The following is a 67,921-nucleotide window of genomic DNA, read 5'->3' as shown; positions in this document are numbered from 1 at the left end:
GTATTTTAATAATTTTAAAATTTAATTTAAAATAAAAAAATAAAAGGTAGTTATTAAAAATCCTGATTGGTCCACGTGTACGAGAGAAGTTATTAACTTTTATTTTATTTTTAATTTTAAAAAACAATTACCTTTTATTTTATTTTTTATTTTAAAAAACAACTACCTTTTAAAAAATATAATGGTTTAGGGTATACAGAACCTGTCTGGATTTATACAACTCGTCTGGGTTTATAGAACCCGTATGAGTTTATAGAACCCACATGGGTTTATAGAACCCGTCTGTGTTAAAAAACTACTACCTTTTATTTTAAAAAACAACTACTTTTTAAAAAATATATGATAATAACTAATAACTTCTCTCGTACATGTGGACCAATCAAGATTTTTAATAACTACCTTTTATTTTTTATTTTAAATTAAATTTTATTTAAAGTTGTTTTTTTTAATAGGGACATTTTTGTAACCTAATTTGGTATACTTACAGGGACTATTGACTGCTCCCACATATCAACACGAGGCTTTCTCGTGTGCTTTGTCCTCACTCACACACTTTCCGAGAAAACTTCCTAGAAGGTCACTCATCCCAAATTACTCTAGGCTAAGCACGCTTAACCATGGAGTTCTTATGGGTTAGGCTACCGAAAAACAAATGCATTTGTTGATATGAGTAGCCAAATCAATTCCTTTAAGTTATCCTTCAACTGTATAGTCCCACACCTATACAGTCTCTAAATCCCTCTCATTCCGGTGTATGTTCGATGCGTCCACGTGCCCCTTCCTCTGGAAGCCTGCCAGGAGCCGCTCTTTGTCCATGCCTCTTGCACCGACGATCACTCCCTGCCCTCGTCAGTGCCCAGGTGTCACATGCCCACCAGCTTTCGCATGGTTCGTCCTCGAACCACACCGTACTAGGAGAGGCTAGGCTTTGATACCATTTGTAACGCCCCGGCAACTTACATGGACTGTTGACTACCCCCACACATCAACACGAGGCTTTCTAGTGTGCTTTGTCCTCACTCACACACTTTCCGAGAAAACTTCCCAAAAGGTCACCCATCCCAAATTACTCTAGGCTAAGCACGCTTAACCATGGAGTTCTTATGAGTTAGGCTACCGAAAAACAAATGCATTTGCTTTTCGGTAGCCTATCCCATAAGAACTCCATGGTTAAGCGTGCTTAGCTTGGAGTAATTTAGGGATGGGTGACCTTTTGGGAAGTTTTCCCGGAAAATGTGCGAGTGAGGACAAAGCACATTGGAAAGCCTCGTGTTGATTTGTGGGGGCAGTCAATATTCCTTGTAAGTTGCCGGGGCATTACAAATGGTATCAGAGCCTAGCCTCTCCTAGTACGGTGTGGTTCGAGGACGAACCATGCGGAAGCTGGTGGGCATGTGACACTCGGGCACTGACGAGGGCGGGGAGTGATCGCCGGAGCAAGAGGCATGGACAAGGAGCGGCTCCTGGTAGGCTTCTAGTGGAAGGGGCACGTGGACGAATTGAACATACACCAAAATGAGAGGGATCTAGAGACTGTATAGGTATGAGACTATACAATTGAAGGATAGCTTAAAGGAATTGATTTGGCTACTCATATCAACAAATGCATTTGCTTTTCGGTAGCCTAACCCATAAGAACTCCATGGTTAAGCGTGCTTAGCCTGAAGTAATTTGGGATGGGTGACCTTCTGGGAAGTTTTCTCGGAAAGTGTGTGAGTGAGGACAAAGCACATTGGAAAGCCTCGTGTTGATGTGTGGGGGCAGTCAACAGTCTCTGTAAGTTGTCGGGGCGTTACATTGGGGACTTAGCTTGTGGGAACAATTTTTTCTTTCTCTTTGTAACTATATTTTTTGTAGCTTATGGATGAGTGTCTGTGTCTTGTGTGTTTGTGTGTGTCTCTTTGTGTGTGTTTGTTTCTGTGTGCGTCTTTCATTAAATGTTAGTTTTCTTGTTTTTTGGCTTAATACTTGCTTTAATTTGACCGTTTATAGCTTGATATTTGGTTCGTCAGGCATTGGGAAGTACTTTTTTGAAACTTAAAACTAAAACAAGATACAAAATGAAGTTATTATTTAGGAACGAAGCTTGATTCATTAGGTGTCTTAAAGCCTAGTTCACAAAGCGACTTTGTTTACAACGAATTCAAGGGATTGACTCATAACAAGAAAACTTAGGCTCTTTCCACCAAGAGATTGAGGTTTGATTAAACTTATGGGTTGATATTGCAGTTTAATGGATATGAGTTATGTTTTTATGTATGAGAGTGAAGTAGGTGAAATTTAACCCCAACACTCATTTCATATCATTTTGTGTCTTTTCCAGTGTGTTTAACTTCTAAAGTTCACTTTTATTATCTATGCACCAATTTACTTTCTTGCACATAATATCAAACTATGAAATATTCTTTAATCTAGATTACTTGTTAATTTGCAATTGTTTGTTATTTCACGAGTCTCTTAAGAAATTATATTCATCTTACCAATTACTATTATGCTGAGTTAACACTCATTTAGTGACTGGATGTCTCGTCTAGTGACTTTAGCACTGAAACTATTTTCATAAAAATCACGCAACAAGTCAAATATGCACCCATTGAGAACACCTTTAGAGCTCCTAAGATTTTATTTAAAGAATTTCGCCGATATCCAACACAACCAAGTCAAGGAGTTCTTTGACTTTGGAGTCATCCAATAACAATATTCTCCTAACGAGTACCAAGTCAGTGAGTTTTCTGACTTTGGCATCGCCTAGCAAGTTCACATAATGTAAAAATCCAAAACTTGCAGATTTGACAGTACAATCCATGCCAATATTAATTTGATGCTTCATACATGCTACAAACATACCAATTTCGTGTTAAAACAATTAAACTAATTTAAAACCATCACATTTGCAATACCATTCTTAAAATGCTCAAAATTTCATCATATAACATACATATATTATTTTAAAATTCTACATCTGCATTCAATAGCTCATACTTATCAAGCATGACAATTTTATCATACCATCAAAGTTGCAAAGACATGTTTAGTTAATTAAGCAATTTAAAACTTAAAATAAGTAAAAATAGTTTTCGTTACCTATTACAAAAGGCTTTTATGGTTATAAATATCAAAACGTCTCTAACTCCATAAAATACTATATCTATACATAAAAACATTATAAGAATGATAAGATCATATTATTATAATTATTGTTAAGTAGAAACTCATATTGATGATTCAAGAGACATATGAAAAAAGTACAACATGCTAACAGTGAGCAAATTGACCACAAAAAATAACAAAAAAATCTACAACTCAATTGAAAAAACCAATCAATTGAATTTAAAGATTTCGTCATAGTAATTACTCTTACAATTTCAGATCTTCAAACAAGTGAATAAAGACTAAGAAAAAATAAATAAAATACATAAAACTCTAAAAAAGTAATTTTTCATTTTTAAGAAAATAATGTCAAATCTAAAATACCATTTTTTTAATCTAAAATATAAAATATTGGGTTAAATTTAGAACGAGATTAATTCATGCAAAATATAATATTTGTTTAAATAAGGTACATATTGTAAATTATATTTCATATTTAATAATTTTTTATTGAGCTTTTAAATTTATTTTAAAAAAGTACTTAATCTTATATATAATTATAATTAGGGTTAAATATCATTTTAGTCCTTCAACTATTAAGCGTTTTTAGTTTTAGTTCTTCTTCTAAAATTTGCTTCATTTTCATCCTTCTTCTTAATGAAACTGTAATTTTTAATCTTCTATGATCAAGGTTAATTTTTTTCTGACGTGGTTAACAGTGCTAATTTTATTTATGAGTATAATTAAAACTAAAAGAAAAAAATATTAAACTGTAAGGTCAAAATTGGAATCTTTTTTCTTCTTCGTTCATGGATTCATCTTCTAGGGGCACTTTTTTCTTTTCCACCTTCAACCAGCCATGGCCACCAGAATTGGATTGAATTCTCGACGAGTTTTCTCTATCTTTGGCGAAGAAAATTTAGTTGGTCGTAGCAGTAGTGAGTCTACCCGTTCATCTTACTCTTCTTCCTCTTCTGCATCCCTGAATCACTCTCATTCCATTAGTCTCTCTCCTCCTCTGAGCATAAGCCCAAGAAGATCACAACCCAAGTCGCCTGAAAAAACTGTAGCACACCATTCTCCACGCCACCTCCAGCGACGATTAGAAGATCGTCATCCTTGTCCACACAATTGTCACCTTTGCCGGGTTTCGGGCACCACATGTTGTCGTCGTCTTCAATTTCGTCGATGTTGGAGTGAAGGGAGTGTCAGTCGCCATCGCTGTCTCCACTTTCTCTGTTGTCGAGGAAAAACCCAAACCCAAATCTAGATGGTGAATCATCCCTAGGACTTGTTTTACTTGAAAAGACGCAATCTTTTGGCTCATCCAAGTCCAAAAGCGACATTGGGTCGTCGAGATTGTCCAATTCTTCTTCCACTGAGAAGTCCTTGGCGTTTTCTCTGTCATTGCCAAATAAAGGGATGAACTCAAACCATGCGTTAGATCAATCTTCGACCAATTGCTCCATCGAGTAGTAGTGTTTTAGCCCCTGCATCATCACCTCCACCAGTTTTGTGGCAACGTAAGCAGTGGGAGATGGCAGTGCCTTCTCCCGTGACGCCAGTAGGTCAACAAGTTTCGAGGCCGCTTGCACAGACGCCTCCTTCCAGGCCTTTTGTGTTGCAAACCCCAAATACAATGGTTTCTCCGGTGGAGTTGCCACCTGTTAGTTCCCAGAATTTCGAGGAGAGCTATGTAGTCATCTAAACCTAATTTGAAGCCTTTGCATTGGGAAAAAGTGAGGGCAAGCTCTGATCATGAAATGGCGTGGGATTAATTGAACGAGGAGATGATCAAAACTTTGTTTGTAGTGTATACGCCAAACCCAAAACCTAAGGACACAACTCCTTGCTCGGTTCTTACCCCGCAAAATTAAGACGATAGGGTGCTAGATCCTAAGAAGTCCCAGAACATTCCTATCTTCTTAAGAGCACTTAATGTAACTATAGAAGAATGTGAATCACTATTAGAAGGTATTAGCCATGGTTGGTTGAAGGTAGAAAAGAAAAAATTACTTCCTAAAAAATGAACCCATGAACAAAGAAGAAAAAGGGTTTTGGTTTTGACCTTATTTCCTTTTTAATTTTAATTATACTCAGAAACAAAATTAGAATCTCTAACCATGTAAAAAAAAATTAACGTCATAAAAGATTAAAAATTACAATTTTATTAAGAAAAAAAATAAAAATAAAACAAACTTCAAAAAAAAAAAAAACTAAACTAAAAAAGACTAAGGACTAAATTGTGACATCCCAAAATATAACGTATAATTATATAATTTAAGACGTCATCATACATAATAAAAAGTATTTAGGTTGTGGTTACAGTAATCCAGAAAACTAGAAGAAATTAAAACACGTGGAAAATGCTAGAGTTTTTCAAAATAGATACATGAATTCAAATGAAAATTAACAGTTCAGAAATCCTAAGGAACTAAGGAGCAGCATCAGTGTTTTCGTTCCTCTCCAAGGCGTCCTCCAAGATAACCTCATTCTCCTCTGCTCACATTAAAATATGAATGATCATTCCAAAAGAAATACATAAAACATACACCAACAAACAAGGCAAGGGTGAGCTAATTATATAAAATCATACAGTTGTATTAAACATGCAACATACAAGAACAACTTATCTCAAACAGATTTAGAAATATCACCTAAGCATGCAAATTTCTAGACTTGACTCGTCCGGACTTTAAAACGATAGTCGGGCTATGGCAAGTCTTGCACCCGTGGTGACTTATGAAACTTGGGTTCCCCACCCTGCCACACTCACGAGGTTAGTCCGTTCCGCGCCTTGAGGCATACTGGGAGCCCCCAAGACTAAGGACCTCCTGCTACTTCTCACCGCATAGTTCAACCTCTCTAAGTGAGTTTGATTGACCATTGAAGCGTCAAAATGACTCCCAAGGCTGAGCCCCTACTTTCATTTTAAAACACTAAGAATCTCATCCCTAAATTAATCTAAGTTAATCAATTCCATAATCTTTTACAATTTATTTCCAATACCTAGACTCTGTACAGATATAAAACTATGTTTCCTTCAACTATATTATAATAGTTATATTAAACTATACTTCTATTATAAATTTTCTATTAAACCATTACAAAAACATTTTTAATTTATATTAAACTACATTCATATTATAATATTATAAAANTATATTATACAACCTATTATTATATATAAAACTATATTATATTAATAAAATATAATAACATACATACTGTTATATAATATTATATATACGTAACTATATTATATTAATATAATTCAACCTATGTAATTAAATAATACCTATATTATATAAACTAATATATATGTTACTTATATGTAATATAAGTATATTAATATTAATGTTACAGTATCTAAACCCTCATCATGTTATATATAATCTATATATCAATAATATAATATATTATGATACATATTATCTCAAAATAATTTACAATGTTTCCTTAATTATGAAATTACTTGTTAAATTATTCATTTTTATAGAATGCTTGATCCTAACCTCACCTCACTACCCAATTTCTTTGCTGGTTATATAACTAGCCTAAGAACTCTATATTTTTCCCAAAATTATACATCCCTCCCACAAAACCTGAGGCTACACTCAACTCATATTTCCCAGTATCACCCCCAACTTATTCCAGCAACAGATTCATCAATTTCCTTCAGAGTACATCATAACCAATATACAAATAGGAATCATTCTCAGATCATCAATTCAATGAAATTCAGTTCAACAACACAATTCCAGTCAGATTATAACAATCACAAAAGGTTCAGAACATTCCAAGACCAAATACTTAAAACAGAGACAATTAAATATCAAACAATATATCACAGTTAAATTTAACATGCATAGAGCATTAAAACAGAGTTAACCAGTGTACAAACGCAATTCAACATATTTTCTCATAAATTCAGGAATTAATCAGAACAACAAAATACTTATATAGTTAGCTCCCCTTACCTTTTGGTTACATAGAACAACTCACAAGACCTCAAGACAGTACCCCAACGCAGAGACAAGATCAACTGAACCTATAATAGGAATTAGAAAAGGGAGGGTTCTAACTGCATGAAATCAGTAAAACCCCAAATCCTAGATTTTGAAAATAACGAAGGAAATAGGAAAATCACTTACCGGAAGGAGACGAAGAAACTAATCGGTTCAAAGTGAAGCCTTTGTTGCTGTGAACGCTTAGACACCTTCAAAACAGAAATTGAACGGTTCAGCAGAGTGGTGTTTTAGAGAGAAGACAGAGAACCTTTTAGGGAAAAAGGGTTTTTTCTAGAGAGAAAAAGGAAAACTGTCTAATGAACTTGAATTTCTGAAAAGTCTCTTCTAAGACTAAGGTCCTTAGTCTATGAGCCTAACTGCCTTAACATAAGACCTTTCACTAAATCATATTTAATCCTTATAATTATTTAATACAAATAAAATATCGAAATAAGACCCAGATCAAGTTAAGGACGACGGTCCGTTAATTTTTGTCGGTGTCAGTCCAACATATATGTATCTTTCTGGAGTCTTGGTTGTTTATTTGTTTCGTGTTCTACCAGAACGATAGTTACGAATTTCTCCTTGAGCTACACCATAGCTAACCATGGTGTTTATCGCATCACCCAACCACAAAACCCTAGCCATAGACGTAAACCCCAACACCACCACTCTCCATCACCTCAAACTTGCGATCCAACAAACCCTAACCCTTCCAATTTCTCAACAGCGCCTCTTCCTCTCTCAGAGTCACCGATTATCAGCCGCTAATGACGGCGATGATTCGGTTCTCATCTCCGATCTCGGCGTCGGACCCTACTCAACCCTAACCCTTCACATTCCCCTCCTAGGCGGCACCAATCCTCCGGCTGTCCCCAAACCCCGCTTCGATTTCCTCAACTCCAAGCCCCCTCCCAACTATGTCGCCGGACTTGGCCGTGGTGCCACTGGCTTCACCACTCGTTCCGATATTGGTCCCGCAAGGGCCGCCCCTGACCTCCCCGACCGCTCCGCCACAACTATTGGCGGAACCGCCGGCGCCGGGCGGGGGCGAGGGAAGCCCGGTGAGGAGGAGGATGACGACGAGGGCGAGGACAAAGGCTATGACGAGAATCAAAAGTTCGACGAGTTTGAAGGGAATGATGTCGGGTTATTTGCCTCTGCGGAATACGACGAGGATGACAAAGAAGCAGATGCAGTTTGGGAAGCCATTGACAAGAGGATGGATTCACGGAGGAAGGATAGGAGGGAGGCCAGGTTGAAGCAAGAGATTGAGAAATATCGTGCTTCAAACCCTAAGATCACCGAACAGTTTGCTGATTTGAAGAGGAAATTGTATACTCTTTCTTCGGATGATTGGCAGAGTCTTGAGAAATTCGAGAGTGGGGGTTATTCGTCCAGAAACAAGAAGAAGAGGTTCGAGAGTTTTGTGCCTGTGCCTGATACTCTTCTTGAGAAGGCAAGGCAGGAACAAGAGCATGTCACAGCGTTGGATCCTAAGAGTAGGGCTGCTAATGGAACGGAGACTCCATGGGCACAAACCCCAGTTACGGATTTGACTGCCGTGGGTGAGGGTAGAGGTACCGTGTTATCTTTGAAGTTGGATAGGCTGTCAGATTCGGTTTCTGGGATGACGAATGTTGATCCCAAGGGGTATTTGACCGTGCTTAATAGTATGAAGATTACCAGTGATGCTGAAATTTCGGATTTCAAGAAGGCTAGGTTGCTATTAAAAAGTGTCACTCAGACAAATCCGAAGCACCCTCCAGGCTGGATTGCTGCTGCAAGGCTGGAGGAGTTAGCAGGGAAGCTTCAGGCAGCTAGGCAGTTGATACAGAAAGGGTGTGAGGAGTGTCCCAAGAACGAAGATGTGTGGCTGGAGGCTTGTAGGCTGGCTAATCCGGATGAGGCAAAGGCGGTGATTGCAAGGGGTGTTAAGTCGATTCCCAATTCGGTGAAGTTGTGGATGCAGGCTGCGAAATTGGAGCATGATGATGCAAACAGGAGTAGGGTTTTGAGGAAGGGGTTGGAGCACATTCCTGATTCGGTTAGGCTGTGGAAGGCCGTTGTGGAGCTTGCTAATGAGGAGGATGCTAGGCTTTTGCTTCACAGGGCCGTGGAGTGTTGTCCTTTGCATGTCGAACTGTGGCTTGCGCTTGCGAGGTTGGAGACTTATGACAATGCTAAGAAGGTTCTGAATAGGGCGAGGGAGAGGCTATCCAAGGAACCAGCTATATGGATAACAGCTGCGAAGTTGGAAGAAGCTAATGGCAATACTTCCATGGTTGGGAAGATCATTGAAAGGGGTATAAGGGCTTTGCAGAGAGAAGGTTTGGTAATTGATAGGGAAGCTTGGATGAAGGAAGCAGAGGCGGCGGAGCGAGCTGGGTCGGTTGCAACTTGCCAAGCAATAGTACATAATACTATTGGGATTGGAGTTGAAGAAGAAGATAGGAAGAGGACATGGGTTGCTGATGCAGAGGAATGCAAGAAAAGGGGTTCTATTGAGACTGCTAGAGCTATTTATGCTCATGCTTTGACTGTCTTCTTAACTAAAAAGAGCATATGGCTCAAAGCTGCCCAGCTAGAAAAGAGTCATGGTACCAGGGAATCTCTGGATGCATTACTTCGCAAAGCTGTTACATACAGACCACAGGCTGAAGTTCTTTGGCTTATGGGTGCCAAAGAGAAGTGGCTGGCTGGAGATGTGCCTGCAGCTCGTGCTATCCTCCAAGAAGCTTATGCTGCCATTCCCAATTCTGAGGAAATATGGCTTGCTGCTTTCAAGTTAGAATTTGAAAACCATGAACCGGAGAGAGCTAGGATGTTGTTGGCTAAAGCTAGAGAGAGAGGAGGTACAGAAAGAGTCTGGATGAAATCGGCTATTGTGGAGAGAGAGCTGGGGAACATTGAAGAAGAAAGGAGATTGTTGGACGAAGGTCTGAAGCAATTCCCTTCATTCTTTAAATTGTGGCTGATGCTTGGCCAACTAGAGGAACAGCTTGCCGAGAATGCAAAGCGACTTGATCAGACTGAAAAACGGCTTGATCACATGAGGGAAGCAAAGAAGGTCTACGAATCTGGACTGAAAAACTGTCCTAATTGTGTACCTCTTTGGCTTTCTCTTGCTAATCTTGAAGAGGAGATGAATGGACTGAGTAAAGCTCGTGCAGTTCTCACAATGGCTAGAAAGAAGAATCCTCAAAACCCTGAACTCTGGCTAGCTGCTGTTAGAGCGGAATTGAAGCATGGATATAAGAAAGAAGCTGATATTTTGATGGCAAAAGCGTTGCAGGAGTGTCCTAACAGTGGTATTCTGTGGGCAGCATCAATTGAGATGGTTCCACGTCCACAACGTAAAACGAAGAGTGTGGATGCTATCAAGAAATGTGACCATGATGCCCATGTTATTGCTGCTGTCGCCAAATTATTCTGGCATGATAGGAAGGTGGACAAAGCTAGGACTTGGTTGAATCGGGCTGTGACGCTAGCTCCTGACATTGGGGATTTCTGGGCATTGTGCTACAAATTTGAACTACAACATGGAACTGAGGAGAACCAGAAGGATGTATTGAAGAGATGTATTGCTGCTGAACCAAAACATGGAGAGAAATGGCAAGCAATCTCAAAGGCAGTTGAGAACTCTCATCAACCAACAGAATCCATCTTGAAGAAAGTAGTTGTTGCACTTGGGAAGGAAGAGAATGCAGCCGAGAATAATAAACATTGATTTGCCGAGGCTGTAACATCACATATGCCCTTGAGCTGTGGCATAAATGGTTAGTTTCGAAGAGAATTTTGAATATTCATCAATAATTTATACTTGAATATGTCTCATATAGAATATTGAAGGAGTTTTTATATTTGTTTTGATCCATTTTTTTTTCCTGACTTTTTTTCCTTCATCCGTAACTCTGTATTTTTGTGTATTACTCTTTTGTCATCTACCTGATTTTGTAGTTTATTTCTTTTGTATCATACAATCTTCAACTTGACCTCTCCCATCAATCTGGAAAATCTGTATTTTGTCTAGTTTCTGTTTTGAGTGTTCTGTTGGCATGCTTATAACAATCAAACTAATTTAGCTCTGATTGGATACACAAAGTTAAACATCAGGGTATTGGGTACAAAAACGAACCTCCAAGCAAGTTATGTCAAGTCATTTTTCATTTTAGTTTTCTGATACTAATTTCATGACATTCGTTATGTTTGTTACAATTTGAGCTGTAGTGAAACTGGTGCAGCTTTTCTGACAAAAAAGATAGCCCGAGTTCCTATATGCACTTAATTTCCCTCTTGTATTTTGCTTTATATTTATCTCTCTCAAATGTAACGTTGATGATTCAGTGCCCTATGTATAGGGGCACTGCCGACGTTAAGTAACCCTGGGCTGTTACATTGTCTTCTCATGAGATGACTTTTTTATTTGAACATTACTATGTTCTCACCCTCTCCATTTGGTTTCCTAGTTAAACATGATTTTGAGCACAATTTAGTGTATTTTATATGCATTTTTTCCTCTAGCTTTTCCGTAGAGGCAATCTGTTATTTTCTGAGCTGTCACATCTGTTACTGAAACTTTGTGGCAACAGAGAACCGAGTTGCATAGTAACCATGCTCCTCTATAACAAGTTTCATGATCCGAACTGTGTAGCTGTTTAAGTTTTTGTTCATTGAAAATGAAAAAGTTGCCTACTTTGAAGATGAGTTATACTATTATAGATCTCTAGCTTCATCAGGATTGTTGATAGTAGCAAAGAATGGTCAGTATATAGTGACCAACTGACTTAGGTTATCAGATTAGGATGGATAAACAATTTCTACGGATAGGTAGAAGGTCAACGTGATGTAGGATGATGCAGGTTAAGAACAAATTTTGCAATCATGGATTCATGTATGATTGGGCACTAAGGCGAAGGGATTCGCGCAAAATCTAGCTGTTTGACTTGTTTAGTCTCTTTAGCAGGTCATCATTATGATTTATTAATGTTGATGATGGAACATATACTATTTGTAAACAAAATTACTGGTTAATCACTGGTGGTTATTGTCTAGGATTGGTCCTACAACCATGATAGTTTAAAATAGTGAAATTATGATGACTTGAACATCTGAAACTAAATATGATAACAATTCATAAGGTAGTAATGCCTAATTATTGTGTCAAGTAGCAATTATGATCACAGGCCATTCAGGGCCGTTTCTATCAATTCTAATCGCATAATCTAAAATACCAACATTAGAATGGACGCCATCCTTGAAGCTAAGTCATGATATTTAAATCCAATCATGTGTAAGTGGGAAATAGTTGGTAATAATGAAACATTGGGCGAATAGGTCAAACTGGAGCAAAAGGACATGAGGACTGTTCTCGGAAAAGTTTAATAAAACTTCTTGGTGCTGTTTTCAGATTTTAATTACTGCTGGACACTTAATAACAAGAAAAATATAAGATATTGGGCATTCTGTAGCAACTTAAATTCCGAAGCGTGGGTAGCACGAAATTGTGCAAGTATTAAATAGTATTTATCAAAAAGCAATCTAGCTTATTTGTGACCGTAGATTAAAGCTCTGATAAAATAAGTACTTGCTCAAGGTACTTAGAAATAGTAGGTTTATAAATGATCCCAGCACAAGAGAATCCCTTGTTGTGCAGTAGTGCATCAGACCATCATATGCTTTGTTTGTTAAGGAATTCAACAGTGAAAGGTCTCCTCTGTGGGAATTATTCATTCACAAATTGGCTTCCTTATGGAATAAATATATGCCCAAGTCTGGCACAAAATGTTTCACTGTCCCACTTCGGATGTAGTCCTTCATGCCAGAAGACTTTTAAGACATTCTTTCTCATCCATGATCAGCATTGCTGGAACCGTGACTTTAGGATCTCTTATGCTACTTTCCACTCCAAGAGTTCTGCGTGAATCATTAACTGTACTTGATAAATTATGTAAGTACCCTAGAATGTGAAAGAACATTGGTTGTATACAAATATTTAGATATTTAGATTTCACTCCTTGAGAATAACAAGGAAAACATATCCACTTTTACCAGATTTCTGAAAGAGGTAGTGGGACTGAGAAGCTACAATGCAAATCGGAAACCAGATTGTTCATATAGTAATGCATAGGTTGCCAATAACTTCCTCAGAGAGCAATGGTGGTATGGGCGTAGATGGGTTATACAAGTCCATGATTCTATACATGTTCCTTATAACTTACCTAGCATCATAATGGAAATTTTGGTGATAAAATTTGGTTTCAGAATTGTATAGTGTTATTTTATTCTGTGTATCATAAAACTATGCTGTTTGAGAGATATTGTTTCTGTATTGTGTAGTACATGTTGTTGCATACCCTGCTAACTATTTGCTTAATGAATCTATAGAAGACCCACGACATGATCATGGTCAAGTAAGTTTGCCTTTTCTGCTCCGCTGGATGCTCAGAAAGCCTCTGAAATCAAAGGCAATAGTCCGGTAGCCTGCATTTGCTGCATTTGTTGTATGTATACCGTATTTCTGAGAATCCATGTAAGAAAACCACTGCCTTTTGAACTGCACCAATTGGATTGCCACTAAAAGTGAAGTTTGACGAAACTGATCATTCAACAATATTCTGATGTGTTCAAGGAACTACTACTTTCAATCCAAACAACATGGAGCTTTAGTCCCTTCACTTCTACGAGATTGCTGTTTACTCTCCATCTTATCAGGTGTTAGGAGCAGGCTGTTTCACCGCAGAGTGAGAAAAGGGCGAGGGATTTATGTGAGAAAATGGTGTCCGACAAAAGATGAACCTTACTTATGTCTGTATGCGCAGATACAAACAATTGAAAATGAATATTCTGATACTATTTTTGAGTGCCAATGTTTTTATGACATTTGATTAAAAGCACACAAAGAACCGATGTTCATCTAATATATGTTTATTATAAGCTTGCAGAGCAATTGATTAAACTTGCTGGTTATTATGGCTTCATTTACACTCGCTAGCCAGCGTGATAGCGCCTCATGAGGTAAATACAAAACACAAGTTAAGAATTCAACTTATAAAACGGGTATAAATTTAAGAAAAATAGTAAAATTTAAAATCACGACAAAGAATTAATGTTTTTGCAATCGAATTATTACAAATTAATAAAATTCTCAATTTATGTAATTACTATGGTATTATACCAATCATTCTGGTATAATTTTTTTTTTAAATAGAAAATTGTAAAAGTATAACTAAGTATTTAAAGTATTCTTGCAATGTCCATCATTTATACATATTCAACATTTTATTATATCACATTACTCAAAACAACTAACTAGGTGTGTTTGGATTAGGTAATTTAGAATAGTAATTTAATTATTTGAAGAATTTGATTTTTTTTTTACATTTAAAATAAAGTAATTAAAAAAAATCACATTTAAAGAATTTTGGAAGATATTTCAAATGAATAAAATAGAAAACTTTTAAATATATTCAAAAGTATAAGAAATTTGAAATTTTACTCATTTATACTTTACTATCACTCCTTTTATGAATGTCGAGTCGAGTCGGTTCAAACTGAATGTTCAGTTGAGTCAATTTTAATTGAAGGTTCAATTTAGTTGGCTTGGTTAAAGAGTCAATCAAGTCGACTTAGGTTAAAAGTTTGAGATAAATTGGTTTGAGTCGAAAGTTAAGCTAGGTTAGTCTAGGTCAAATGTTGAGTCAAATTGATTGGACAATAAGTTGAGCCAAGTTGGCACAGAACAAAAGTTGAGTTGATTTGCTACATACTAAAAGTTAAGCTAATTTGCATAAATAGAAGATCAAACCAATTTGGCATAAATTAAAGGTCGAGTCGAGTAAGTCAAATCCATGGTCAAGACGAGCCGATCGGGATAAATGTTAGGATGAATCAACGAGGCTGGAGGTTGAGTAATGTTGACTCAAACAAAAAGTCTAGTAGGGTTGACCTATGCTAGAAATCGAGCCTGGTCGTCCCGGGCCAAAGGTCTAGCTAAGTGGACTAGTGTGGAAAAGTTCAAGCCATGTTTGCTCGTGTTAAAGGTTGAGCTAAGTCGGCTTGAACTAAAGATTGAAATCAATGGATTATAGTTTAAAGTTGAGACAAATTAACTTAAGCTAAAGGTCAGGCCTAGTCAATCAAGATCGAATCTTCTGGAATCAACCTAAACTAAAAGTCAAGACAAATCATCTGAAATCAAAGATCGAGCTAGCGTAACTCGAACTTAAGAATAGAGTTGAAATTGTCTTAAAATAAAATTTAAATTGTTTTATCCAAACAAGAAAATTGAAATTTAAGATATTCTATTAATGCATCTAAACAAACTATTTAAGAAGTAAAAGAGAATTCAATTTTAAATAATTCAAATATAATGTATTTCAATTTTTTTTGAAATTGTTGAAATTCTTCGTTCAAACACAAGTTAATTCTGGGAAATGCTGAGGGGTGACTTGTAGTATATTAGACCAAAATTACTTATAAACTCGAAGTTCAAATCTCACCATGAATCAAGAAGAAACAATTGATGTAAGCTGATAAAGTAACATCCCATTCAATAAGTAGCACCTATCAGTGTCCGTGTTGCAAGACCCCTTTCAAGGTACAATAAAACCCTCTCTTAACGAGAGAATACAAGCACTAGGATAACTCTACAAGAAAAACCGTATTTTCTGCTTAAAAGAAAAAAAAAAATGAGGCTTGCTTTAAATCTTCACCTAAGTTTCTTTTGTAGACCAACAAAAAAGTCTGTCTAACCATTAAATCGAGAGATTTATAAAAAGTCCTACATCACATGGACCTCTTCGTTAACCTTAAAAACTTAAATTCTTTTTCTTTTACATATTTGAAATCAGAAATGAATATATGCAAATTGTATGATTGGTGTGACAACAATCGACCAGTATATTCCACCATCAGAAATTCATACATCAAGGCATATGGTTTTCCAAACAAAAAACAACAAAAATGTTCCATCTTGGGCACATTATGAAGATGAATTACATTTTGAAATGTTGAAATCTCACGTCAACTAAAAATAAAACGAAATTATAATATATAAGTGAGGTGCAAACCTCGTCTTACAAACCTATGGGATTACTTTACAAGAGTTAGGCCTACCAGATTTTCCAACAACAATATGTGAATAGAATTTCCATCTCAATCAGATTCATTCAAATAATAAACAATGATGGTTTGGAACTGCATTGATCAAAATTCTCTTTCCACGTATAACAAGATTAACGATGGTACAACTGAGAAAAGATAGTTAGAGTGGAATTTCGTATCATATTATCTTCTGTCCCTTACTGATAGATCTGAAATCTGTGGATGTAGAAAGATCATGAATATGAAAACATGAGCTAATAAATTAATCTGTCAAAACTGTTTTGTCCTGCACAAGCTGCTGAACTTCAACATCTCCTAACTCTATTTCACTTCCTTGCCTCTTATGTTCATTCTTAAACATGAGCTCTATCTGCTCCAATGACTTCCCTTTGGTCTCAGGAACAAGCACGTAGACAAACACAATGGCAAGAGAAGAAATAGCAGCAAACAGAAAGAATGCTCCACCCACTGTAATTGCACGCGAAACAGAAAGGAAAGACATTGCCACAAAACCACTACACACCCTATTTCCCACAGCCCCAAGTGAAGATGCTTGAGCACGCACCCTTAAAGGGAAGATTTCAGATGTCAAAACCCAACACACAGGGCCTAATCCAACAGAAAAGAAAGCCACATTCCCACAAACAAGTACAATTGCCAATGCAATTACAAATGATCCTTTTGGAAACAAAGAAAGACTAACCCCTATGCTAAACAAACAAATTGTCATCCCAATTGTGCTTACAAAGAGTAGTGGCCTTCTTCCTTTTTTGTCAATAAGAACAATTGCTACCAATATAAAAACTGTCTTTGTCACACCTACAGCAACAGTAGCAGCTAGGAGTTTTGCATTATCCTCAATCCCAGCTGCTTTGAAAATCTCAGGACTGTAATACACAGTTGCATCAATTCCAGAAATCTGCTGAAAACATTGAATCCCAATTCCTGTGATCATCATTCTGCGAAGGGAAGGAGAAGGAAACAACAGTTCATACCACACAGGTTTCTCTTCATAGTGTTCACCATTGGCCAAACCAGCTGCCTGCTGTATTTCTGCAAGCCTCTCCTCCACTTCTCTGTCACTTTCATTTGTTTTCAGAAGCACTGATCTTGCTTCTTCAATCCGGTTCTGCATTACCAACCACCTTGGTGACTCGGGAATGATGAAAAGTGCAAAGCCAATGAAAACTGAGGGCAAAATCCCCACAGCAAGCATTATCCTCCAGTTTATGTGTGCTGAGAAGCCTGAAAAAGCATAATTTGATACATAGCCAAGCAAAATTCCTAGATTGATGAAAATCTCTGGGAAGGTTGTGAGAAAGCCTCTGGTGGTGTTTGGTGATATCTCTGCAATGTATATAGGGGCAATCAAGCCTCCAAATCCTATACCAACGCCAGCTAAAAATCTTCCAACCATTAGTATTGAAAATGAAGGAGCAAGAGTCATTATCAGTGAACCCATTTGAAAAATCACTGCAGCTACGGCCATTGTCCATTTCCTACCAATAATATCTGAAGTTCTTCCACCACCTAAACTTCCAAGTAGAGAAATAACGCTCAATATACCAATTAAAAACTCCTCCTTCACCTCTGATATCTTCAGATCTTCTTTTATAAATATAACTGCTCCACTCATCACACCAACATCTGACAGTTGACAGTTGACAGCAAGAGTAATTCATATAAATATTTCTTAACAAATCTTTCTGTACTGCAAATTTACTGTTATTTAATCATAGATTGCTATCTACAATAAATTTGTTAATGCTTAACCTGAAGAAAACAATACTGATGATATTCTGATCGGTGTATAGTGCAAAAAAAGTAACATTTTTCATTTGGGTATTTGTTTGAAAAGAGCACCAAAAATCAGTACTCTCAAGTCCTAAGCTGAAAATGTTGGAAGTTCTTTGATGAATCGCAGAAAAAGTTAAGAGACTAAGCGAATCAAGCATACCATAGCCGAGAAGGACATTATTGAGAGAAGCAAAGGTGGCACATGCTATAACATATTTCCTGGTACTGTTCCTCCTTGCTTCCTGTTGCAAAACATCATCGTCTCCCTCTGGAAGGTCGGAATGCATCCTCTTGTACTCGTTCTTTGATCCCAAAGCAATTGCAGACAACCCCAGTTCACTATTCCCATGTTGTTGGAACCCCATACTATCTCTTGATTCTTTGCAACTTGCAGAAATCTGAAATTGAAGTTGGATCTAACTTATGAGATTACCAAAACCATGGCATGGAAATGAAGATTGACCTTAAAGTATGCAAAGGACAACCAAGTGGGGGCACTTTTTATGTCATGGAAGAAAAAACAATCGCTCTGCCTAATTCCATATTTTATTTGCTTCCACGTGAGACCTTCCACTTTTATCATAGTTTAATGCAACATCTTAAAATCATTAATAACCATTAGCTACATCAATATGCTATATTCAATTACTGTAAATAAAATATAATATTCATAATTGAATTATTAGAAAAACAACAACATTACATTACAGTGAGTTTAGACAAAGAGCATGATGTAAAAAAGATGAGAACTGTCATCTCATTTTGCAAGATTCCGTATGATCTACTTTAAAATTGAAACATAGTATCAAAATCTGTTAAAATACTTACATAATCAGTCACACATTAGGCTCAATGTTCATCACTCTGTTTTCTTTATTAAATATTAATGTAGTTCTTGTCCAATTTTCTCTACACACAAAACTCGATTATTGTTTAACAGAGAAACAATGTTGTAGGGGCAACTCAAGAATTTAAAAAACTTAAAACAAACTTAAAAATGAGATCTTTTATTTAAAATTTATTTTTCAAGTTTTTTTTATTCAAAATTATCTGTATTAACTATTGTCATAATTAATTTCATTTAACGTTCACCAACTTATATTCATCATATATTTTATTAGAGATTTCATCTTTATCTGAAACTCATAAGTAGAGAAATACTAAAAAAACAAAACCAGACAAAAAAACACATTTTTAATCCCAATATAAATTCAATAAATAGAATAGAAACAACAATAAAATAAAAAAGAAATGAACCAATTACAAATAAAGATAAAAAATTACAAACAACATGAAATCAAGTAATAAAATTTGTCAAAATCTTGAAAAGAAAAACTCCACAATATAAAAAAAAAACAAAAAAAAAAGACAAGGAATAAAATCAGTAAATTAGAAGTCATATAAAAATAAAAAATAAAAGTTAAAATTGATTCAAAAAAAAATAATGATAACTAATCATACTTTTTCTTAAACAAAATTATAATTTGTTGTAAAAAGATTTTAACTCATTAAATATAATTTTTAATATCAATAAAGTTTAATTTAATTAAATTTCATTTTCAAACTAATATTATAATAATTTAATAGAAATATATTAATACTAAAAACCATTTTAACTTCCTTTTACTTAAACTTAATTTTATAATTAATTTAATAAAAGTATATCAGTACTAAAAAGTTTCCTTTAGACTTTTTTTTTAAATATAATTTTATAATTAATTTAATAAAATAATATTATTACTAAAAATTTTTTAGACCTAAAGTATGTTTTATATGCTTTATCGCCTTGCATCGTTGCTAACAAACCTTCCTCCTCTGATACAACACAAAGTTTAGTTTGAAAACCAATATGAAATCAACATACGATTAAACTACACATTAAATTACATTAATATACTCCTAATCAAACTCTCAACAATTTATCAAATTTCAATTTCTCATTATACATAAATATAGACAAATAAATGAATAATTTATAAATAATGTCACCCACAGTCGACTATCTACAACAAACCAACTCACCATTACACATATTGATATTAAAAAGTTTTGGGGAATTAAAAATACGTGAAGAAATTCATTTTATAATTAAACCAAATTATACTTTGATTTCTGAGAGAACGTGGTATTAGATAAGAATAAACTATCAATTATCATCTATTATTTAATTGTTAAACAATTTGATTAGAAATGGAACTAACATGTAAATAAAATTATAATTCAAAGACTCATTGTATGAAAATTTTATTAACAATATATTTATTAAAGTCTCGATCTTCCAAAAATCAATTTAAATATTTACTCAATTATTTACTTTTATTACTGTCCACATGACAAATTACCAATTGTTTTTTTTTTTTAAATATTTTGGTTTAGATTATACTAAATTATTTACATTGGCTTTTAGTGACAATAGTCTAATTAAATAAAAAACAATGATCTAAAATATGAAATTTATGAAAAATTTATAATTAAGAAAAATACTTCTTAAATTATATTTATGATAAATCAAACATAACATATCATTTACGTAAAGATATTATCAAATATTTTTGAAAAACTTTTAATAATTTCATACCAATTTAAATATATATATATATATATATATATATATATATATATATATATATATATATATATATATATATATATATATATATATATATTGCTAAACTTTTTAGTTAATACATCTTAGTAAAGTGTACCAAGTTTTAGGTTACAAAAAAAGTCTTTATTAGAAAAAACCAACTTTAAATCTAAGGGTAATTTAATAATTTTAAAATTTAGTTTAAAATAAAAATATAAAAGGTAGTTATTTAGGAAGTTATTACTTTTTATTATATATTTTTTAAAGGGTTAAATATGTTTTTCGTCCCCCAACTATGGGTCGTTTTTGTGTTTAGTCCATATTTCAAATTATAGTACAATGTAGTCCTTCAACTTTAGAAAACTATGGTTTTAGTCTTTTTTATCAAATTTTTTAAACTTTATTTGTTGTTTCAAGCACGTTACATTATAGCATTTGGATTCTTTACACTGTTTGACACATTTTTGCTTCAATGTTAACTGAGAAACGCGTTTGAAACAACAAATAAAGTTAAAAAAATTTGGTAAAAAGGACTAAAACCAGAGTTTTCTAAAGTTAAAAGACTAAATTGTACTATAGTTTGAAAGAGGGACTAAACACAAAAACGGCCAATAGTTGAGGGACGAAAAACATATTTAACCCTTTTTTAAAAGGTAGTTGTTTTTTAAAATAAAAAATAAAATAAAAGGTAGTAACTACTCAATACATGTGGACCAATCAGGATGTACATTTTATTTTTTATTTTAAATTAAATTTTAAAATTATTAAAATACCCTTGAATTTAAAGTTGTTTTTTTTAACAGGAACTTTTTTGTAACCTAAAATTTGGTATACTTTGGTAAGATGTATCAACTATAACTTATGTAAATTACTAAACCCTTGCTAATGTGCGCCTGTTTTCAGTTGGTACATTGTACCGGGTTATAGTAAGAAAAAATACCCTCATAATATGGATTCTAAGTTTTAAAGGGTATTTAAATAATTTTCATCTCTAACGTAGTCCCAATTAAAAAAAATAAAAATCAGAAACACTGTCTGTTAAACAATTTCTTACAAAAAAAATAATTTTATAATCAGTTTTCATTTTATAATTTTTGTCTTATCTAATTTTATCTATTTTCACAGGCATAATGACATTAAAGGAATTGATAATTGAGCTGAAAAAAATCAGAAACACTCGTTGTTAAACAATTTACAAAAAATGATTTTATAATGAGTTTTCATTTTATAATTTTTGTCTCATCTAATTTTATCTAATTTTTGCAAGTACAATGACATCAGAAAAAATTGGTAATTGACCTGGAGGGTTGTTAAGAGATGATGATTCAACATCTGCAGATGATGAAACTAGAGAGGTTAGTGAAGATGATGAATTTGAAGAGATCTTGAACGAACCTTTGCCTGAATGCGAATATGTCCATGACTTAACTCTTTACAAAGGTAAATTGTTTAACGACGAGTATTTCTAATTTTTTTTTTCAGATCTACCATAGGATGATAGAGAAAATGTTGGAGTGAGAGAGATGAAAGAGAAATGGCTCAGAGGAATGAGGGAGGTGAGTAAGGGTTTGAGATTTTTTTTTTTTTTTTTAGTTTTGAGAATGAAAATTGTTCAAATATCCTTGACTTTAAAACTTAGAATCCACGACATATGAAACTATTTTTGTCTACTATAACCCGGTACACATTGCTAAAATATACCAACTAAAAAACAGACATTAGCAAATCCCATATATATATATATATATATATATATATATATATATATATATATATATGAACATGTATAGATGAGTAGGTAACATGAAAAAAGGTGAAGAAACATAAAATTTGCGAGTTTAGTTCCTAAATTTCATTAAAGAACTATTGAACTTCTCGTTCTTATATTCTACGTATATTAACTCAATGCAGTTAATTTTTAGTTTCTTAATTAACTGGGAATTTTTCTACGTTATTATAAACAATATTTAGTAAATAGTACTTTTAGCAGTTTATAACTTATTTTGAAATATTACTTTTATTAGCATTTTTAGAGCTTCAAATTATAAATATTTATATAAATTTCATTTTTTATAATACTTCTTAAATTAATACTTCACCTTCTTTCTTAAATAAGAAAGATTTGTTTTTGTATTTTAAGATATACAAACAATATGATAAAAATAGATGACATATACTTAACTATATTATTTTATTTTATATTTGACTTGAAATATTTATGAGATTGCACAAGATTAGTAATAAAATATACAATGGAAAAAATAATCTGAAGCAAATAATATAATCATAATAAATTAATTAACAATAAAAATTACTATAATTTAAAATTAATAAAAACTAAATCATAACTACCCTAAAATATCATTTTTAAGAATAAAGTTACGTTGATATAAAAATTTCCTCTAAATGCTTCTATTTATATCATTTTATCTTTATCAGTGCAAAAGGACTATTTTATATTAATGAATAAAATGAGCTTAAGTGTATTGTACTATTTTTGTAATTAGTAAAGTGAATATTATATCAGTTGATGAATTAACTATGTAAGCAATTCTTTAATTTTCAATTAAATCTTAGTTGATGAATTAACTATGTAAGCAATTCTTTAATTTTCAATTGAATGAAAAACATACAGGATTTTGAATTTTTATGATACTCACTATTTTTACATATATAGTAGAAGAAAACTTACCTGGATCTATTGTATATTTTTTTCTTGTCAATTGTTCTCCCTTCTCTTACTCATTTTTTATGCTTTCTTGATGATATAAAAATTATCAATGATATTTTTCTCTGTCAAAGTCACAGTTTCTATTTCTTTCCTGAGAATGTTGTTTTTCTCTTTTACTTTTCAGAAACTTAACGTGTCAGCAGAAGTAAAACATTTTTCCTCTTTTATGATATTTTTCCAACTTTAATAAAATATCAAAATGCCCTTTATTGAAGTGAGAAGTGAGAGATTAATTTTAATAACTCTAAAATAATAACTATAACTTTAATACCTTATATTCTAATAACCATCACATTAGAATCTGTTCATCAAAGCTATACTTTAAATTACATGAAGCAATTCTTAAATTAATATAATTTAACATTCTCCCACTTGGTTCATGTGATGACTTAAAGATCTAAAATAAACTTTAAGTGCGCACCATTCATTAGAATTATCAAGTCATCATTCTTATATGAATTAAAATGATCGGATCATGGCGGGCAAAAGTCATGAACGACAAGATTCCTTCCATGTATCACATAATCAAACCAACTCAACATAACTTTAATCAATCTTATAACTTTCATGTCTCTAAAAGAGATATAACATGTTACCACAATCAAAATACATGTATATAACTTAATGTGGATAACAATAGAATAAAGAGAAACATAACTAATCGAATTCACAAGTATCATGATAGTACACGCATATAACTATACATATCCATATAGATAGATAACATCATCATGTTAATATTGACTTATCCATAATGTCCATACTTTCAACATGGCCAAAAAAGTTTTGGGCGGTAGTCCTTTAGTTAACGAATCTGCTATCATTAAATCAGTACCAATATACTAAATTAACAATCTATGTTTCTGCACTTCTTCTTTGACCGACAAGTATTTCAAATCCACGTGTTTAACACCCTTTGAGTACTTGTCATTTTGAGAAAAGAAGACGTTGTGGCATTATCAAAATAAATCTTTATTGGCCTAATAATACTGTCAATAATGCAAAGCCTCAGTACAAAGTTCCGCAACCACAAAACATGAACCATGGCCTCAAAGCATGCCACTAATTCAGCCTCCATGGTGGAAGTAGCAATGACTGATTGTTTTACACTTTTCCAAGAAATTGCTCGTCCAGCTAATAGATAAACATACCCAAATGTGGATTTTCTCGAATCCACACATCCAGCATAGTCTGAATCCGAGTAGCCAATCACTTCGAGATGATCTGATTTTCTGTAAGTGAGCATGTATTCTTTGGTATCTTGTAAGTACCTAAGAAATTCTTTGCAACTTTCCAGTGATCCATTCCAAGATTACTTTGATATCGGCCTAACATTCCAACAGCAAAACTGATATCTGGTCGAGTACAAGTTTGAGCATACATCAAACTCCCAACCACTGACGCATAAGGAATGGCCTCCATAGCCTTTCGTTCCAAATCATTCTTGGGACATTGCATTTGACTAAACTTGTCCCCTTTTTGAATTGGAACTACTCCAGGATAGAAGGTCTCTTTGTAGTCAATGCCATCCTTTTGAGTGAAACCTTTGGCGACTAATCTAACTTTATACCTTTCAATATTGCCTTTTAAGTCATGTTTCGTCTTAAAGACCCATTTAACCGACTCTTTTTGATCCCTTAGGCAATTCAAGTAGATCCCATACTTTATTGTCATCCATTGATTTCAATTCTTCTTTCATAGCATTCAACCAATTCTCTGAATTATTACTTTCCATGGCTTGTCTAAAAGAGACTGGATCCTCATCAATGCTTAAGTCACATTCATGTTCAACAGAGTAAACCACATAATCATCTAAAATAGCAGGTTTTTTCTGCCTTACAGACCTTCTTAATGCTGCTTCTTGTGGTTCCTCTATCAATTGCTTATTTATGACTTGTTCATTTGTGACTTGCTCATTGTCAATCTCAACATTTATATGTTCATTTTATGGGATTGGAACATTAACTTGTTGTCTCTGCTTGTTGTGTGACTGTGATATAGCAAGAGGTATAACAACTTCAGAAGAGACATTATATGTAAAAACACTATCAATATGCTCTTCAATGTCCACTATTTGTGATTCCTCACTCCCACTAAATTGACCATTTTCAATGAACTGAGCATTTCCAGACTCAACTATTCTTGTACTATGGTTAGGGCAATAAAATCTATATCCTTTGATTTTTCAGGTTAACCGATGAAGTAACCACTAATGGTTCTTACATGAAGCTTCTTTTCATGTGGATTGTATAACCTTACTTCTACTGGACAACCCCAAACATGAAGATGTCTTAAACTGGGTTTCCTTCTCGTCCATAGTTCATAAGGAGTTTTAGAAACTGCTTTGCTAGGAACCTTGTTAAGCAGATATACAACAGTCTTTAATGAATAAATCCACAAAAATAAAGGAATATTACTATGACTTAACATACTCCTAACCATATCCATAAGAGTACGATTCCGCCTTTCTGTTACACCATTTTGTTGTGGTGTACCAGACATTGTATACTGTGCATATATACCCCGACTTTTAAGATACTTTGCAAATGGACTTGCACATTGTCCACTCTCATCAATTTTACCATAATATTCACCACCTCTATCAAATGTCACCACTTTTACTTTTCTATCTAATTGCCTTTCCACCTCATTTATGAACACCTCAAGGACGTTCACTGATTGAGATTTTTCATGTAATAGATATATATATAACAATAACGTGAGAAGTCATCGATAAAGGAGATAAAATATTTTTCACCACTCCGAGATTTAATGTCAAAAGGACTACAAATATCAGTGTGTATTAACTAAAGAAGTTGACTACTTCTTGTGGCGGGATATTTTGATATGTGTTTTGTTTGTTTACCCTTAATAAAATCAATACATACATCTCAGTTATCAAAATCCAATTGAGGTAAAATTTCATTTTTCACTAACCTCAACATCCTTTCTTTGGATATGTGACTCAATCTTTTATGCCATAAGAAATCGAAACATTCATTTCCTGCACTACAATTTCTATCAACAATATGTTCAACATTAAAGAGGGATTCAAAAAAATTAACATCAAGATTTAAACGATATAAACCATCTAATAATGTACCAGAACCATAATAGTACGATATTTTATACAAATGAAAAGTACCATTTTCAATCCTAAAGTTAACACCTAAATAATCCAACTTTGCAACAAAAATCAAATTCCTAGCATAACCAGGAACATAGAGACACTTTTCAAGATTCAGACAATAACTCGTGTCTAGAATCAATCTGTAAATTCCAATTCCTTTTATCCGTGTCTTCATTTTGTTCCCCATATATAAATATATTTCAATTCCTTTTATGGGCTGGATTGAATGGAATCCCTGCATAATATTAGAAACATGAGTGGTAGCTCCAAAATCCAACCGCCATAGGCACTTCAATAATATTTGCTTCATTTAAACTTATAGGTAATAATTTAAGTCATTCATTTAAGTTCACCTTTGGGTGATTCTTAAACTGACAAATTCCATACAATTAAGAAACTAAAATGAATATACTTTAATAAACAATCAATCATACTTAAGTTTATATGTATGCTATCTCTGGATATACAAACATATTTACTAAGTATATGGAATGTTTCACTTTAATGTCATCAATTATAAACAATGATTCACCTTTGGATAATCTATAACATCCTTATAATAATGACTAATTACTATATATTCATAAATTTAACATCCTTTATATTATGAATAATTTTTATAATTCTTCTTTAGAAATTGACCACATAATGATACACACGATAAATACACACTTTAATGAAATTTCAAAATAATACATCTACAATCTCCTAACATTGTTTTGGATTCAAAACACCATAACATGAACAATTTAAAAGAACAAGAAAATTACTAAAACTTTTAATTTTGATTAAAATTATAACTCATTCAAAATTCAAACTTAATTGAATTTCCTTCATCTAAGTTTAATTAACAATTACATATAATTAATAAAACAAAGCATTATGCCATGTGTGTCAGTAGTAGATGCACTTCCTAATTAAAAAGCATATGTAACTTTCAAACTTTTAATTCACATTTTGATTTTCATTCAATACACAACAATGTTAAAAATTTAACATAAACACAATAGTAAAATTGCTTTACTGTAGAATAGTGCCACAACAATAAAGTTGCTTTATGCCAAAATGAAATCCCACGGCTGAATCAAATTCACATACGTGCAACACTAAAGTTGATTTAATGCAACAATAAAATAACAAAATAAAAAAAAAACTTGCGGCTTTGAGATGAAATTCACGTTACAGTGAATATGAATTTTTTTCTTTCATCAATAAAATGATATCATAAAACGCTACAACTTGGATCAAATTCACATTAGAGTGAATTTAATTTCAATAAAAATAATTAATATCATAGTAAAATTAAATATCTGAAAATTTAAAATGCCTAAATTTTATAATTCAAAAATTAAGGTTTTAAAAAATTGAGAAAATTATCATTCATGAGAATCATAAAATTCAAAACCTAGCTCTGATACCACTTGTAAGCAATTCTTTAATTTTCAATTGAATGAAAAACATACAGGATCTTGAATTTTCATGATACTAGCTATTGTTACATACATAGTAGAAGAGAACTTATTTGGATTTATTGTATATTTCTTTCCTATCAATTGTTCTTCCTTCTCTTACTCCTCTTTGATGCTTTTTTGATGATATAGAAATTATCAAGGATGTTTTTCTCTCTCAAAGTCACAGTTTCTATTTCTTTCCTAAGAACGTTGCTTTTCTCTTTTACTTTTCAGAAACTTAACGTGTCAACATAAGTAAAACATTTTTCCTCTTTTATAATATTTTTCCAATTTTAATAAAATACCAAAATCCCTTTATTGAAGTGAGAAACGAGAAACTAATTTTAATAACTCTAAAATAATCCCTATAGCTTTAAAACCTTATATTCTAATAATCATCATATTATAATCTATACATCAAAGTTATACTTTAAATTACATTCACCAATTCTTAAATTAATATAATTTAACATAATTTTCATTAAAACTAGAATAAAATTATATTAAGATCATAATATCGTTAGAATAATATTAAATTTAAGATTTAAATTTGATTTAAATCAATTTAAACTAAATAATTAGAATTAACATTAGTAAATTTAACATTAAAATTAAAATTAATATTATAATTCACATTAGTATATTTAAAAAATCTTGAAATTACCATTGGATATATTTTTGTCGATAAATTAGATTTACTGATGGAATCATTACAGATGAATTTTTTCATTGATAAATCTGTAATGCGTATTTCACTTATCAACGAAAAGTTTGTCGGTAAATGTGACATGCATTACCCACGAAAAAATCCATCAGTAAATAAGACATACATTACCCACAAAAAAATTTGTTGGTAAAACAAACGAGAATTTTTCCGTCCATTATTTCTCTCTATCCGCGAGATAGTGTCATTATATATATATATATATATATATATATATATATATATCTTTTACATTTCTTCTGCATGAGAAGCTTCTTCTTCTCCTACTTCTCCATCTTTCATTTCATTTTTTTTCTCTTTTTTACTTCATTGCAGTTACAAATTAAGATTGTCTCTATCTCCATTCAGCAAGGTCACCGTTCCGTTCAGTCAGGCCGCCTTTATCTTGGTTCAACCAGGCCGCCCTTATTCTTTCTCTTTCACGGAAATGGTGTAACCGCGTATTGCCACCACCGCACCTTTTGCTCTAAGTTCGACAACACCAAAGTTTATTACTACGTTTAATGTATTCAATCTTCTGTATTGGTAAAAATATAAATAAAAACGAAAAAATAGAACAAAAGAAGAAAGTGAGCAAAGAAAGAAAATGACCCAGATCGCGATATTTACCGACAAATTTATCGATGAGTTTTTCTTTTAATAATTATCGACGAATTTTTTCGTCGATAATTACTTACAGACAAATCCGTCGGTAATTACCGATAAAAAAAAAATCCATCGATAAAATTTATTGACAACAATTTTATGGATAAACTTTTGATTATCGATAATCCATCAATAATTTTAATTTATCAACAAAGTTTACACATTAATAGTTTTTTGATTTTATTAAAAGTTTAATTTTTTTAATGAATTTAAAATTGAAATATGTGTACATATTTATATTACTTTTGATATTAAGATATTCATTATTAAATTTATTGTTGTGCGATTTTCTTGATTTCATAAAAAGTTAAATATTATAAAAATATTATTTAATAATAAATTACTTCAAATAATATGAAAATATTCATATTTTACTTTCATATATACTATTATAAATTATAAAATAAAACTAATATTTAGTTTTATTGTAGTTTTTTTTCACTTATGACAAATCATTAGCTATAATTGTAATCAAAGAAATTTCTCACATAGACAAATTATTTTATGATATAAAAAATGAATAAGTACATAATTTGAACCAATATTAGATATCAATGTACATATTTACTCTAATAAACCAATATAATTACGTACTGAGACAATAATTTGGTTTCTTTGTAGGGACAAATAATATATTGGTTTTGCTCATAATCATTCACCGTACATCACTATTGTAAGCTTTAAACTTCAAAGTGCAAACTTCTATTATTGCATGCTATATACGATGAAGTATGCAACTATATTTCTCCAATCAATTAAGTGCATTTTCAAAATTTGATGTTGCTTTATAAAGTATAAATTATCAACCCTTCTGAAATAAAATGGTCTATCGTATATGAAATTACAAAGAATCTTAAAAACCTCATAAAGCACCCTTTACAAAGAATTTGAAGGTAATTGAATCAAATTAGTCAAAAGTTATGTAATGCACATTTGACGAAAAACACTCGACTTTAAACTCTCCATTTAAAGTCTAAACTTCATATTAAAATATTTGGAAATATGCTTTCCTTTATCCTTATTTTCACGTTTAATTAATCTTCTTATAAAATATCTTGTTTCGGTTGAGAGGGTCCAAAGTCGATAGTCCTTCCTTAGCTCCACTCAGATAGTTCAATTCTTCCTACTCTACTTCTAGTTTTGATCTAGAAGACACTCCGATACTCAAGTCAGATATGTCTCTCAAGAAAGTCTTAATATGATTATGAAAAAAAAAATATGTTTACATGAACATTAATCTTGTATTTATAGGCTTCATAACAGGGAAACCTATTGGCTATCCATTAATACAATATATTTTTAGACAATAAAACTCGTTAATTACTCATTAATATCGTATATTTTTTTATATGACAATTAAACCTATTAATTAATCATTAGTGTTTTCCAACATACCTGCTAACTATGTTATCGTAGGATCGATCGGTTACTTCGACCGATCGACGTGGTAGCGAATCATGAATCGATCGACATGATGAGACAAATCATAAACGACTTCTGTGGCCTGATCAGTACACTCTGTATAGTACATATCTATAATAGTATATTTATTATTTTGGGTGTTTAGGAATGATTGTGACAATAGTTTAATGAAATCTTTAACGTTTTTTTTTTTTATATAAATAAGCAATTGAACATAAATAGGTTTGAAAAAACTCTCAAAGTTGTTTTGTGGTTGTAAGTCATGTAAGGTTCGTTATTGGTAGACAAGGATTCAATTAGTTGTTAACGTTGAAGATGACATTGCTTGTTACTTGAAGTTTGGGCTATGATGAGGATAAGGTATTATTAATATAGAATCCAAAGAAATTGGTGATGGATACAGTTTAAAATATATGATTTTTGTTATATGCTTGTTGGCAAGGGAACTTGGAGAAAAACCAACTAAATTTGAACCCCACCTACCTCTCTCAACTTCTTTTCTCTGCTTTTAATTGCATTACATTTCATCAAACATTTTGGGTTCATTTTTGTGTGATGAAAATGTATGTAACTGTGTTTTAATTGGCTAGTGGGAACTCTACAAATAACTAACCTTATCTCACTTAATAAGTTAATTTGAGCATTGATGAGATCCTGGCAAAGTATGCAGAAGCAATAGATGATGTAACATATCAAATTGCTATACGTAAGTAGATAGATACAAAACATACTTAAATCATACATGAGGGGAAAATTTATCTAATATAATGGAAACATCATTTTCAAGACTACCTCCCTAAGAACTCTGCCTACTATGTCTTTCTTAAACTCTTTCGTCACTTCGATTTCGATCTAGCTATAGGACATATGAGGTGACCCTACTCACAAACTACTACGTCTATCACTTTTTTTTTTAATGGTTAAATTTGTAATTTAATTTTTATATTTAACTTTTTAAAAATAGGAATTTAACATAATAAAAAAACATATAAATCGAAAAGAGTTAAGGACTTAAATATGACCAAATTATTAATTAAGTTTTATTTTATTTTGTTTTTATAAAACTCATTTTAGGTATTATATATATATATATAACATCTAGATTAGATTGACTTCTCAAACTATATTAATCATTTATCATCAGATAAAAATGTTATTAAAAAAAGAAAAATAATAACAAAAAATATAATAATCAAACCAAATCCATGTAATATATATTATGAGAAAAATATGATATATTATAAAAAAAAATCAATAGCAATCCAATAAAATATAATATCATTTCAAATTTTATTTTTTAATCATAAAGAAGCCAACTTATTCAATTTTCCTTCCTAAAAATATGAAAATGTTTATTATTTTTTATCTTCAAGCATTTCTATATTTTTTTGAGAAAGACCAGTGACAGGTCTACATAAAAAAAAATGTTAGAGTTGGAAAGGTAGAAAATCGTTTTTCTTTCCGAAAGGTTTATTAATTAAATAATTTATTTATAATGAGGAAATGAGAAGAGCATTAAAAGATTAGGTTTGGTTTAGATGGGATGAACAGTGAGCTTAATTAAGTTTAGCTACGTCATTAGCATAAGTAGCTTCCTGCTCCAAGATATTTTGTTTATCGTTTAGTATCATTACCTTGTACATCGATATGATCGTGATGATGGTGTGTAATTAACCACATGATTTGGATTAAAATCATTATTAATCATGTTAAAGCTCATCGTTATCGTGCCGTCGCAAGTAAGAAATGTTATGATCTCATGGGCCGGTGATTGGGCCCACTTCTGCTAACCATACTTAATTATCCTTTGAAAATAAAATATTAGTTGCAATAATTAACGTGGAAAGTCTGCGTTTACTTTTGTCCTCATTTGCATCTTCTTTGCTCAAAGCTACAAGAGAAAATTTTTAATATTGAAAAATTTTCTTCAACAAATTTTTTATAATAATTTATGATTGATCTATTTTAAATATATGAATTGATAAAATAATAATATAATTTATTATTAAAAAATTATTAAAAAAAATTGTTAATATCATATTTTGTTTTTATTCCAGACCACAAAGTTAAAGGCCATTTTTCCTTTTACTAACTACTTTTCATAATATCAAACAAAATGTAAAATAAATGACTTATTAAAAAGATAAAATAATATAATTATTTCTTTTAAAATATTGCAGTTATAATATCTAGTTCTCGCTCTATAAGAGAGCGCATGCTAAATGATGAACGAGTTTGATATTTTCAGACTTTGTACTTAATCATTCGTATTATTATATTCACCCAAAAATGTAACCTAAATTTTCTAAGAAACTTCTTAATTGTTTTTGGGGAAGATGAGAGTGAGTTTGATAATTATACTTTTAGTTTTTGAATTTGTATGTAAAATTTTAACAAGTTTCGTTCTTAAATTTTAAAAATAAGTAGATGTAATTTTTTTTTTAATTTAATTGATTAGATTATTTTCAAATGTAAAACAATATTTTAAATATTTAAAGTGTTTATATTATTTGATATATTTTAATTTAAATGTTATTTTAAAATGTTTTCTAATATATTAAATATAAATAATTAGCATTCTTAAATTAAAAAGGTTAATTTTAAAATTTGAGAAAAAAATTATCAAAATTTTGAAAGAAAAATATTTATTCCTTTATGAAAAAGAAAATCATTACGTGGTCAAAGTTATAGGAACTAGGAATCCTTTCTTCATATAGATGGATTGGTGTTAGTCAACATTATCTGCTTTCAATATTAAGTTAGGACCAGTCTCTTCAACTTATACCACAAGGCAACTATAGTATCTTCATATTTTCCTTCTTATTTTCTCTGTTTTAGTTCTTCTAAAGTAACCATGCTCGTTGGATACATACAAACTGCAATACTGCAAAATGGTGATAGATATTTAATATACCAAGAAAAAAAAAAGGGATAACATGATGGCATACAAGCTACAAATGAAGTAATAATAATAATAATAATAATAATAATATAAATCCATCCTTGGAGCAGAAAAACATAGCTCATAACGGATGGAACAACAGAGAAGGAAATCACAAAACTGTCTCCTTACTCTCGTCATACCAACTACCTTTGCTACATTCAATACTAAATAATTATAGTGCAGAAGAGTGAAGTAAAAACCTTAAAAACAAGGTTGAAAAACAGAACACAGTGAAGGGTGCTGAAAGGCCCTGAAATACAATGAGCCTTAGTACAGCAGAGATGGTCTAAGAATGAATATTGGACTATTGTAGGCAGGGTTGGTTCACAGCTACTGCTAAAAATATCAGCAACCAGTGAGAAGAAGTAAGTGAGAAATCATCACAGTGTCCTAAGCTGTATGTATAATGGATAATCATGAGTATGCAGCCAGAGAAAGAAGCGACTTGGAGAAGAAAATTAACTCGAATCAATCCTGATCCTTCCATAAGTAACCTGATCCCGTGTTGTGTTCATGTCTCTGAGCATCATCAGAGGCATCATTCATCTCTTGCTGATTGGAATTTGAAAAAGGAACGTGTGATTGGTAAAGAAGATTATTGGTGGGATCCAAATCATCCCAAACAGGGCTACCAGGTCCCCAAGCTGCAGGAATAGCATTGAACCATGCAGACATTTCTCCCCAAACTAGTTCCTGAGAAACCCCGTCACCTCCTTCTGCAGAAGCAGCAGCAGCATGAACCTCATCACTCACAGTAGCGTCGCTCGATCCAATTCCCGAGTCATTCTCGTTAGACTCTTCTCTTGGCATGTCACGGCTTACAGGAACGGGTTTTTGTTCATGCTGGTCTTGAACAGGTGAAGAAGGTTCTTCTTCAACTTGTTCGTTTTTGTCCTTGTTGAGGAACATTTCGGGGAAATTGAGTCTGGCATTTTCTCCTCGGAGTTTGAAGGCTTCGCGGTCGTAGGCCATGGCGGCATCCTCGGCCGTGTCAAATGTGCCCAACCAGAGACGCGTTCTGTTTCGAGGAAGACGAATTTCAGCGACCCATTTTCCCCAATGGCGTTGTCTCACTCCTCTGTAGAGCTTGGTGGTGTTTATGGGCTGCGTTGGAGGCCTAAACAATGGCCTTCCATCTGGCCCCAAGTGGGTGAACATTCCTCTGGGACTTAGATTCAGAGCGTCTCTCCAATGCTGAAGAAGATGCTGTTGATGATGGTGGTGGTGTGGAAGAGAAGAATCTCGGACCATGTTTGGTGGAAAGGGAAGGTTTTGTTGTTGGGAGCCGAATGATATCATCTGTTGGGGGTTTTGGAAAGAGGGGTGAGGGAAGGGTGAATTTGTGGCTCCAAATTGGTGCGGGAATTGCATTGGGTATTGGGAACCGTTGAAGGCGAAAGGGAACACGATTCTTGAAGAGGATGAAGGAGGGTTAGAGAGAGGAGAAGGCTGAAAAGTAACAGAAGAAGAAGAAGAAGAGGAGGAAGATTGGTTTGTGTTACGGCGGTCGGGGCTGCGGATTTTCTTCAGAGGTCTATCGTGTGAAATGGAAGTATCATCAAAAACTGGCTTCCATTGACGCCTCTGAGAGCTTGAACCCACGCCGTTTCCCTTTTCAATCTCCCAATCAACGCTTTCACTTCCCTTCTGGGAACAATTGTGAGTTTCATCTCCCACATCGAATTTCCCACCGTTCGCTGCAGCCATGAGTGTTTATAAATACACAGCACTGCTCGCTCTCTCCAAAGTACAACTTGTTTCGACGAAGTTAACACAAGATGGACGTTTTCAGGAAAGAAAGATTCAAATGAAAATGATCTAAGCTCGGGTGTAAGGAAACTGAGATGGAGTTTCAGAATCTGGGTTTGTTCTGTTCTAACAATGATAAAATGAAAAACAAAATCTGATGCCAAAGTTATTTCCTTTAGAGCTATCCATCTTGAATATGTATCTGTATGTGGAAAAAGCAAGATCAAAGAAGAGAGAGCGAGCAGAGATAAAAGCTGTGATGAGATTTTTATACAGCAAGTTGTGAGATGAGAAAGAGAAGCCCGGATGGTGAAAGCAGGAGAGATTGTGTTGTGAGGGAAAAAATAGGCTTGGGAGAGAGGTTTATATGAGAGGGAGAAAGAGGTTTAAGTCGAACTTTTATTTTAAGAAAAAATGATAGTACATGTAGTTGGCTAGAGTGGAACCCACACGGTTCTGTCTTTGCTTGAACACCAATCTCTTTCTTTAATTTCATTCTCTACCACCTTCCGTCACCTTTCAGCCACGCACTCTCAGATTCCACACTTTGCAACAAAAGCAAGTTGAAATCAAATAGTTGCATAACTGTGTGTTATTGTCCCTCAAGACTCAGATATTTCTTCTACACAAATTTCATTCTTACACTCTTTTTATATAATTTCTTTCATTACAAATAAAGTCCTTGGAAACATTGTTATGTTGTGAAGGTGGATGATACATGTACCATGAGAAAAAAGAATAAAAAAAAGCTAGTAGATATTTTGGGTTGGAGATATTTATGCTTTTAAATAAAGTATAGTATATACTCAAAATTTCTTCAATTTCAGCTCAAGTTGATTATAGTAGCATAAAACAATTTTTTTTTTTTGAGATTACGGTTTGTTTCATATTATAGAATAATTAACTGTTCTTACCAAATTCTATTAAACTAATTGATGCTTTGTTTTAAAATATAACAATGTATACATTACCATGCTATCAGTTTCTTTTAAATTTTTCATCATTGTCCAGACATTAAACAAGAATAGAAAAAATGATAACTAGTGATTTGTTATATATATATATATATATAGTTTCTGGAGATAAAGATTCATGAACTTTTGTTACATTCATGGAGGTTACTCTGACCTTGAATAACGTGGTCGATTAGACAGCATCGTGTTAGTTTTCTAATGTAAAACAAAACAAATATATTGTTTACTTACTCCATTCATCTTTTACAAAGAGAAAGTAAACGTCTTTTTATGAGAAGTATCAAAGAATATAGATAATGAAAGAGAAGAAATACTATAAATATATGAAAAAGCTGACAAGTGTTAGTTTCTTTTGATAGTTTAATTCAGTGACTTAAGCAGCTTGCTTGAAGTATGTGTATTATCATTATCTCTCCAATTTAGTCCTTTTTAATTGAATAATGATATAATAACAATTATTTTTAATAATTTTTTTACAATAAATTATGTGTTATTATTTTATTAATTCTATATTTGAAATAGATTAATTATAAACTACCATATAAATTATTATAAAAAAATTATCACATAAATTTATTAAAAAAATATTTTCCTTTCTAATTAGCAATGTTTTTACAAACTTTCCTCCACATGTTTAACAATTATTACATGAGCAACCTATCACAAGCATTAAAATAAATATTTTAATCCAAATACAATATTTTTTTTTATGTGTTAAACCATCTTTAACGTGTATACACTAGTGCAAAAACGTTGATTAGCGTCATCCTATAGACGTCGGTTATAGGTAAGTCCGACGTATATTGATGATCGGTGGTATTTCCGTAAATAAGTTGGCAATATAGACGTCCATTAGGTTGATCTCCGACGTCTATATAATTTTTGATGTCGGCCCTTCCGAGTTGACGTCTATATTTCTGACGGTTAGGTGAAAAGTCATTTCCTTCAGCGTTATAGATGTCGGTTCCTTAGGGGCCCTGACGTCTATATGACAGAAATTAATGTTGCTCACCAACCTGTCAGACATATAGACGTCAGGCTGCTGCTAACTAACACCTATAAGTCTGTCAGGCAGGTGAATAGTCACTCTTTTCAGCCTTATAAACGTCGGATCCCGCCACATTGACGGGACGCCGACGTCTATATGGCGGACATTAATGCTACTCACCAACCTGTCATACATATAGACGTCAGTTGCCTCAAAGTCGACGTTTATAATCCTACTAGGTATATGAAAAGTCATTCGTTTCCGCCCAAGAAACGTCTCATGCCTCAAAGCCGACGTCTATATAGTACAAAAATATTAATTTTTAAATTGAATGGACGTCATATTAGTCAAGCTTCCGACGTATTTTCTATTTTAGATGTCGGTTCTGTGTACAACAAACGTCTAATTTCTTATTAAATAACATTGCGAACCAACGGTTTGCGAACCAACAGTTTGATCGTCTTGCGTTTTCTCTCTGCTGCTCTGCATTTCCAAGTAAGTTTCCTCTCCTTTTAACTATTCAAAGTTGTTTTCACTCCGACTAAAGTAATCTTTAATGTATTATTTCTCATTTGAACCGATTAAAATGAGTTTTCTTTGTGTTTTGGTGCGGTTTTTTTGTTGTGTCTTTGTGTAGCGTAGTGCACCTTCTCCCTTTGCTAGTTTCCTCATAAGAAAAACTTGTGTTTTTTTGGATTTCTCACGGCATTTCAATCCGACCGTCAAAGAAAAATTTTACGGTGTATTCTCACTGTATTCTTTTTCAGTGGCGGTCGGAATAGACCTAGGCAACGATCCAAGTTTGTCTTTGGGTTGAAATACCATGAGAAGTCCAAAAGACGCAACTTTTTCTTACGAAGAAACTAGCAAAGGAAGGAGGTGCTATTACGCTACCCCTAGACACGACAAAAACCGCACCAAAACACAATGATCACTTCATAGACGTCGGTTAATGCAATGTTTGACGGCTTTATAAACGTCCCAAGTGTTACAGACCGATTTCTAAGTTAAGATTAGACGTCGATTAGCGTATTGTCTGATGTCTTTGTAGACGTCGGTCTTCTTACTAAACAGACGTCTATATCGACGTCGTCCCTGCAAAAAACCGACGTCCCATTAACGTCACTCATATAGACGTCGGTTCTGGTGGTGACGTTAAAAGCCCAAAATAACTGACGTCAAAACCCTTTCTGCACTACTGATATAAGCTTAAACATAAGTAGATATAAAAAGCAACAACTCACTAATGAGATTTATAGGATGAATTTGTATTTATATAATCATTATGCTAACCAAATTGTTAATATTAAAAATGCATAAAATGGATTGCACAATCATACAATTTAAATTGGGAATAAGTTGAACTCGACATTCTAACTTTCTTTGATAAAACTTAATTTGATAGATACAAAGCTCCAAGGAGTGTAAGAAGACGGTGAGTAATGCACATTTGTACTTTAGTTAAGCACAAATGACGTTTTTCAAAAAACAACAATGTAAACCATCTAATGACTCTTCAAAACTTTGAAAATGTGAAAACAGTAATCTACATTTACAACTACCAACGCGGTAAGAAAACTAAACCACCATGCATGTCATATGATATTATATATATATATATATATATATATATATATATATATATATATATATATATATATATATATATATATATATATATATATATATATTATACCTCAAATTGAACATTATAAACATCAACTTCTCATTAAGATCTCCTCTTTTTCACAACATTGATTATATTATAAAGTATGAGTTTAGTCCAAAAATTCAAGAACACATAATTTATATGTTTATGCTCGAATGGGACGAGGATAACTCTTTCTTAACTCTCTTGTCTAGATGAATGTCTGTTCCTCTCTTTTATCTGGGTGACCAATTGGTTTGAGAAGGTGACCTGCAGAAAATACTCTAATGTTCATGTCAGAATTCTTTTTTGGAAGTCTAAAGTATTTAATTATGAAAAGAAAAAGTGAGTTTACTTCGAAATTAAACCTTTATTTATAGAATTTAAAAATTTAAAAAAATCTGACCAATTAATTTACTTCTTAACAATTCACTGCAACTCTACTCAACTACTATCATTATCGATCCACTGCAAAGTCCTTCTCCTTACTTTAATCAATCAGTTCATTCGACTCAGCACACAGTTATATCCTATCGGTCGACTCTCATTCTATAGTAACACTATAATATTTTTTCATCCTATGACAATCTTCAGAAGGAAAATTAAGAATGTGTGTATAGAGAAGTTAAAAAAAAGAGAAGTAATATCCAAACAAAAACTATATTAAGCTTTTTAGCGTTATCCACCATAACAAATTTTCATATTTTTATACAACTTTTTATGTGAATTTTCTAAGAAAATTACGAGAAAGTAGATGTTTTACAAATTTTCATACGATATTAATTGTAAATAAAAATGTTAAAAGAATAGATTTATAACTGTAGTGAATTTGATGAGAGTTAAATAAGTTGGGGGTAAATTTGAGAAAGGTTGGTTAAATTAATTTAGTGAAGAGGGTAACGTTGCGTTGCATGTGGGTAAAGAAAAGCAAAGGTGTGAGTGAAGCAGAGGAAATTGATTGAGGTACAACATCCACGTATTCTACTTTCACTTTCGGTGGAACAATGCAAAGGATTCAAACATTTCAAACCACTCTTCGATATGCCTGTCGTTACAAAGTCAACACCATAACATTTTTTTTTCATAGGTCGGTCAGATCGGCACGTGTCGGTGCTCCATTATAAACTTTCATCATTTTCTTCTCCTTCTATAATACTTTTATTTCTACTGTTATTCTTTTATTTCAAGGAGATGACAATTTATGAGAGTTTATTGATTTATCGTAGTTAGCCAAACCCAACTCGATTTGAAACACAATCTTCAAAGCCTACATTTCTTGTAATAAATTTCATTAACAGTTATACAGTAATTTAGGTATCCAACTTTGGAAGCAAATGCATCGTATTAGCTTGATGATTACATTATTTTCCATTACAGTGTTGAAATAGATTTGACTTTATATTTGCTACACATTCATAATTTCATAATAAAACATGACAGCTAGTTTTTCCAGGCAACATCGTAAGTTAACAGAGGTTCCAATACAAGAAACAGATGTTGCTGGAAACATCAACATCATGCAGCAATATGAGAAAATTTCATTTGGATTAACACGTGGCTCCATTTGGTGTGTGTGGGATGAATTTTCAAGAAAATATCTATGTGGAAACATGGAAGATGCGTTTTCCATCTTTTTTATGTTGGTACCACTGAAGGAATCACAAGAACATCTTTTGGGGTCTTATTCTTTGACCGGGTAACACCACACAATTCACCTACTTCTCTCTTTCAGCACCAATATATGACACGTATCTATATGTACGATCAATGTGTACAGTTTATGATTGGTCCGTTTTAAATAATTTTTTAAACATAAATTTAAATAGACCAATAAAATGATGACACATGTCCTGTTGTCAAAAAGTTGTTAAAAAAAAGTTGTCAAAATATCATTGTTTTTCCGCAAATAAAAAATGTGCGCTACCTTCGCATAAATTATAGGAAAATGATATTTCAACACCAATTTTTTAACACTGTGTCAAAATGTGGTTGGACGATTTCAAATTAAAAAAAAAAAAATTTGGTTTTTCTCTTCCAAATATATCCTTGTCTCAACTTTTTTTAATTTGAAATCGTCCAACCATATTTTGACACGTGTACAGTGTCAAAATGGTGTCAAAAATTGATGTTGAAATATTATTTTCCTAAATTATACTATTAAACATCAGTTACTCAAAAGTTTGAATTTGCATTTTATTTTCTATATTTGAAATAATTTTTTTTTAAATTTTAATTATATGGATTCCCACCTGAAAAATATAAACTTTAACATTGTTTACATTCTTATTAAAATAAAATATAGAGATTAAACGATTAAAACTGTTTATTGATATACTAGACTTCAATTGAAATATATAAATGGAAGACTGATTTATTAGTTTTCAATATCAGTTTTTGTTTTGTTGTTTAAAACTTCTAAATTTGAATTAGTTAGGTGGCAAAAGCAAGAATACAACTTATTCATTTTGGATGTATAATTATCAAGTTTCAGAACCTGCGAATATATACAAGTGATCACTACTCTAATATACCTAGGGTTTGTTTCACAAACCATCACAAATTGATAAAACAACATGAAAAATATGACATATTTTTGCTGTAAATTAATTTATAAAAGTTTCTCATATAAATTTTCTAACTTGTTATTTTTATGTATAAACTAATTTTATTTATAAAGAACTTATTTTATTTTCTCATTTTTAGAAATACCAGCTTTTTCGAACACGCTATTACAAATATTTTGTTTACCATATATATATATATATATATATATATATATATATATATATATATATATATATATATATATATATATATATATATAATGTAAAAGAGTGTAAATATTTTGAGGTGAAAAAAACAACATTTCATCTAATGATTGATGAAAACCACTTATAAAACATTATCTTATGCTTAAACTAAAAGTATAATAAACTACTCAAGAAATATTTTTAACGAATAAAAGATATGATTTGATTATTGAATATTGATAAGTTATTACCATATGAATATTCAAGTTAAGTTGTTGCAAAATGATCTGATTAGATTAAATTGGATTTAAATTGAATTTATATTATTTTTTTCCTATATGTATATCTTAACATATATGGGATACAAGTACATAAATCTCCCAAACATAAAATTATAAATGAAGTATATATGGACTCAGACTTTTAATATATGATTTATGGTATAATGTCATATATATACAAATATATCAAATAGTCTCATGACTTAAAAATAGAGATAAAAGACAATTTAAATGTATTTTTATCTTTCAAAACTTTTTAAGACAATTTTTAAATACAAACATGTAATTGAGCTTCGAATTTTATAACGCAGATATAATAATTAACCTTAATGATATTATATGAAAGGATTAGGTTCAAGATTTCTTATCACAATATAATACTAAGATGGTAAACATATAACTTAATTATTTAAATAGGTTATAAAAAGCTTGACCTCCAAGTTATGTACTTATAGATAGATATATATTGAAATATATCAGTATCTTAAATATATAAAATATAGTGATCATTGATGATCTGATAAATATCTGGGTAAACATGTTATGATGAGTTTCCATAATTATAAGGGTAGCTGGAAAAAACAATAGAGTGGACTTTGTTTGAGGTGTTGTTGGAAGTCGCATCCTACTTTGTTGAAGCATTTGAATGTAAGAGAAAGTCATCGCCACTAGTGCCAATACATACAATATGCAGAAAAGTCAACTCGTTTATGGATTGGAAGTGCTCCAAACATTGCGCATATTCAAAATATCAAAAAAATAAACCAAAGTTATATAATTAAAAAGTACATTATTCTATATTAATTCACAAATATTTTAAATTATCCATCTACTTCACATTTCGGCCCCTTTCTTTCTGCTAAGATATTGTTTATCATGTAATATAAAAATTGAATGGCTGGCACTGTCGGACAGAAAACATAGAAAATGGGCCATTTAGGTATAAAATTATAATTAAGACATTGTCATTGCCAAATTAAAGATTATCCCATTTTGACCGATGCAACTCCAACATGGGTGGAGGTTTTTATGTGTACATCATGAAAATATTATTAATCAACTAATTGCTCTGATTAATTACTTAATGAGTAAAGCAAGGGAGTGGCCAAAACTTGGCTACTGCAAGGTGTTGATCTGCCAATGGCATGTAAGATATTTATAGTTATCGTCGAAGAACCACATTAGTGTAAAATATTAGTACTACACGATTATAATTTGGAAGTTTGTCTATGTTGAGATAATAACTCCGATAATTGGATTAAGCATACGTGCGTGTATGTCAACAGCATTCACATAATAATCATTGCTGCCCCCATTATTTTAGGTATAATAGTTTCAATATCAATTGATTTCCACTCTCAAAGGGATATATATTGACAATCATAATTAGACACCCTCTGTCTAATGGTGGTCCACTAAATAATTACACGGATTTTAAATAGAAAGATTAGTAATTTTGAATACAAACTAAAATATATAATAATATATAATATGATGAATATTGATAATCTTCCATTAATAAGAGATAAAAGATAAAATTAAGTTTAAAGTATACTTCTTACGAATATAATTGTTTTTACCGAGATTCTAGGTATGAATCTTCGGACATGTGACAAGATTTAAGTGGATCGAAGAATTCTAATGTATACTATTGATGGTTGGAATGCATGGAGAGATCCACGTGTAAAAGATTCTCTGATGCTCAAGTAAGCAAGAAAACTTGAAATTTTTGAATTAATAAGTATGAGTGGGTGTGTGTATTTCTTGTGAAATACCATGTATATTTACAGGGCTTTTAGGTCCTATGACTCATGTGATAAAAGCATATAGTATCAATAAAATAACAACTTAGTGTATATATGATAATTAGCAGAATAATCACAATAACGTGACACCTTACCAAAGGTTTAAACCCTTTTTTTGTCCCTAAGTTAAGTTCTGATGTTCAGTTTAGTCCCCGCTTTTAAAAATGACAACCTTTAGTCCCTATGATATGAAAAATGTATCAAATCAGTCCTATTCGTTAACAAATCACAAGTTTTTCATTAAGTGATTTGTTGTTCATAACACCTTCTGTTAACAAATCACAAAATATTGGATACCTAGGTATGAAAACTTGTGATTTATTGTTCATTAAGTGTTGTCATGAGGACTGATATGATACATTTTTCATATCATAGGGACTAAAGTTTGACATTTTTAAAAGCGGGGACTAAACTGAACATCAGAACTTAACTTAGGGACCAAAAAAGGGTTTAAACCCCTTACCATATATACAAATATCCTTCAAATATATGGTACTAAAGAATATCATGATGTAATCAAACTATTGAGATTTGGTTACATATGTATTGTTAATATATGAATATTTGTACCAACAAATACATCCTAGAAATTAATGGGCTTAGTTGGGTCACATTACTTAACATATTTGTTGAGTAGGGTATGTACACAAGTCTCTCAAGCTCGGAAGTTTGATTAGCGCATAAAGAATATTTGTTGCAATTAGGACTAGCCCTTTGGCTGAGTCATAGTTGGCTTTAAGATTTGTACGTGGACTGGTCGTTTGGCTAAGTTGTATGTGGTCATCTTTGACCATGCAGGTGGACTAGGCAGACTCTGCCACTGCCTTATCTTAACAGGCTTTACTGTATGACTTTATTGGTTTAGGCAGACCTTGTTTTGTGCTACCAACTTAGGTAGGCTTTAGTGCTGACTTAGGTGGGTTGGTGTTGTCGGTTTAGGTAGGCTTCACTTTGTGTTGTTGAGTTAAGCATGTTTTGTTTTGTGCTACCAACTTTGGTAGACTTTGATGCACGTCTTTTCGAGTTAGTGATAACATTATTGGTAACTGTAGAGCACCAATGATGGATTTTTATGAAACATCTCAATGACTGCTTTAGGATGCGAAATGTCGTTTCACATTAAATGATTTTGATCGAAGTTGATGTGGTTGCATCTTATCAGTTGAACTTGGGGAATAAAATTTCAAAAGTTACATGCAATCTTAGAGGGAAATGACGTTTAATAGAGTGTTATGTTTTTTTAAAATCCTTATATTCGTCTTCGTTTCACATTTCTCTCATTCTTTTCCCTTTGTTTATCTTTATATTTCTCCGCACTTTCCTTCTTTCCGTCTAAGTTCAATGTTTATGCCTTCTTCGTCATGTCTGCTCATCATTGCAGGTTTGTTTTTTGATTCTTCTTTTGATGTTGGTTAAGATCATTGTCGCTTGATGCTAGAGTGAGAGATTACACCTATGTGTGACGTTTAATCTCCTGCTTCTCCTCCTCCTTCTTATGAGAGAGTTTCCTTAGTGAAGCCCCTCTTTGTCGCCCCTCATGTGGTGGCTTCTCTTGGGATCACTATTGTGGCTTCCAACAATAAGAAGACAGGTAAGAGTAAAAAGGTCACATCGCTTGCGACGCAGGTTGAACCACTTATACCATTGGTTAAAAGGCATGATTGGTTCCCTTATCAAGGATTTTAAATATACATGGATTCAAGACGAGGTGACCTTCTACGCCTATGAGTTTGTGATTGAGGTGAGGGTAGCTGAGCTAGTGGCTACTTTCTACTCTTATCCTTATGGGCTCACATGCCTTTCCATGTTCTCTTAGTGATAAAGTGTTCTCCTGACCTAGTGGAAGTAGAACAATTTTTTCTATGTCTACAAGTATTTTAGGGAGTTTGGCGTTTCTTTTCCTTTGTCTAATTTTGAGAGTGGGCTTCTATCAGCCCTATCCGTGGCCTTTAGCCAACTTCAACCTAATAATTGGGGTTTTGTGAAGTCTTTCAAGATTGTGTGCGATAAGGTCAGTCTAACTCCCACTCCTTGCATGTTCATTTTTTTATCAAATAAAGGATGAGACTAAGGTCATGCTGGATGTCTCTGAATGGTTCCTAGTGCAACTCTTTATTTACGATCCACACCCAATCCTTTAAGAACTTCAAAAACCAAAATTTCAAACTTTAGGCCTCTTTTAGCGAGGTTGAGCTCAAATACTTTTTATTCCCTTGTATTGATTTTATTTTGAGAAGTTTAACACGGTGCTTGATGACCTAATAAGTGTCGAGGAGGAGAGGTGTAACGAGCTCATCAAACAACTCCATCGATGCATTAATTGTCAGGATGCGTTGCATGTCCCACATGATGAGGATCCTAACGCTTTCTTTGAGGGTAAGGCTAGCAATTATGTTAGTTTTTCCTTTGACGTGGGAATTCTAATATTTTGTTTTGTCTGCAAAGACCATGTCATTGAAGCACTTTGACTACAAAGCGTGGCGTGCTGCCCATTTGAAGAAGCATAAGGTTAACCCTACCAGGCTAGCTCTCATAAAAAATTTCTCCCATAAAGAAACAAAAGGTTGTGGCGATGGTAATGTCATCGATTTCAGACTTTACTAAACATCTTGCTCAGCGATTCTAAACTCTATTACTCGCCACTAAACCTTGGGGATCTTCCTGGGTTGTCTTATTGTTAACTCTTTGGCAAGCGTACCAACTCGTTCTAAGTAATAAATCGGTAAGACCGGATATCGTATCCTAAGAGACTCGTATAACACTCTACAATCATATAATTATCTAACTAATTTAGACTAAAGAATGATTCCATTTAATGTGAATTCAATGCAATGAACATAAACATTGTGCATAAATGGTAAATTGAACTTCTTGAGGTTAAAACACTTAGAAATGAAATGATTGAATATGATATGGAATGGGAATGTTGGAGAATGATTTCACCTATTACGCTCTTATGCAAATTCACATCACTTCTTCTTCATTTAATTGCTAAAATCAACCTATTAAGTTACTCAAACTCAATCCCTTGGTAGAGAGAGCCTAGATTTACTTATTAAATCCCAATCCCTTAGTAACCTAACAAATTCATCTGCATTAAGAAAAGAGGTTTAAGACAACTAAAGGCTTGAGCTCTATCCATAAAAACAATTTCCCTTAGGTGTTTAGTCCAGTTCAAGGTTCACACAACATTTCCCAACATTAAGCAAACCAAAGAATCATGCCATGGTTAATCAAGTCACAACAAGCTTTAAGCAAAGGAAATAAACACTAGCAAATAATGAAAGAAGCTTGTATTCATTCAAAACAAGTGCATTTACAAGAGAGTTTCATAGCTTACATCATTCCCCAACAAAAAGAACTTAGCTCTCCATAGTCATGGAAAGCTTGAGCTTACAATGGAAGAAAATGGAAGAGACGGAGACCCAAGGAAGAAGAATGGAGAGTTCTCACTGCTCAAAACCAGCTCCCAAAGGTCCAAAAACATGTTTTTGTGCTTTATCTGCCAAGAAGATGGCACCCTCGTTGCATGAAAGCCTTAAATAGGTCTAGGGTGCCACATCAGCAAAATTCGCTCCTCGCCCCCCTCTTCTGGGGTGCCCAGGCGTAAGGTTTGTACAAAGTCAGCGAAGCAAAGAGCGCCAAGTGTTGGGTGAATTAGCGAAGCAAAGGGCTCCCAACCCCCTCCTAAGGCGTCCATGCTTGGGAAATCTTCATGATCCTTCAAGAACTCTTGCTTTTTTAGCTTTTCCTGGGCTCCCACTCTTGGTAGTTTGGATGCTCTTCCAAACCACACAAATCTCCTACAAAACTTGAGGAATTAGTGATGAAAACTTCTATGTGTAACCTAAGCTAAACTTATTCACAAAGTTAGATAAAAGAGAGGATTAAGCATGTTTCAAGCTTCAAGAGAGTTGATTTGGTAATAAAATTGCACCGCAGATAATGGTAATAATTATTGTCATCACTTATTGATGTTCAAGGTCACCTTTCCGGTGGAGCACACATCGACTACTATGCCTAACGTACCCTCCTTGTGGCATCTCGAGATGTGCAGGGAGTTTGTGAAGAACGATTCCCTTTCTAGTCCTTATGACTTTGAGTTGTTAAAGAAGATTAATCTAGAAGGTTGTATGGACTCAACCAAGGTTATGATGTTTCGTTGCATGACCATTATGCGTTATTGCAAAAGTTATATGGTCGAGAAGAGTCTCTGGGTCGCCAAGCTCGTGGAGGCCGAAAGATAGAAGGTTTAGATCCTTGCCAACTTGAGTGAAAATGAATAGGCTAAAGGAAAAAGACAAGGAGCTCACTACGCTGAGGGCATAGGTTTTAAAGAAGTGCCCTTATCAATAAAATCAATTTTTTCAAGATTTTTGCACCAGAAACGCACACTACACCGGACAGGTAAGGGCACATTCAAAATTGAACTCCTTGTTAACTCATTGGCAAGTATACCAAATCGTATCAAGTAATACAAAATGGTAAGATCAAGTATAGTTTCCCAAGAGACTCGTGCTACTAAACAATCGTATAATACCTTAACTAATTAAGACTTAAGAACAATTTCAATGATTAAAATTAAAACGCAATAAAAGTAAAAATAATACTGGAATGTAAACTTTGATCTTTTGAAGCTAAAACAAGAATGAATGAATGGTAGTGATGATATGAGATGATGATGTTGGTGGGTTAGATTTCACCTACTTTACTTTCATGCATATTAGAACTCATCTTCTTCATTGGAATGTTAATGCCACTTACAAAATTACTTAAAACCCAATCCCTTGGCATACAAAGCCTAGCCTTGATTGATTATTAGACCTCAATCCCTTGAATCCCTAATAACCAATTCCGCATTAAGAAAAGAAGCTTAAGACAACCAAACGTTCTATTTCTATCCCTAGATAATAGTTCCTTTGGGTGAAATTCTACAAATTATGGTTCCTAGGTATTTCCCAATAACAAAGAAATCCAATCACAAGTTATGAAAGGCCAAAACACAACTAGCATTACGAATAGGAGAAAATCACTAACATTCAATGAAAGAAGCATAAGATATAAAACATGTTCAAATACATGAAATTCAAAGGTTACATCTTCCCAAAAAACAAATGAATTTAGCTCTCCATTGTCATAGAGAACCTTGGCTTACAATGGAAGAATGAAAATGAGATGGAAACCCTAGAAAGAGAAAAGGAAAGCTCCTGCATGCCCAATCTGCCTCCAAAGAGTCGAAAATAAGGTTTTTATGCTTCATTTGCCAAAAGATGATCATCCCAATGTGTCAAAGCATTTAAATAGATCCAAAGTATCTCATAGGCCCACGTTGCTAATGCTCAACGCCCTCACTAGGGACAAACAGGCAAAACTACGCGAAGAGTGGCGCTCAACGCCTTGGCTGAGGACAACCAGGCATCTTGCGGTGTGGTTGACTGGCGCTCAGCACCCCATAGAAGGGCAACCAGGCATGGTTGTGTGAGCATCAATGTTGAGGGCCCCTGAAGAGGGCAAATAGGCGTCCTTGCATGACCATTTGCGCCTAGGGTCCCAGAAAAGGGCAATCAGGCGTGGTTGCATGACAATTAGCGCTGAGGGCCCCAGAAAAGGGCAACCAAGCGTCCTTGATCCTTCTGCAGCCTTCTATTATGGTGCTTTTGCTATCCTTCCTAGGTTCCAACTCCTTGATACTTTAGTCTTCTTCCAAAACATACCAATAACCTACAAAATTAAGGGAATTAGTGATAAAAATCATTAAGTATAACCTCGATTTACTTATTCACACAATTCAACTAAAAACAAGAGTTTAAGCAAGCTTCAAAGTCAAAAAGAGTTTATTTAGTATCAAAATTGCATCATAGATAATGGTAAAATCAATCGCTATCACCCCTCCCAACTAAATCATGTCACAAGTTAAGGGCACGTTTACTCATGAACCCCAATCAAACGTATAAAATTTGATTAAGCGTGCGTTCACTCGAGAACTCCTACCAAACATGTAAAAGTCGATTAAGGGCGTGTTCACTCAAGAACCCGCCGAACATGAAAAATTTGGGTTATGGGAGCATTCACCAAAGAACCCCTACCTAGGGAATAAAACCTAGTTGGGTTAGCATTACCAATGCACCCTTCGATTGAGTTAAAATTAACAAATTACTATAATTATATCGATGGAGCAAATAAAGTAACTAAACAAGAAAAAATTATAAGAAAAAGAGCTCAAAGGAAAGAATGAATAAACCTTAAATTATCTTCACTTCGTAAAAGTTGTTTACAAAATGGGGAGTTGATCCTACAACAATCAACCTAGACACTAAAACCAATCATTATATGATCGACTAATAAAATCAAAAGCACAAAAATATAAAATGTTTACAAAAAGAAAAAGATAGATAACATAAACTAGACATCAGGAGGAATTGTGGCGTCTTGATGGCATCTTGAACGACCTTAGGGTCATTGGTCGAAGAAGGCATTTTAGCATCGGCTTTGGCACATTGTCTTCGTCTTCATTAGGAATATCCCGAAGGTGCCTTAGCTCCCCATTGTAGAAAGCCTTCTACATGTGGAACTTACTTTCTTCCATAGGGATATTGTAAAAGTAAATTGCTTGATCAATCAATAAAGGACATGTATTCTTATTCAAGTCTTCCAAGTCTCTTTTGGCCTTTTGATGAGCAAGAAGAACATCACTAACATTTTGTTGTAGTCGTCGGTTATCCTTGGTGAGGTATTGTTCTTCTTTAATTGACTCAAACAACTTATGGGATGATTCCTTCTCCTTATTCCTGTACCCAACATGAGTGACATTCACATCTTTTAGCTATGTAGTCAAAATAGAGTTGGCTTTGAGTGCAACACCTAGATCCTTTTGGGAGTAAACCAAATCCTTCTCTAGATGGGTGACTTTCGATCGATCGCTGCCAAGAGTGATCTACTTGCTAAGCAGAGATGTCTATATATTGAGCTCGACTAAGGCATCTCGCATGTTGGCCTCTGAAAGAACCTTAGACCTTGATTGGGGGGATTATGTTCCTACCACCCCAACAGTCACACATCACTTAAGAGTCGAGGCCTAAGACAACTTAAATACTCATTCCTCCTTTCATCTTCCAATGTGTTTTTTAAGGATAAAATTGTGACAAAGTTCCACGCTCCAAAGTTGACAATACTTCAAATGTATAATGATTGACCCTATCGATGTCATTTGACGAATTTAGGATCAGAACAGGTGTAATTTTATTTTTTACAATTTTATATAGAAGTTTTATTTAGTACAATATAATAATTTAATATCATTTTCATCAATCTTGTTTATCATCATCTAACTTATATTGAAATTCAAAAGATGAAAGATTTATGCTAGATTTTTATTAGTATTAGTGAAATCTTTGTTTTTTTTGTTTGATTTCGTTTAAGTGGTGTATTATATTTTTTTATTAGTGTATAAGAAAAAAATTTTCATTAGAATTTAAAAGAAATAAAAAAACATTTAAAATATTTTTTAATTTAATTATATTTTTTAAAATCTATCCAATATGAACTTTGATTAACCTTTTTAAATTAATAAACTTACTCTAATATTAAATGTATGTAATTATAATTTATTTTTAAATATTTCTCTAAAGTACATGAAAACCTTCTAATATTAAATATTTAAGAATATTATAAATTTTGTATTTTTTATTCTTTTATAAAAATTAATTAATTAATATTAAAATAATAAAAAAGTAAATACAAACATAGATATACCCATTATCCTATAAGGATGACGAAATATATTTCATTCATTTTGGACATGGGATAGGAATATAGTTTTTTTAGGTTCGTATACAAATGCCGAAACCCTTTTCCATCCGTCTGGTTACCTTGATTTTTAATTGTGTTCACTGTTCTCTGTTACCTTGAAGAAAGAATTTAAAGTATAGGTCTAAATTCAGTTTTTTTGTTTTTTTTTTTTGGAAGATTGGGTTGATAAATCCTATTTTCACTTGAGGGCAATTACACCCAAAATATGTTAGTTTGATTAAATAGTTTTGGTTTTTGTATTAGACAAATTTAAAGAAGAAATTACGGATGTACAAAAATTTAATTAAATTATAAAAATAATTAAAATAACAAAGTTTATTTATTTAATAATATAAAAAAAACTTCAATTATTAATTATATATAATTTAAAATATTTTATATACATTTAAAAAAAAAAAAAAGTAAAAGTGTGTAGAGTACACGATTTTAACTGTAGAAGTCGTCAATCCCAAACCATTTCAATTATTTAATATTTTTATTAATTTTAAATAGTTTATAAGGAAAAGAATTTTTAGTAATTAATTATATTTCGTAAAAAAATATAATATAATAATAAAAAATTAATTATAATGAAAGATAACTTGTTTTGAATTTTTAATTACATACTTACTCTAATTATCTAATTATGGTTATAAATCATTTAATTGAAATCATTTTATAAGAAATTTAATTTAATAAAAAAATAATAATTAAAACCATAAAAATTAATGTTATTTATAATTTATAAATCATTTTAATTAATAAAAAAAATAAAAATTAACGAACTTAAATTCAACATATACTAGTAACTTTTAGAAGAAAAAGATACCAATACAATCTTTTTAGGGTTAATTAATTAAAAATTAAGAATTTTAATTTCAATTATATGCCTTTTGTTTATTTCATATATTAAAAAATAAATATTAAATACATTTTAATATTTAATCAGGTAGTGTCATTGATTAACAACATGGTTCATTTAATTCATTAACCAAGCTCAACAAACTAATCAATGAAATAAATCTCAAACTAAACTGATTGCAAACCTTCTCATATTTCTTACTGCTAGTAACATTAACCATTGTGATCTTACAGAGATGAATAATAATGCCAAAGAATATTTGGTGACAGCAAAAAAAATCACAGAAAGCTATTTGAATTGGTGATTCAAAATTTAATAGATAGCAGCACTGTACAAATGATGGTTTTTTATGCCTCCAATACTTGTTTTAGGTCCCCACTGCAGTTCATGTTTTCCAGGCGTTCTCTCTTGAGAGCAGTGAACTTAGCAGCTATTTCATCATAGTCCGGCAACTTAGGGTGAACATGGTTAGGATGTTGATGACATGAATATGTCCTTAACATGTCTTTGCTGTTTTGGTGCCTCTCTTGGGGTATGGTCATGGCCCTTGAATAGGTAGCTTCTGTTTCTATTCTTGTTGAGGACCAACTGTTCCTTCCATTGGAAACTTCGGGAGAAGCAGATTTTTCATCTTTTATTTCATTGTTTCTGTTACCACCTACGCAATCTGAGTAGTTGAATGCACGATATTCAGCTGCATTACTTTCACTCCGAGGGATGGTAACCAATTCCATTCCTTGGTTCAATTCATCATCCCAAAAGGGTTGGCAATGGCAACACTCATGATGCAGAACTCCTTGTTGAACATGTGTGTCTGTTATCCCTCTCTTTTTCTTCAGTGATGGAGGTTCCAAATAGTCTTCTTCATTGTAAAGGCAAAAGTAGCAAGGCTGGTTCAAGCTGCAGCCCCTCATTTTAAAGTTGAAAAGTTGTCTTCTTGTGCCATCTTGACGTTGACTTGACTGTATAACCATCCCTTCTTCTGAGAAACCGTTTAGCATCAGTCTCTTCTGGCCATCATAACTCGGTGGGAGAATTCCTTCTAGAAAAGGGTTATGGTGCTTTCTGTTAAAATGAGTCCTATGCTTATGAGCTGAGAGACTTTTGCATGGTTTGTGATAATATATCAGGTATCCAATATCTATAAGGCCTAGGTTTTCCACCAATGATCTCCTTCTTGATCTTTTCTCACGTTTCCTTTTGCTCTTTCTAGAGGTCCTTGTGCTTGAGTTCTCACTCTCTGATTCATCTTGACCCACATCACTCTCATCAAAACCAACCTGAGGTTTTTCTCTTCTGGATAGACCAGAAGATTTGAACGTTAATAGCATTTGATCTTGGCTGACACACTCTTTTACTTCAGAAAACTCCTCCATGTCATCCACATATTGTACCATTTCTTCAGGATACGGAGGGAAACTTTCGCTTTGTGAAGATGTTAAAGCCATTCTTTCACCCTTGTTTTGCGTATCAAAATCTATAGAAGAAAGTAGCTCAGGAAAGTCTATCTGTACTACTTCCTTTTCCAAAGGAAAACTCTCGATATATGGGAGATATTGCTGAACAACAGGCACCATTGCAGAAGCAGATTCTGGAAGAGAAGAATCACTTAGTTTGGAATTGAATGAATTAGCACATGTTACGTCTCTTTTCTTCTCTTCAATATCTGAAGGGTAGACTTCAGATCCTACATTTGAATCAATTTTGTGGGCATCACTTTCCACTAGTTGATACCCTTTATCTTCCTTCATCTGTACAAAAGCATTTGTATTATTAGTAAATGACAGGATTATATAAACTCCTTAATACATTCAATGTAGTAAAGAAGAGTGACCTGCACTTGTTGCCAAAGGGGGTAGTATTCTATAGCTAAGACCTCTTGTTGGAGGCAGTTATCTCTGGCTATTTCATCCAACATTCTGTACTTAGATTCATCCGGCACAGACTTTACAGACAGCTTCTCTTTCAACTGTGATTTAGTAATTCCATGAATATGTATTCCTCACTACCAATTGTGGAAAATTTACTTTACTGTGAAATGAAAATAACTAATAAAGCAGTACTTGTTTGTTCACAAGATTCCCAGGAAATAGCTCCACAGCCATAGTTGCAAATCTCTCACCATAACGCTGTCCAAAGAGCTTCCTGATGATAACAAGCTCGGGAAGTTCCCCACATCTCGCTGAAGCAAATATAAGGCTAGAAACTGCTTCATTAATGTCATTTGGACAGTCCCTGAATTTTGGAATGCAGAACCATCAGAAAAAAACAATGGGGTTGGCAAATGAATTTGATTTACATAGGTAGAAAGCAGTGAGTACCTGTGCCTCCTAATATAGGATAATTGTTTAAGTATAAATTCACAGAACTGATCTAACAATTCATACGCAGAAGCTAGGCTTTCGTCTTCTATAAGCCGCCCAACCTGAAGTTTTTAGAAAAGCTTTAGTTAAGATTTGGAATGCTTATGAAATACATACGTTGTTAATAGAGATTAGAGAAAACAAAATAGTAGAACACTTGTGAGTTAGGTCACTAAGATAGAATAAAATGTTTTTTCAAGGACTAAATACTTTACGTTTACATCTTCTGAGATGTCATGCATAAATTGTCTACGTTGTTTCAGAAAACAAAACTAAGATTTCTAATCTTAAAATAACTAGTGTGGTCAAAGAAACTTCAATCTTTTCGTCATCGAGGGCTTCATCAAGAAGAATTATAGAGACTAAAGTGCTCAACATGTACAAACCAGAAACATACATAAATCACACTCACTACCAGTAATTACATTTACAAGGAAAATTAACAAAACTAATACATGACAGAGTGGCATATTAAGCTACTGAACAGTAACAAAACCTCCAATAAAACCCTTCAACAAATTTATTATATGGAAAACCATCTTCAGAAACTCATACATAATGCAATGAAAAGTAAAAAACTACTCTAATTAGTAACATTAACAAACCCTGTTCAGTGCAGTTTCTTCATGGCCACCTTGTATTAGCTCTGCCAAGTCCTTTCGCAGTTGCCTGGCTATTGCAAGCCTCTTGTTCTTGAGTAGGCCGAGCCGGTACCGGGCTCTTTTGATCGTACTCTTGCTGCAAAGCACCAAAGCCAAAGCAAAAACAAGAGTTACATAAACTTGAACTCGTACAGAAACTCAAATTTTGATCAATTTACATGCAGTTTAGTTACCATTTGGAAGCTTTGGACCAGCCGAAAAACATGCCAAACATATCTGTAAATTGATGCTACTCTCTGAATTCATTAGAGACATGAAAAAGCAAGCTTTAGTTTATAGAAAGCAGTTTTGCAAAGAAAGCAGAGAAAAGTTACTAGAAGTGACGAAAAAGCACCTGCAGCACGATAGTTACAGTTGAGGTTGAGCTTTGTGGAGACAGTTTAGATGAGAGTGGTTTGAAAAAGAGAGAGTGTGCCAAATTAGTGGGACTTAATTTGAAAGAAGAAGAAGGAGACAGTTGTGGTCTCTTTGAAAAATAACCGCTCCACTTCACCCCTGTTTTTCTGGAGAAAAATAAAATAGACATGTTCTATTACCTCTTAAAACAAAACTACTAAATTAATTACAATTAAACATTTAAAATCCTCGTAATTAACCACTTCTGAGACATGTTTGGTAACAAAATGCAGAAATATGAAAACTTTATATCATACAAAATAAATAATTCAAGATTGACATTTAACATATGGTGATCAAGTGCAAGTTTAGATATAGTTAATGACAAGAGTAATATTTTAAGGGATAATTAAAGTTGAGTATGAGAATAGAAACTATAGTGTGGCTGAGGTTAATACCGAAGGAATTGTATGATTGAAGTGAACCGTAAGAAAGACGCGCAGACACTGACACATGTTATTGTCATTAGTGAAAAAATTCAAAGAAAAGAAAATAAACACAGTGGTTAAGGAAACTAATTTAATTATCTTTAACCAAGCGTGGCCGTTAGTTGTTAGCTTTTTTGTTAAGCAAAAACTGATAACCAATTCGACCCACTTCCTTGTAATACGTAATTCTAGGACGTTCACCAACTCATGTTTTGTTTTTGTTAGAAGGTTTAAACTTGATTATTTTGTGGTTATTCTTAAATGAAAAATCTGTAAACGTAGAATGATGAGTAGCCATTGTGCGTATAATTTTTAGGAGGCAGTATCTTATGATTCATATATGATGTTCTTGAGTTGCACTTTAGGTGGTTGTTGTTTACTTGTTTTGCGTGTAGGAATCGTATGCTATTCTTTTGTGTCGTATTCTTCTGTTTTTTACTGTGGTTTACGATGTAGGGAGTAGAGAAATGGATAAGGAATAAAATTAGGTTTTAAGTTTATGGGTGTAAATATTATTTCTTTAGTCAAATGTGAGGCTAACTTTTGTTCAATTCTTAATCAACTTATAGTTTTGAGTAGCTTTAGCTTAAACTACCAGGGCCACTCCTACAGGATTTCTTTTTCTAAACAAATAAAGATAAATTGTTAAATGATAAAGTCAAAATAGGAATTCATAACTTTTCATCTACACATAAAAACATCTAATACCATGCATAAATTAATAAGTTAAATTATAACTAAATCAATCTTATAAATTATAATTTTATTTTATTTTTAAGTAGTGTGAAATTTCCATAATAATGAAAGAAAAAAAATAAGAAAAAGAAAATTTTCAATAAAATCTTACATAAATTTAATTTGTATCAATTTATCGACTGGGGACTTAAAAGAATCACTCTAGAGATCAGGAGTCCCATCCCGAATCTCTATTTTATTTTATTTACTATTACTTTCATTAACTATTATTTAGCACTAATTACCTGTATTAAGATTTATTAAAATGTCTTTTAGATTTTTTATATTATATATATATATATATATATATATATATATATATATATATATATATTTATATATTATCATTTCATTGTAATAGAATCTTTTTATATTTGTAGAAAATAAATCTACTTTAATTTATATATTGATATCCCTATTTTATTATTTCCGGATTGGTGAAAAAAATATAAAGTATACGCATATAATCATTTAACAGAATATTTTACTTATCATTTTATTGACTTTTTTTTTTAAAATAACACTATAAAATTATTTCTTATATTACTAGCATAGTGATATAATTTTTTAAAATAAATAAATTTCATAAATTTTCTTAATCGTAACAAAATAACTAAGATATCTTTATTTTATAAATTTTCATTTCTATTTAATAAAAAAATGTTTATATTTTAAAAAAATGAAAAACTACATAAAGGGGACAGACATAAATAATAAGAGAGAAAAATTTTAAAATTGAAAACCGTATAACAAAAAAACTCTTTTTGATAATAATTTTTTTAATAAAACATTAATTAATTCATTGCAATAACAATATAAATTTGATTAACAAGATTAAAAAGAATTGATATTAATATTGTCATAATTTCTATAGTTTAAAATTAAGATATTTAATAGGTAAGACGCAAAGAATATATATGTAAAAAAACTATCATATGTGTGTAAACTAAATGTCAAATTTATTTATTTTAGAAAAAAAAAAGTCCTTGCATAAAGCAGTATTAAAATATAGGATAATGATACTTTGACAACATTTTTTTGACAACATCTTAACATCATCTCGGTGTCATTGTCAAAAATTACTCCACAATCAATAATAATAATTATAAACACCACCATAGACCAATCATAGAATACAACGTAAATGATGTTAAAATGTTGTAAAAAGAATGTTGTCAAATTATCATTATCCTAAAATATATAAAACATATAAGGTAGATGAAGAAGAATGTAGTTTGTAAAATAACATCGGTACCATGATGCACTTATATTCATTTCAGAGAGTATAAAATGGTCATAAAAATATAAAATTTTGTATTTTTCAAGAAAAAAGAAATTCAAAAGTTAAAAAGAATAGTATCAAATGAATGTAAAAAAATTATATATGTCAAAAAATTAATTTTCTATTTTAAAAGATAACAATTTAGCAGAAATTAATATATTGATAGTATAGAAGAATAACGAAAGCAAAGACATTGTACCTTTCAAAGTAGCAGAGAAATAAAAGATGTAATGAGGTTAGCCAGCAGCAGAAATTGCAACAATCCAATAGAAGTTGAGCATGAACACGCCAATGATACGATAGGAGAATTCCTTCTTTGTTTTCTCTTGTCTTGGTTTTAGTGGTCCTATTTATACTCAACTAATTCTTTTACCAGATTATTTAAGGTTTGAATCTTTCTAGGATTTATTACAATCTTCATATTTTCTTTCAAATTATGTATTTATTCATAAAATCTTTCTACATTTCTAAAGATCTTCTATATTTCTACAAGATTAATATACTTTATTGTAATGAAATCTTTCTATATTTCTAATAAATATACTCTAATTTATTTATATTTCGATAAAATAAATATATTTTATTGTGATAAAATACTTCTATATCTGTTACAATATATTTATTATCTATTATAATTTATTATAATACAAGAAAAAAATATTATGAAATTTACTTTATTATTTATATTTATTTTGTTCACCAGTGTTTTTAAAGTTAGTTTTTTTAGACATTTGATATTGTTAATTTATTTTTTATTTATATTTATTTGTTGCTACATATATATAAAAGTTATTTTATTTTTTATCTATTTGTTTTATTTTTAAAGTATTTTTTCCTTAAAATAGAAATATATTTCTATAATCTTCTTTTATAATTTTTAATTATTTGATAATTTAATAAAATTAAATTTAGAGAAATATATTTTATTTTTTATTTATTAGTACTTTAAATATAAGTTATTCTTTAATAATTTACTAAATGATCAAATAATTAGAAATTAAAAAAAATGAAGAATAAAAAATATAGTATAAATAAAAGAATTAATACTTTAAGTTTAAGTTATCTTTAATAATAAATATATTAAAAACACGTTAGAAAATTTTTTTAATGATGATTAAAATATGTTTATGTATACATTAAAAAAATGATTATTTATTTTTCTAAAAATCAACTAAGATTTAAAATAAGTTTTATGGATGCTTGTTGTGGATTACACTGTTTAACAGTATATTTTAAATTTAGCCATAACTTATTAGAGATTGATATAAAGATTTTAAAATTGAGAAGTTAATAGTATTATTTAACAATTAAATTTAAAATTTTAACAGAAATTAAACGGTAGAATTGAAATCTATTTTCATTTTTATTACAAATGAATTTAAAAATCAATCAAATTAATATATATATATATATATATATATATATATATATATATATATATATATATATATATATAATACTCTTTAGATATACAATTTTTTACATAAAAGTGTATACAATTTGTATTATTAATAAATATATATTATTTTCTAAATAATATATTTCAATTCTGGTATTTAATATCTAATAAATTATTATCTTAATTTTAAGTAACACGGTTAGTTTTTCATACTTCAAATCTGGCATATCAATCACTAAAATATCAATAATGCTTAAAATTGAAATTATATTATTAATCAATTTAATATATTATATGTATCTCCAAAAAATATTTTAAATCTTACTTGATTTTTTAAAAAAAAAAAAATAAGTGCTTTCAATATATTTATTATTAAGAAATAACTTATATTTAATTTTAAATCTTAGTTGATATTTTCAAGTCTATGGGATTGATCTGTTGTAATTTTTTAATTAGATTTTGAGGCTAGATGATTTAATTTTTATGTCTTAAAATAATATTATTTCAAAAGTTATATATATTTATTAATGATAAAAATTATTTACGCAATAATATAAATTTGTTTTCATGTAATAATTTTGTCTTAAAAAAATTTCAATAAAAATTTATATGTATCATTATTATATAAATAATCTTATTTTTGAATTTTCTTATTATTTTTATTATGTAAAACAAGTATAACAATATATATTTGATGACTATATACATACATTAATTAAGCGAGTTTCACAATATGCATTAGACCAATATGTTTATACACTAATCAAATAAGTCAAACTATATACATTAGACAAATCTATACCTACACAAATTAGATGAGTCTATTAATACATATTAGACGAGTTTGTCCACTCACTCATTATACGAGTCTTGCAATAGACATTATACAAGTCTGAATATATATTTATTAGACTAGACTAGCAATATACATTATACGAATATTTTCATATGCTGATTAGAAAAGTCTAGCCATACATATTAATTGAGTTTGTCAATGTATTGATTAGAAAAGTCTAGCAATACATATTAAATGAGTTTGTCGATGTATTGATTAGATGAGTCTAGCACTACGCATCATATAATTTTTTTCATATACTAATTAGACGAATATAATAAAAAAAATTACACGAGCATAACAAAAATTATAAGACAAATCTAGAAATACATTGATTAGAGGATATTGCTAGACAAGTCTTTCTATACACAGACTAGATGAGTCTATTAATACACCTTAAACAAGTCTATTCATTCATTGATTAAATGAATCTTACAATACACATTAGAAAAGTTTGTTCATACACTTATTAGATGAGTATAGATAAAACATTTGATATGTCTAACAATACACATTAGATGGGTCTGTCCATATATTGATTAGACAAATATTGTGAAAAACATTAGATGAATCATTTGATACATTAATTAAATGAGTTTAAGAATATACATTAGATGAGTATTTTTATAACTAATTAGACAAATTTTGCAACACACATTAGATGAATTTATTCATACACTTATTATACGAGTCTAATAATATACTTTAGACTAGTATGTTCATACACATATTAGTAAGTTTATTAATACACATTAGACGACTCTTCTCAATCCTTGAATAAACTAGTTTTACAATATACATTAGACCAGTTTGTTTTTATATTGATTTAATGAATTTAACAATACAACTAGATAAATATGTTCATATACTGATTAGAAGAATTTAACAACACATATTAGAAAAGATTATCAATGCATTGATTAGACGAGTCTAACAATATTCATTACACTAGTATGTTGATACATTTATTTGTATTTTTAGCAAGTCCACTATATATTTTTTTATATCTTTTATAACTTTAGAAAGTCTATTCTATATCTTTTATATGTTTTATCGTATTTTTACAAAGTTTACTATGCATACTTTTATAGATATATTGATTTTCTAAAGTCATAAATCATTTTTCAGGTTGATTGCATTTAACACTTGATTATAAACTTAATAATATTTATCATTTTTTTCCTCAACCTTTAAATCTCTGCTAATAAACATGAGTCTCTCTTGGTAGGCATGGGAAGGACATAAAACTAGTTTCTTATAAATAAATATAGTGTAATTTCTTTTACTATATTTTTCCAAGATAAATATCCTCTAATTTATTTATTTGTATTATTTGTATCTTACTATGTTGAACTCCTCTTCAACGATAAAACTTGCTGACGATATTCGTATGACATATATGTTTCTTATAAGGAGAAAGTGAAGAGTAATATGTGAAATGAATGTAAAAATGAGTAAAAATACTTTTTTTTTTCTATTTACATTTAATATGTTACGAGTGTGCTGCCATGGAAACAGAACGAAGTTAATTAACAAGTAGCTAAGGAGCTTCTACTTGGCTTCTTGAAGTTAACAATTAGGTTTTGTTTTGTCTTTTGGTGTGCAATGAATTATGAGTGTAAGAAACCCTTTTCTCATTAATCATACTACAAGCGCCTTTCACTATGTATGGATTGTTTCTATGTAACTGATCTGTAGGAAATTGCAGACAAATATCACAGCACGGTCGCAGAAAATCCTTAAACCTTGTTTTTAAGACTTCTCTTTGTCAATCAATACTGTCCATCAAGAACACTTAGCAAACTCTACAACCAATTCCAATCGCCATAATCAACCCTAATTAATTTCCAGTTCTTAAACAGCTTCCAAGCGATGAAATAACCAACCTTTCAGAAATCTATTCCGTAGGTGAAATCTTTATCCAAAATACTAGGCTTTGAGTTGGGTTCCAACTTGTCAATAAGCAAGGAACAATTTACATTAGCGACAATTTTGTGGAGATGGATAAAATCTTTAATCACAAACCTTATGGGAAGCTTCACCGTTACTAACAAAGGAATTTTCCCAACATGCTGGTCTTCCATAAAACGATTTTGCCTTTGAGCACTAAATTTTGTTTCCCCCTTCAACTCAACGTTGATATTTGTTATGTTCTTACCTGGCTGCAAGAATGGAGGTATCTCCCCAGAGCAAAGTTGAGCGCCTGAGTATATTACCCTAATTTCATTTTCCAAGTACTCCATCCCAATATCTTCATTGGGATTCTCTGCCTTAACAACAACCACTATATCACTGTATAACATATCATCCTTTCTCATTTCAAATGAATTTATTTCAATCCGTTCAAAGTCGTAGGAAGGAACTATAGGCTTAATAAGGTAATATAAAGCCACACAAATTGCCACCAAAACTATAATTATGAACAAAATCATATAAATGCAGCAACGGCAGCAACTACCACAGCAGCAGCAGAGGCATTTTAAGCACCCGCATAAACCAAAACTACCACGGCGACGGCGAGGATTATAGCCATAAGGACGAGGATACCCTCCATACTCTTGTTTCTCTATCGAGACATACCCTTTAGGGGGGCCATATGCCTCTGATGTCATGATAAATGGTCGTGATTATTGATGAATCCTTTGAGATTGTAGGAACATCACATTCAACTATGTGAGTAGAGAAATTTTCCTTTCTCCTCTCCTCTTGGACAATGCTTTTTTTCGTTTAGGGAACCTTCCATTGGTCAAGAATTTTGTTACGTATGAGCGGACACGATTCTCTAGACAGGTTTAGAGGCTCAAACTGGTTTCCTCAGTTTTTTGTTCTCTCTTCCTCTTCTCCATCCTATATTTAGACACTGGTTAATTAAGGTTGCATTTTGTTGCTGATCTTAAATTACCATAAACTGGTAGCCAACTAAAATTTGCATATTTCATTTTCAGACTGGCTTACGAATCAAGTTGAAGCATAGTTCACTTGTTAATGTTAGCTTAAAGGCCAATCGTGGGTAATGATATCATAAACATAGCAATTACAAAATATAAAGCATGATTCTCTATACAAAACAATGGTAGTACCAGATGGTACATTTTTTTCCATTATCAACCATACACAGCTGTGAAAAAAAGAAGAAAAAGAAGTGATTGAAAGGGAAGAGAAGGGATAAGCATGAAAGTTGAGTCATTATAAGCACAGGAAAGAAGGGTTAAATCTTCACAAGTCGGTGGAGAGAGAGGACTTGGATCTGAAAGAACCTGCGGTGGTTTGAACAAGTTTCAAGACAGAGGCTACGAATCTCTTGAGGTTAAAAGCAACCCTTTTGAGCTTAGGCGATTTGGGCTCCGAGAAAGAATCTAGTTGATAGGTGGAGAGGAAGATTTTCCTCTGCTTGGCTCTTCTGCGTCTGTAGCTGATGGACTTGAGAATGTGGTCCCTAGCAATGGTGGGTTCAGCTCCAACAGCTCCATATCTGTATCTGCGGCTGCGAGAGAGCGTGCTGCTGCGGACAAAGGTTGTCATGGCTATGCAGAACACAAATTTCTCAGTCTCAATCTCAGTCTGATCACTGCTGCTACAGAACACAAGCTTTTTATTCGTTTCAATGATCGATCATCATCATGGTTTGGTGTCTCCTTTATTGTGTTGTCCCTACCCTTCAAACAAAGTAGTTTGATATCATTTCCTCTTCTTTTTTTCTATCCCTACCACCTTCATTTTACATTTATAATTTCTAGTATAAAATTTTAAAAACCTTACTGATTAAATTTTATTGATTCCTTTAACAAATTAGAATTGAAAAAAACCTCTTACAAGAATTTTTTTTTCTTTTTTATCTATGTAAAATAATATTTGTATAAGCAAATCCTGATATTTCTAAATAATTGTTTGAGTACACAGATTATATTTTACATTTATAATTTTATTATTATAGAATTTTAGAATTTTATTATTTCTAATTTTAGAATTTTTTTAATTCTATAATTCTATACTCTATAATTCTATAACTCTATAAAACTTTATAAATTTATAATTTTATAAATTTCTAGTTTTATAATTTTATAATTTTCTAGTTTTATAATTTTATAGTTTATAATTTTACTTATTTTACTTTTTTTCAATTTAAAATTTTTTAATTTTATTATTGTACATTTTTATAATACTAGTACAGAAATAACGTATAATGTCATGTGTATAATGTCTTATCAATGAAAATCCAATGTTAAAAATGATCAGTGATAATTTTATAAATAAAATTACACTTTAGACGTAGGTTCTAGGCTCCCGTCGTCTAAATTCACTATACACGTCGATCCCCTCATTGGACGCTAAAAATGTGCGAGAAAGTAGAAAAAGAAAAACAATTTTTTATTACATTTAGACGTTCATCCTCTGCCCCCGACGTCTATATCCCATTTACACGTCGGCCCCCAACCCCCGAACGCCAAATGGCTTGGATAAAGTAACCCAAAAGGCATTGTTTCACTACCCTTAGACGTCCGACCCCCTCACCCTAACGTCTAAATTGGCTTTAGACGTCACCCCCCACCCCAGACGCCAAATGGCTCCGTAAATGTCTGATTCCCAATGCCAAAATTAATTTTTGAGTTAAATATGTTTTTGGTCCTTTAACTTTTAATGAAATTTGGAATTAGTCCCTCTTCAAAACTTTTGTCTAATTTAGTCTCCAACTCTAGAAATGTATGAATTTAGTCCTTTTAACCAAATTTTGCGAACTTTATTTGATGTTTCAAACGCGCTTCTCAGTTAACATTGAAGCAAAAATGGGTCAAACAGTGTAAACAACTCAAATGCTACCATGAAACGTGCTTGAAACATCAAATAAACCTAACAAAATTTAGTTAAAAGGACTAAATTCATACATTTCTAAAGTTGGGGGACTAAATTAAGTCAAAGTTTTAAAGAGGGACTAATTCCAATTTTCACTGAAAGTTAAAGGACCAAAAACATATTTAACCCTTAATTTTTTAAAGGCCTTAGACAGCGGTTGAGGAGAGGGTCGATGTGTGAGATGATTTAGACGTTAGGTTGGAGGGGAGTCGATGTCTAATGTTATTTACCAACCTGCAAGCGTAGGCAACAATTACACGAATTCACTATTTGTCTTCTTCTTCGCGATTTCTCCTCTGCCATTGCTATTGAGGTACTGTTTTCTTCCATTTGCACTGTTTTAAAATCATTTTTACTTTGATTACATTACTCTTTGATTAATTCTCTTCCATATGAATCGATTAAAATGCATTTCCGTTGGCTTTTGGTGCAGTTCTTGGCACGTTCTTGGACGACATTTTTGCACCATATTGTGCACATTTTTGAACGGTGGTGTAGCCTGCAAAACGCTTTCTCACTCCTTCATTTCCCTCCACTACATTTTCAAACCGTTAAGAAGGTTAGGCTTTTAGTTGTTAGTTTTTTGGTATGGATGTGATTGGGTTTTGGGTATTCATGTGATTAGGTTGTTAGTTATAAAATATATGAATTTTAGTTTTGAAATATTATTGGTTATTGAGAGATATGATTGTTTGATATGTGATTTTGTATAATTTGATTAAGTTTCTTATGTTATTATGATTGGCATGTTAGGTAAACTTTTTAGATTGAATTTTTGCAATATATTGTTGATTTAATTTTGAATATATTATAAGTATGAAATCGTTAAGTGTAACTTAGTTCCCGTTTGAGATTTAAATAAACGATTAATCTTTTAACCATTTGTATTAAATTTTGAATTTTTCTGATCGGACAGTTTGGGAAAATTATTTTTCATAATTTGCTATAATATATGTACATTGGAGTTTATTGATAAGTTTGGTAGAAATTCGGTTCATATTATTTGTGTTGTTTTCCAGATGCATATTTGATTGTGGTCATCGCCGACCACTCTCATTTCGTATATTTCAAAGACCAATACAAAATGTTGTCAAAATCTTATCAAATTTATCATGTTGGACTTCTTTGCATGTGTCTTAGCACATTATGAAAAATAATTTTTCTGCATGAGTATGGCCTAACCTTGTGAGAGTTAAAAAATTAGGACTAATGAAGTTTGTTACGAACATAGTATGGATCGAAACTGGATGAATGAACGTCACATCAATCAAGCATATGAAAAGGGAATTTCGGAGTTCTTGCAATATGTTGAACAAAATGAAAACTCTGTAAATGGGACATATTTTTATCCATGTGTTCGTTTTCTTAATCAAATACTCCAAGACTTAGGCAATATGTGTGACCATCTATTCATGTTCGATATAATGAGAACTTATATCGTTTGGACTTGGCATGAAGAAGTACTAGACCAGCCTACAATGTAATGAGGAACGAATTATGTGGAAGAATGATTGAGTGATCATTTAGAGGACATGATACATGATGTTGGTGAAGACAATTTTGGAAGATTTAATTTGTATGATTCTCTTAGAAATGATTCAGAGCAAGAGTTGTATTTAGGATGCTCTGACTTTACACGTCTGTCTGCAACTATGAAGTTGTTTAATTTAAAACCAAGATATGGATGGACAGACAAAAGTTTCACAGAGTTGTTGGAGTTATTGAAAGAAATGCTTCCAGAAAATAACACTCTACCTATTTGTAATTACGAAACAAAGAAAATTTTATGTCCAATTGGTCTTGAATATCAAAAGATACATGTTTGTCCTAATGATTATGTTTTGTACGTAAAGGAGTTTGCTTCATTAAAGTTTTTTCTAACATGTGGTTTATCACGGTTTAAAAAGAAAATTAACACAAACACTAGTGATGAAGGCAATGATGGTGCACCTTCTAAGGTGATGTGGTATTTGCCTATAATACCTAAGTTGAAACGTTTGTTTTCTGTTAAAAAATATGCAAAGAACCTTAAATGACATGTTGACAAAAGAAAGTGCGATAATCTTCTTAGACACCCAGTTGATCCACCACAATGGAATAATATCGATGAAACATTTACAGAATTTGGTGCAAATCCAAGAAACTTAAGACTTGCACTTGCAACTAATGGTATCAATCCTTTTGGGAACTTAAGTAGCAAGCACAATTCATGGCCAATTATGTTGATGATATACAATTTTTCTCCTTTGTTGTGCATGAAGAGAAAATATGTGATGTTGTCCATGATGATATCGGGTCCTAGACAACCTAGAAATGACATTGATGTGTATTTGAAACTTTTAATCAATGATTTGAAAATGTTGTGGGAAAAAGGGGTCGATGTCTTCGATTCAGATGTTCAAGAAACTTTTTGTTTGTGTGCAATGTTGTTTTGCACTATAAATGATTTCCCAACATATGGAAACTTGAGCTGTTATAGTGTTAAAAGT

At 31.9% G+C, this 67,921-nt stretch overlaps 4 protein-coding genes across 6 annotated transcripts; 1 reads left to right on the top strand and 3 right to left on the bottom strand.

Moving 5' to 3' along the window:
* The first annotated feature begins 7,603 nt into the window (after positions 1 to 7,603).
* LOC106754261 (protein STABILIZED1) lies at positions 7,604 to 14,058 on the top strand. Of its 3 annotated transcripts, XR_001375285.2 has the most exons (3): positions 7,604 to 10,879; positions 13,488 to 13,632; positions 13,732 to 14,058. XR_001375285.2 is itself a non-coding variant. In XM_022777870.1 (2 exons), the coding sequence occupies exon 1, from the start codon at positions 7,708 to 7,710 to the stop codon at positions 10,828 to 10,830; it is 3,123 nt and encodes a 1,040-aa protein (XP_022633591.1). In that variant the 5' UTR covers positions 7,604 to 7,707; the 3' UTR covers positions 10,831 to 10,879; positions 13,491 to 14,058. The 3 variants fall into 3 exon arrangements, 2 of the variants coding, with proteins under 2 accessions (XP_022633591.1, XP_014491759.1); XM_022777870.1 differs by having other exon boundaries at positions 13,491 to 14,058; XM_014636273.2 differs by having other exon boundaries at positions 13,488 to 14,058.
* Positions 14,059 to 15,982: 1,924 nt separating this feature from the next.
* LOC106754225 (probable polyol transporter 4) lies at positions 15,983 to 18,533 on the bottom strand. Its single transcript, XM_014636226.2, has 2 exons — positions 18,163 to 18,533; positions 15,983 to 17,852 (listed from the first exon to the last, which is right to left on the bottom strand). The coding sequence occupies exons 1-2, from the start codon at positions 18,365 to 18,367 to the stop codon at positions 16,468 to 16,470; spliced, it is 1,590 nt and encodes a 529-aa protein (XP_014491712.1). The 5' UTR covers positions 18,368 to 18,533; the 3' UTR covers positions 15,983 to 16,467.
* Positions 18,534 to 33,639: 15,106 nt separating this feature from the next.
* LOC106754234 (ethylene-responsive transcription factor ERF053) lies at positions 33,640 to 36,133 on the bottom strand. The gene has a single exon (XM_014636235.2). It carries the CDS (start codon positions 35,341 to 35,343, stop codon positions 34,105 to 34,107), a length of 1,239 nt encoding a protein of 412 aa, XP_014491721.1. The 5' UTR covers positions 35,344 to 36,133; the 3' UTR covers positions 33,640 to 34,104.
* Positions 36,134 to 52,649: 16,516 nt separating this feature from the next.
* Positions 52,650 to 55,936, bottom strand: LOC106754190. The gene is made up of 7 exons (XM_014636191.2): positions 55,841 to 55,936; positions 55,680 to 55,742; positions 55,450 to 55,582; positions 54,803 to 54,906; positions 54,545 to 54,716; positions 54,316 to 54,450; positions 52,650 to 54,232 (listed from the first exon to the last, which is right to left on the bottom strand). The coding sequence occupies exons 2-7, from the start codon at positions 55,718 to 55,720 to the stop codon at positions 52,829 to 52,831; spliced, it is 1,989 nt and encodes a 662-aa protein (XP_014491677.1). The 5' UTR covers positions 55,721 to 55,742; positions 55,841 to 55,936; the 3' UTR covers positions 52,650 to 52,828.
* Positions 55,937 to 67,921: the final 11,985 nt, after the last annotated feature.

This window comes from Vigna radiata, unplaced genomic scaffold, assembly GCF_000741045.1.
Source record: "Vigna radiata var. radiata cultivar VC1973A unplaced genomic scaffold, Vradiata_ver6 scaffold_86, whole genome shotgun sequence".
Taxonomy (NCBI): domain Eukaryota; kingdom Viridiplantae; phylum Streptophyta; class Magnoliopsida; order Fabales; family Fabaceae; genus Vigna; species Vigna radiata.
Note: the sequence above shows the minus strand (reverse complement) of the source record. Positions and strands in the feature narration are given on the sequence as shown.

Coding starts and splice junctions, on each gene's coding strand:
- LOC106754261 (XM_022777870.1), top strand. CDS start 7,708: ATGGTGTTTATCGCATCACCCAACCACAAAACCCTAGCCATAGACGTA.
- LOC106754225 (XM_014636226.2), bottom strand. CDS start 18,367: ATGGGGTTCCAACAACATGGGAATAGTGAACTGGGGTTGTCTGCAATT. Junction 17,853..18,162: donor TAATGTCCTTCTCGGCTATG/GTATGCTTGATT, acceptor GTCAACTGTCAG/ATGTTGGTGTGATGAGTGGA.
- LOC106754234 (XM_014636235.2), bottom strand. CDS start 35,343: ATGGCTGCAGCGAACGGTGGGAAATTCGATGTGGGAGATGAAACTCAC.
- LOC106754190 (XM_014636191.2), bottom strand. CDS start 55,720: ATGTTTGGCATGTTTTTCGGCTGGTCCAAAGCTTCCAAATG. Junction 54,907..55,449: donor AAGAAACTGCACTGAACAGG/GTTTGTTAATGT, acceptor TAAAAACTTCAG/GTTGGGCGGCTTATAGAAGA. Junction 54,233..54,315: donor CCCTTTGGCAACAAGTGCAG/GTCACTCTTCTT, acceptor GCTTTTGTACAG/ATGAAGGAAGATAAAGGGTA.